The 71694-nt window shown below is 40.7% G+C and overlaps 4 protein-coding genes, 1 long non-coding RNA gene and 1 pseudogene across 7 annotated transcripts in view; 3 read left to right on the top strand and 3 right to left on the bottom strand.

The window, feature by feature from the left end:
- LOC134133013 (uncharacterized) overlaps window positions 1-1160 on the top strand; it is a 2404-nt gene extending 1244 nt beyond the window's left edge. The window contains exon 3 of the long non-coding RNA XR_009957153.1: window positions 472-1160. This is a non-coding gene — a long non-coding RNA (uncharacterized LOC134133013). The remainder of the gene's footprint in view (window positions 1-471) is intronic.
- Window positions 1-1530, bottom strand: part of LOC119222139 (sodium-coupled neutral amino acid transporter 3-like) — a 19488-nt gene extending 17958 nt beyond the window's left edge. For both annotated transcript variants that reach the window (XM_062566278.1, XM_037478522.2), the window contains exon 1: window positions 1159-1530. The gene's annotated coding sequence lies outside the window, so the exon portion shown is untranslated. The remainder of the gene's footprint in view (window positions 1-1158) is intronic.
- A 7022-nt stretch (window positions 1531-8552) lies between these two features.
- On the bottom strand, window positions 8553-12249 carry efhd2 (EF-hand domain family, member D2). Its single transcript, XM_037479212.2, has 4 exons — window positions 11698-12249; window positions 9948-10095; window positions 9718-9852; window positions 8553-9164 (listed from the first exon to the last, which is right to left on the bottom strand). The coding sequence occupies exons 1-4, from the start codon at window positions 11973-11975 to the stop codon at window positions 9033-9035; spliced, it is 693 nt and encodes a 230-aa protein (XP_037335109.1). The 5' UTR covers window positions 11976-12249; the 3' UTR covers window positions 8553-9032.
- An 8412-nt stretch (window positions 12250-20661) lies between these two features.
- Window positions 20662-22705, top strand: LOC119223470 (putative nuclease HARBI1; annotated as a pseudogene).
- Window positions 22706-25767: 3062 nt separating this feature from the next.
- On the top strand, window positions 25768-34340 carry dedd (death effector domain containing). Of its 2 annotated transcripts, none has more exons than XM_062566254.1 (5): window positions 25768-26090; window positions 28549-29185; window positions 30515-30619; window positions 30740-30841; window positions 31521-34340. In XM_062566254.1, the coding sequence occupies exons 2-5, from the start codon at window positions 28621-28623 to the stop codon at window positions 31925-31927; spliced, it is 1179 nt and encodes a 392-aa protein (XP_062422238.1). In that variant the 5' UTR covers window positions 25768-26090; window positions 28549-28620; the 3' UTR covers window positions 31928-34340. The 2 variants fall into 2 exon arrangements, with proteins under 2 accessions (XP_062422238.1, XP_037337024.2); XM_037481127.2 differs by having other exon boundaries at window positions 25769-26090; window positions 30707-30841.
- A 1254-nt stretch (window positions 34341-35594) lies between these two features.
- LOC119223716 (voltage-gated potassium channel subunit beta-2-like) lies at window positions 35595-69952 on the bottom strand. Its single transcript, XM_037481123.2, has 15 exons — window positions 69826-69952; window positions 62022-62362; window positions 61344-61387; window positions 58089-58126; window positions 55799-55878; window positions 52068-52112; window positions 48833-48877; window positions 47510-47553; window positions 47219-47305; window positions 44377-44462; window positions 43074-43194; window positions 39897-39991; window positions 39375-39495; window positions 39110-39198; window positions 35595-36995 (listed from the first exon to the last, which is right to left on the bottom strand). Exons 1-15 carry the CDS (start codon window positions 69874-69876, stop codon window positions 36906-36908), a joined length of 1377 nt encoding a protein of 458 aa, XP_037337020.2. The 5' UTR covers window positions 69877-69952; the 3' UTR covers window positions 35595-36905.
- Window positions 69953-71694: the final 1742 nt, after the last annotated feature.

Genomic DNA, 71694 nt, shown 5'->3' with positions numbered 1-71694 from the left:
GGGTCACTGAGAATCAAATTTTAAGGCCCTGTTCATTCCACAAAAACACTTTGGAGGATTGTACGATCTTACTATTCTCACATGAGGGTTTGATCCAAGGGATTGAACACCCTTTGACAGTTTGACACTTGGAGAACCCTTTGCATTTATGTTTGAGGGCTTCATGTTCAGAATGGACTTTATAGGCTGGATTTAACGAAAGTTAAACAATATACTCTTATTATACTCTTATTGCTTCTAAAGCTCATTCATTCTCATTTGTTTATTTACTACATTTCCATTTGTGTTTAGTGTGTGATATCCATCTGAACATCACACTACTGGAAAGAAAGTTAATGGTTATGCTACCTATAATACTGTAATGTTCCATGAAGGAACATTTTCTCTGTTCAACCCACTTTTCTCAAAATCTGTAACAACTTTTTTATTTAATGACAAAAAGACATTTGAAACATTTTCATCTGCCCACAGACACAGAAAACAGCCTGTAACACACACAGACAGCACAGCGAGGTGAGAGTGAGCAGAAAGGGAACTATGTGTGACAGTGAGGCCCTGCCCGGTTCTGCAAGCTTGAACTGTGTGGATCTGCAGCTTTTATAATACCATCACCTTTGCATGTGTCCTTTTAAAAATGTCTCCTATTCAGCTGCAGCTCATGTTTACCTCAACAGCGTTAAGTTGCATTGACTTCTTATTTATACTGGTTGACATACACATGGAATCTACTGGTATCTACCATTCATAACATCTCAGAAAAGTGAAATGACACAAACAACACTGATAGACATGCTCCTGTCACGCTAAGTATGTTGACAACGCATTCCCTTTGACTGGAAATTCATTGGAAATCAATACTCAACTAAATTGAATTGTGAATAGATAAATTCTCAAGCTCATTTATGGGAAGCTAAGTATGTCAATCATGATGTCACAAGAATTGTCCGACATCTGGAGCACAGCCGCTGAACCTGAGAATACAACTAGTTTCAAAGGCAAAGCCTATAAACAGTGCTTAACAGAGCTCAGCTCTACTCCCTTGGGTCCTTCACTCTTCTTGAGCGCACCCCCCTCCCCCCAGTCCCCCTCTCAACTAGCCAACCCACGTGGCAGCAAAGCAACTCCACCTCAACCAGAAAAAAGGGGCTAAAGACTGACCTGTACGAAAAGAAGCAGACCCCTCGAGAGCAGAGGGGGGGCTTGTGAGGTGAAGTCCTGGAATAGTCCCACTGGTCTGATTTTGGAGACGAACAGAACGCTCAGGGAGAGGGGAGCAAATGTGGGAGCAAGCAGTGAGTAGGAGGGCTACTGCAAATGACGGTTTCAAGTTTCTTGTGATGTCATATGTAGAGGCAGTCCACTTCATCTCCATGAAAAGAAAAAAAAGTAAGTTGTGAACTTCTGCGCTGAGCCTAACCTGGATTGCTCTGCTCCTACATGGCTGTCTCATACACACAGGGCCTGGGAATTGTTTCCATGTTTCTTCCCACTCCCTGCCTGAGGGTTGTGGTAACAGTGGAAAAATGTAGAGGTGATCCGCAGAGCGTTACATAAGAGCCTGGCTGCTGGTGTCTAGAAGCAAACTGGAAAAAGCTGGCTCTATTCGATCAATAATGAAGGGTCTGAGGTGAGTTGTTGACAACAGATGGTCCAGGACACACACTTTCCCTGGGTTAGTATGGTTTATTATTTCCAAACAGGAACACTTTGAGGCAACATTTGGAGTTTCTTCAATGGAATCAAGGCATTAAGTGCAGGAACTACTTTGAATCAGTAAAATGTTCAATGATTATGCTGTTGAACCAATACATTTCAGGTACGTTTAGCAGTTTGAATGTCCCGCTGTGGAAAGATGAACCTACACAAAGGGCTCAAAAAGCCTGTAAGAAACATGAGAAGTGATTTAGTATGACACGTTCCCAAAATGAAACAGGCCAAACTCCAAAAATCCAGTAAATTAAATCACTATCGTCCTTCATTCGACCCTCCCTGCAGGGTAAACACCACATTTCCAGTTTGTAACACTCTGTCTGTCCTAAATGGGCTGTCTCTCCCACATTAGAAACCTACCCTCAGCCTCAAAGAGGACCATTCCAACACCCACTCTTGTAGTATTTGTGAGAAAGGTTTCTACGTGATTCAACTGCCACAGTGAGCAACTGGCCATTATGATCAGCATAAGCATGTGGAGATTCATTTCATCTTTTACAAAAATAATTAAAAACACACACAAAAACACAAGTCATTTATTTGTGTATCTGCAGGTTGGGCCTTCCAGCCCCTTGGCTTGGGGCCATTTACTTCACGGTGTGGTCTGGTGCCTCCCTCTCTGACACTGTCCCCATTGAGCTTGTTTATCTTTATCTCTCTACACACACATATTTATTTATTTATATAAGTGGCGGCTGGCCAACAGAGGGCCATTAGGCCTGTATTTGCATTTTTGACATATGGAATATACACAGAAATATTTGTAAGATAAGATGAGATCCATCTAAAATATATGCTTTTCCTGCACGTCCTCTGCGAGTAAGTGACATATTTTTGAGTGTGGCCTCTGCGGTAGGTTATTTTAAAGACAATACACTTTCACATTTCTGACTAAAGACTTATTCATGTGTTATTTTGTATTCATAATGAATGAATAAAGGATTAGGCTGTGTAAAGCTATATCTGTGATGGCATCCCATCCTTCTGTCAGATAGCTGGAGTCAACGGTTGGTGCCATTGGAGTTGTAAAGATTTACTTGTTTGTAAAAACAAAGGACTATTGCGAAAATACACCAGGACAGGTCCAAGAGTGAAGTCGGTGCATTTTACAACGTCCAGCACAGGAGTCGGGTCATCACTTCTCAACCCAAAATGTAGCTGCAGAATGAATCATTTTTGTGGTATATTGACTACATTGTTGTAGCAGTTCAAGTGCTTTTTGGACCTTAGTGAACATGGTCTCCTTGTTGTCATTGTAGCGCTGTATGTTCTGTGGAGAGTCATGGCCGATCAAACAAGTGAACGCAACATGTGGTCCGCTTTGTCAATACCAACAATTTTTGAGTATTTATATCTGAAAAGAAATAAATATCTTTAACTTCTAGACATCAAAGCTTAGAGATGAAGGCAATAAAGTAGTCCAAGAAGATAAGAGTCTACAGGTCATTCAAATCCCTCCTCAGCATTGTGGAGGTCACTTTATGTTTCACAGTTGACAGTCTATTGGAGATCTTTGGGTTACGCTCGATCTCTTTTAATTTGTTTGGGAGATTAATGCCTCTGCTCATGACAGTTTTACTATTTTGTTAAATAAAATATTTTTTTAAGTGTTTGGAGCACCCTCTAGTGTGCATTGAGCAGCAACTAACCATCACTGTGGAGGTACAGAGATAAAAACAAGCGCTCTGTGAAGAGAAAGTAGCAACAGCTGCTGATGCTGAGGACTCGTCCTAACTGACAAACAGACTGTACTGTGATATAAGATTCACCTCAAAGACAAATTCTGTTAAATAATCAACTTGCAGTGAACATGTACTCGCCCCTCACCCCACTCCCTCAAACATCCCCTCTTTTGTTTTGGGTTGTGTTTTGTAATTTTCAGCTATTTGTAAAAGTAACATTTAAAAAAAGTAATGAAACGTGGAATGCACTTTGAAGTAAACACTTGCCTCTGAGATGATGAAAGAGACGGATCCAGAAAGCATCAGAACAGCTGTGTGGCCTTCAGGTTGTTGGTGTTCTTATCAAGCTCCTGGATGCTGAGACAGTATCCAAGCTGGCAGGGTGGCAGTCAGGTGGGGGACCAGGTGAGAGGCTGATCCTGAGGATGGTCCGCATGATGCCGGGCCGGTAAGCAACGTTGGGCCATCTGAGGGGAAACAACAACACGACCTTCAGCCCACTGATGCACACTGTGCTTTCTCACATCACATGTTGCATTAATGGAGTCAGCAGCACAGAGTAGTAGGAGTGGATTCAAAGGAAACGTCATGCAAAATATGATCCACTAACAGAAGAATACGCAGTATAATAAACGTTTTTGCCATTGGCACATGTCTGCACCACTTATTGATCAGTGTCACGTTCGATAACAACAACATCTTTAGTAGCATTTCTCACTTCAAGCTAACGTTAAAAGGCTAAACAAGCTAACCAAGTTAGCAGCTTTAGTTTAAATACACTTCAACTTGCTCACAACACTCACAAGTCAATCGAAGTACGTTAAGTTGCACTAATTATTTCACATACAAATATTAGCATAAACATCGGTGTCTTTTGGGCTAAAGAGAGGGTCAACGGTAGAATCCCTGAAACAGTGGCTTAGAAAGTGTAGAAATCTCACGTGTGTCCTGCAAAACGTTGTTTAAACGTTGTCAGAAGGTCACAAGTAGACTTGTGGATGCAAAGACTCGCAGCTTGAAGGTTTTGTTGGGACAGAGTAGAATTGTCTGCTTCTCTGACTGATAGAATGTGACTTCTGTTCAAAAGATGCAGGCTGCGGTAACCATGGCAACCACGTTCGGGTTCCAGCTGAGACCTGGTCTCACCTCAGAGCTCCATCACTCCTCCTCTGCAGAAACAGCTATCAATGCAGCTTTGTGAGGAATATCCATATCGATCTGAGCTCGAGGTCTCCTGTCATGTTAGAAAGACATGTGACCTACCCATGGATTTTCCACCAATCATTCTCCACCCAGGCTGTTCTGAAGGTCAAATCCAATAGAAATGCAGGGTTTCCTGGAGCTTTGAGGGTATCATGATGGACACTGTCTGTAGTCCACAAGTGTCCACTGAGACTAATGTTTAACAGGTTTCCTCCATTGTTGCTGTCCATTTGGAGACAGGATGCTGGACTTTCACAATAAGTCTTCTGCATTTTGTTGCTTGTTCAGTTTTTTTCAGTGACAAATGTCTCCAAAGATATTCTATTGACACCCCCATGAATCACATCTTGACTACTCTTTGTGAAAGACTGTAGACTGTAGCGGTTTTAGAAACCAGCACCTAACGTCACACATGGTTTAGTTCAATCAATACAACCAGAAGCACTAGTGACGTTATTGGCTACGTATTTATGCACATGTGATCAGGTTTTCCACTGCTCTCAATGTACTGTACCTCAGTACAATCTCTCTTTACTTTAGTCTTCTATAAAACACAAAACAAATAGTAGCACTTTAATTGTACTTATAATGGCTCGTATCTATAGCAAGTTGAAAATCGACTTCTTCTGGGTTTGTATCCTGGTTGAAACACACTTTGGAGGTCGCTTTGGATAAAAGCTCAGCTAAATAAATGCCATGAAAAAGAAGGCTCCTGCACTTGCTGTGTTGATGTTTGCCATACAGCAAAGGGGGGACCTTCACCTGAAGGTGGGAAGATGAGACCTGCTGATAAAGTACTGCCTCAAGTACCTCATTTAGAATACGGTTACCATCGAAATTATAAATAGTAAGTAAATTGCTGCCTTTCAGTAGAAAAAAGTATTAGCCACCAAATGTTGTAACGGGTGTGTTCCGGACTGATAGAGACCACAGCAGGGTTGGATATGATATTTTATTGATTTCTCTCGGCGACGAGTCCGCTGGGCTGGCGTCTCTCACTTCCCCCCTAACCTTCTCTCCCCCCCCTCCCTCCAGAGGGCTATGGACCACCTTGAAGTTAAAAGGCTGTAGAGCCAGACACCACCGAGTGATTTGGGCGTTAGTATCCTTCATGCGGTGGAGCCACTGCAGTGGGGCGTGATCCGAACGGAGGGGGAATGGGCGTCCCAGGGGGAAGCAGCGCCCACCGCCCACCGGATGGCCAGGTACTCTTTCTCCACCGTGCTGTACCTGGCCTCCCTATCTGACAGCTTCCGGCTGTGTAAAGGGAATATTTGCAGCGTGAGTTTACTCCCTTTACTAGCATTTCTAGTTAAATGGCTCCATTTGTGTCCCCTTCATTTGCTAGATTTCACTCCCTTGTCTTCGTAAACAGTTATTTCCCTGGTGGATGGAGGAAATTATTACTACTATTTCTGCTCTGCTCTCAATTACACAAACAGAGCCTTAAATGCTGTCGTGTTTGGGTTCATAATATCATGAATCTCTTTGAATAGTGAGATGGTAATGACTCACACAAGACAATTTATTATTATTTTTTTTATTTTTTTACTATCAAGTTTTAGGAAATCTAGGCTGTATTACAGAGTTTTCTCATTTCTGAGTACATGCCAACAAAGAAAAAAGAAATATTTAAACTATAGAAAAACAGCAGAATAATGATGGACCTCAGTCTACAGTGTTAAACAGTAGTAGTTAAATGGAATAATGTGCCAAATATCAAATTAAAAACATCACAAACAGTCGCCGCCAGCTATCTAAATATCAGTGTCAATATCATTTCCATTCACATTTATTGCATTATGACAGACAAACATTTAGGCCCATTTTTGGTCACAATAAAGACATTCAGGAATGAAGTGGGAGGAGAGTTTAGTTGATACATAACATATGTATATATATGTATATATAGCTTATGCACACCGCCCAGTTTATTAGATACCCCTTGCAATTATTGTTGGACCCCCTTTTGCTTTCAGAAAGGGTATAATTCTCCTTGGGACACTCAACAAGGTGTTGGAAACGTTCCTCTGTGTTGGTTCATATTGGCATGATGGCATTACGCATTTGCTGCAGATTTGTAGACTGCACATCTATGATGAAATCTCTTCCACCAGATCCCAAAGGTGCTCTATTGGATTGAAATGTAGTGACTGGAGGCCATTTGAGTACTGTGACCTCATTGTCATGTTCAAGACATGAACATGTCTTTGTGACATGGTGCATTATCCTGCTGAAAGTAGCCATCAGAAGATGGTACACTGTGGTCATAAAGGGATGGACCTGGTCAGCAACAATACTCAGGTAGGCTGCAGCATTTAAACCATGCTATATTGGTACTAAGGGGCCCAAAGTGTGCCAAGAAAATATCCCTCACATCATTACACCTCCAACACTACCATCGGTTCATGTTTACGCCAAATTCTGACCCTACCATCTGAATTTCCCAGCTGAAATCCAGACTCCTCAGACCAGGAAACGTTTTTTCAATCTTCTATTCTATTCTATTTTGGTGAGCCTGTGTGAATTGTAGTCTCAGTGTCTTGTTTTTGGCTAATAGGAGTGGCACCTGGTGTGGTCTTCTGCTGCTGAAGCCCATGGTGGTTCCAACCATGCCACGTTCAGTCACTTAAATCCACTGTCCTTCCCATTCTGATGCTCGTTTGGAACTCCAGCAAGTAGTCTTGACCACGTTTACATGCCAAATGCAGTGAGGCTTATTGTTGTTTATTATTCTTAATATTTAAGTCATTTAGTTATCTTTTGAATTTTTAGGAAGCTGTGGAAATTAGTACCAAATATAGTAGGACAATATGTTGCACAATTGGACTTATTCTACTTGTGGCGATTTGCCAGGAAAATTACAGCATTCTCCTTTTGGTTGATTTAAGAAAAAAGATGATAGATCTGACAAAGCCCCAAATTGAGGACCAGGACCATCTGATCAAGCAAGAGATGAGACACTGAACTTTTTAAGCTTCATACATAACACGCAAAGGGTGTCTATCTAGTAGCATTCTTACATCATACGCGTTACATTCATAGAACCATAATAATAAAATCCTGTTTTTATTTAATATATTGTGTTGACATAAAAAGGGGCCACTTTAATTTAAAACCATAATAGAAGCTATAACATTTAAGGATGAAACGTTGATCTGGGTTAGGAATAAAACATTAAAGGAATTTATACTAAAAGTTTAAATTGTGTCATATGGCCCACTGCTGGTCCATTAATGGACAGAAAACTATCCATGTATGAATTTATACTAGGCAACAAACTGTGTGGCTGAAAAAGGAGCAAACACAGATAGATAAACCTTTTGCATAGAAATGTGTGACGTAGGCTGAAAGACGCCTAGTTGCAGAAGCAAAAACATTTGTAAAAATGAAATTAAGTTCTTATGTTATGCATAATTAAGGAAATGGCTGAGTGACAGATGCATTCCGTCACATCTACGAGGTGTAACCTCAGCTAATGACAGTCACAAAACCTTGTGGCATTGTTTGTGGAGTTGATTTTTAAATGCAAATAGTGGACAAAAGGCGCTTGCTGTATAGTTAACGCCGCGATAAGCATCCTGTCTTCGCAGCAGGTTTCAACAGGATATCAGAACGTAATGTTCGTGAAAGCAGTTTTTTTGTGACTGAACTTTTGTTGTAAAATGATATAATTTGTTTGCAACAGGAGTAGCTGGTCCATACTGAACTAGAAATCATTATCCTTAAACACTGAAATATCACACATACTAAAAGGCAGCATTTGGGATTAAGGAATAATAGGCAAAAAAGTTGAGTCTTTTTTTCACTTGTAAAATGACAATATACCATTGTATTACCTTTTATTCATTTGTAGATGAAATACTTTTGTAATGTCCAACTTAATTAGGGATGCTAGCGTTTATCCATGAGATAATCCACAAAACATCTTAAAACCATGTTTCAAAGACAGGTAGAATAAGCGGAAACCGTTTTTTTTTTTTTTAAATGTAATGTTAGAGAGGGTCAATACAAATCATGGTGGTGCTTAAGAATGAACAGCTCCACAGCCAATACCAAAATCTACTCCATACCAACCCAACACTATCTTATACCATTTCAAAGAGGACTGTAAAAATGTAGCCCTTTGAAAGATGGCTTCAGATCCATTGTGGTTTTACAGAGTTCTGGATTGAGTCAAATAAAGCTCTAAAAAAGAAACGGCATACACGGTAGCCAAGCTAAGTGCACTTATCACCAGTTTACATAAAAACAGGACAGATTTCAGCTACAGTTGGTTACGTCCACATCAAGTAGTGTTTTGATGTGTGAACATCTAGGATTTACTAATCTTATGTTGTTAATGTTTCAGAATGTGTGTGGGTTACTGAGCAGATTCATCAGAAAGCAGTGCAGACTTTTGTAGCCAGTCGGTTGAACAGGGGGGAAGAGAGGAGCTCACTTGAAGGCTGAGCGGAGTTCTTTGAAGGCAGTACGTCTCTGTTTCTGCTCCTCAACCTGCTTCTTCTTTTCCTCCTGCTCTTGGCGGATCTCAGCTTCGAACCGGTTGGACTCATTGATGGCCTGGACCTGTCCAAAAGTAAGATGCATAGCTTTCAGGAAAGGGAATCCGAGTAAAAGAGTCTATTGCAATGAATGTAATTAGATTTCTATTTCAACCTCATTTAGGAAAAGGAAAAACCCTCCATCCTGCCCGATCCATCTTACACACACACACACACACACACCTAAACAAGAACCAATTCTACCTAGAAAGCTCGTCAGCGCTGAAGCCTCATTTAAAGAGGCGAGTAATCGATCCTCCTCTAGAAAGGAGAATGGTAACAAGGAGGAAGTTTGCTCCTTGTTATAATCCTCAAACCCGCAACTTAAAAGCAAAAAGAGCGGAAACTGTTATGACGTCCTATCAACCAGTTGCTTTTGTGTCGTCGATGCCCTTATAAGGAGCTGTCGGGGGATTTTGGTTTGCTAAACGAGGTGCACAAGAGCACGAGTTCGGGGGACGCAGCTGACAAAACGTAAATCAAAAATAGCAGCCAAAATGAACACTGAATGGTAAAGGAAACACTGCACCATTTTAAAACCCACAGTGTGTATGCTGTAGTTTAAGTCCTTTACTTACCTTGGCTTCAAAGAAAGTCTTAGCTCCTTTGACCCCCTCTGTAGAGACATCAATTTCAGAGAGGCGAGTGAGGACACCGAGGCCACTGTCCTCTGCCAGTTCTCCTGCTGCTGCCTTCCTGAAGATGAGCAAGAACTGTGCAGCAGAGTAAGAACAAATATACATGAATGTCGACACAGGGAAATGCACAACCTCTGATTCGAGATTCTAATCCAGTTTTCTGGTTTCACCTCTCTGAAGCTCAATTTGTTGTCCAGGTCCTCATCCACCTCCTTGATCATGTTCTTCAAACCAATGTGTGTCTGTGGAGCTCCGAGCTTCTCCATCATCAGCTTCAGTTCCATCAGGTCGATGTAGTTGTCTTTCCCAGCATCATGCCTTCACAGTTAGCAATTAGTTTGTTACAAGTCGCTACCGAAATGAAAGAATACACACCTTCCATCATGTGCATGCCTTATCTAATAGAAAAACCTCCATCGTTGTGGTTTAATTAAGAGATATCAGGCATTGTTCTTCACATTGTAACAGTAAATAGAATTCAGTTTGAATTTTATGTTCACTACTCCTGTAAACGTTCTTGTGTTCTCTGCCCACCGTGGAAACAAAGGCCTTAGAACTTAGATATTTATTTTCAATTTCAATACAAAATTACAAATTTGCCTTAGAGGGCTTCAGTCTGTACACAACCTGCAACATCCTATTTAATAGGGAGGGGGGAAAAGACACCTTAAGGAGAGCCACAGTGGAGGATAGAGTGCCATATATGTCATGTGTACAGAATGAACACTGCAAAATATTTATAATATGTTCAAACCATATGCCAGAAATGATAATTATTAGGGTGTAGAGCCCAATAGGTCGATCGACATGTCAATTGCCTGCCATTGGAGAAAAATCACAGGCCAGGGAGCAACAAACACTCAACATTCCCACTGCGATCCTGGCCCCTAAATGCAGCTTAGACAGCTCTACCTCTACAGACTACACCAACCTACGTATTTTACTCTTTTGATCATTTGTATTTTATATTGACTGTTTTAAGGTCTATGCACATTGTAAAGCACTTTGTGACCTTATCTGTGAAAAGCGCTGTACAAATACATTTTACTTACACCTGGACTAGGTAGCACTTTATTAGCACTTACAATGGCAGTTACCTATAGCACTTTGTATTTGTGCTTTCTTGAAGAAAATGTACTTTCTTGTATCTTGTTGTTCAGGTTCACTCTTGATTGAATGCACTTATTGTGGAACTTAAGTTTCTCTGAATAACAGAATCAGCTAAATTAAAAATGTAAATATATTTAATATGCGTTCATCATACTTTAAGACTCAAGAAAGAGGCTCATCTGTCACGTTCACGTCTTTTTTTCCGTCAACCTATATTAAACACAAATAAAAACAATGGCCGAGCACACTATGAAGTATTGTATATTCAATGAGTTACTTATTACTGACTTGCGTAATGTCCCCACCCAGTAACTACTACCGCTACAGAAAATGGAGAATTGGCCTGAGGCCTCCAACACAAACCTCCTCCACCTTTTAACTCACACATAAGCAAATACTATTTATTTTAAAAATGTATTGACTTTAACTTTACCCGATTCAGCCATCTATATTACTTTCATCGAGCCATGTCGTTGAAAAAAAAAATGCCCAGAAAGTACAAATGCAAAGAAATAATTTCAGTATTTTGTTTCTTAGTGAAGGAACTTCCTCAAGCTTGGGAAAGATCAATACATCTCTTTTGGAATAAGGTCCCATGTGAAGAAGCCAGGCCAAGTTTGTTTATCCTAAAAGACTCGTTACAGCCTACATTCTGTTATATAACAATACAACTCTTGCATTTAGATTCAATTGTGAAACCATTGCGGGACTTCCTCCTCCAAAGTTACTTCCCTGTTACACCGAATGAAAGAAGTCCAGCACCGGCCGCCTGCATGTTCAACACTTTCCCGAAGACCGTCACGAACTCACGTTTTGAACAACTTCTCCATGTCTTTTATCTGGTTCCGGGAGAACTCTTTGAACTCGGTGTAGGGGTTGAACACCTTGAGGCTGGGCTGGTGCTGCTCACCCAGCCCTTCGTTCAGCTCGCCTCGCCTCACCAGCTTAGCGCCCAGCTCAGAGTCCGCGTTCACACTACTTGGTTTCTCCTCCGACGCGTTCTGGACGTCCACAGCAACAGGATCCTCGGCTCCTTCTTCGATCAGGAGCCGGCGGCTAAGCTTGGAAGAAAGCTCGTCCGTTGCCATTTTCTAACTGGGTTTCTATTCAAGCGACGAAGCAACGACGCGAACCGCGGGAGTGACAGCTTCCTTTATGAAGACAGTAGCTGGAGCTGCTTCACATTTCTGAAGAGGCGTCAACCAATGGCGTCACTTCAGCTGCGACGAGGTTATCTCACGCCACTTCGTTGGCTCCTCCAGTCGGTGATTTGGAGGACCATCGCGACGCTGCATATCCCATCATTCATTACGGCCCGGTGAAGATAGAGGCCCTCTCTCAATATGCGTGCTTGTGTGAACTTTTGTTCTCGTGGAATCGTGAAACGTCATCAGTCGCAGCCCCAGTGCTAAGGCCGGTCATAATACCCGGATGTGACTCGCCCCGCCCATTTTACCGGGCATGCTTTGGAGCAGGCATACATATCTATGATAGATGTATACATATATACACACAGATCCTTCTAAAAAAATTTGCATATCGTGATAAAAGTTAATTATTTTAAACTTTTAAAAAAATTAAACCTTCAGATATTTTAGATTCATTGCACACCAACTGAAATATTCCAGGTCTTTTATTGTTTTAATACTGATGATTTTGGCATACAGCTCATAAAAACCCAAAATTCCTATCTCCAAAAATTTGCATATTTCATCCGACCAATAAAAGAAGTGTTTTTAATACAAAAAAGTCAACCTTCAAATAATGATGTTCAGTAATGCACTCAATACATGGTCGGGAATCCTTTTGCAGAAATGACTGCTTCAATGACTGCGTGGCATGGAGGCAATCAGCCTGTGGCACTGCTGAGGTGTTATGGAGGCCCAGGATGCTTCGATAGCGGCCTTAAGCTCATCCAGAGTGTTGGGTCTTGCGTCTCTCAACTTTCTCTTCACAATATCCCACAGATTCTCTATGGGGTTCAGGTCAGGAGAGTTGGCAGGCCAATTGAGCACAGTAATAACATGGTCAGTAAACCATTTACCAGTGGTTTTGGTACTGTGAGCAGGTGCCAGGTCGTGCTGAAAAACGAAATCTTCATCTCCATAAAGCTTTTCAGCAGATGGAAGCATGAAGTGCTCCAAAATCTGCTGATAGCTAGCTGCATTGACCCTGCCCTTGATAAAACACAGTGGAACACCTGCAGCTGACATGGCACCCCAGACCATTACTGACTGTGGGTACTTGACACTGGACTTCAGGCATTTTGGCATTTCCTTCTCCCCAGTCTTCCTCCAGACTCTGGCACCTTGATGTCCGAATGACATGCAAAATTTGCTTTCATCCGAAAAAAAGTACTTTGGACCACTGAGCAACAGTCCAGTGCTGCTTCTCTGTAGCCCAGGTCAGGCGCTTCTGCCGCTGTTTCTGGTTCAAAAGTGGCTTGGGTTTTCAAAGTTCATGTTTTATATTGGTCACCTGTTAATCAAGCTCCCTGCGAAGGGTCAATTGCATGCTTAGAAAAGAGCATAACGGTTAAAGCCCCGCCCATTTCAAGACAACCCGACAACTTACGGGTAAAATACTTCCTACTTCCGGGTTAAGCCCCGCCCACTTCCGGGCTAGGCCCCGCCCAATCCGCGTACAGATACGGATACAGATAATTCATATGGTTCAACAGATACTGATACAGATACAGATAATGCTGTACTCGCTCATCCCTACTGAGCAGCTTGAGAACTGTGAGTTCCTGTTTAACGTGAAGGCAGCGCAACAACAGTTCAAATCAATTAATTTTATTTTGTATAGCCCAAAATTGTAAATTACAAATTAGCCTCAGAGGGCTTTACAGTCTGTACACATGCAACATCCTCTGTCCCCAAACCCTCACATCGGCACAGGAAAAACTCCCCAAAATATGAAAAAACCCTTCCATGGGGAAAAAAGGAAAGAAACCTTAGGGAGAAGGTCAGAGGAGGATCCCTCTAGCTATTCCTCTGCCTCCCGATAATGGTACATGTAAGAAGTGTAGTATATTTGACCCCCCGAGACCCTGAGGCTCGGCTTCCGTTCCGACCGGCCCCCTGAAGGACCCGACACATGGCCACCGGCACCTGGAGTTCCCCGGGCGGTTCAGGATCGTCGGGTCCCCACCCTTTAGGACTGTCTGGAATTCGGTCCTTGAGGGGGGGGTTCTGTCACGGTTTGGTTCTCCTTCCTGTTTTATTTTGTAGTTTCATGTCTCTTGTGTCCCTGGGTTAGCTTCACTTCCTGCCTTGTCCTGTGATTGCCTGATTGTTTCCACCTGTGTCCAATCACCTGCACCTCCCTAGTGTATTTAAGCCCTGTGTGCCTGTTGTCCCGTGTCACGTCATTGTCTATGTCAGTCGTCGTTGGTGCACTTCCTTCTGTTTTGTTTTGGAATAAAGAGCACCTGTTCTAGAAATCCTGCATTTGAGTCCTCCCTTCAACCTGCACCAGCAGCCGCCCCAACATTTATTAATGCAAACAAATTATTTCTGTTATAATAACTATTAGTCTTTTTGTTTACTATTCCCTTGGCTTCTTTTGCACTGATCCTTTTTTCAGGCATGCGTTCCCATTGGCTAATTAATAGGTGTACCTTAATTGCTTTGTTAGTTAATAATTTTTATAGCCTTTAATTATGTAACAGGGTTCTGTAACAATTGCACATCTTATGCATAAAAAGTAACATTTAAAATGGGCACCAGTGAAAATAAAATGCTCACCCGTGAACATCAATCATGTCAGCCACCAGTAGGTTTATCATATGTCGCCGTGTACCTTCCGCCAATGTCTTTCTTTTGTCATATTCATGCAACAGTTTTTGTCCCCCCTGGCTTGGACCGAAGAATATCTCTCACCAGGGTTAGGGTTAGCGGGTTAGGGTCTAACCCATCTAAAAATAAAAAGACTGAGGAATGAAGACATAACTTTCCTATTACTGAGAGAATAAAATGGTCCTTTGTAAACTTCTAATGACATTTATTATAATCTCTGAGCAGTGTGCAGAATACTTTACATATATTTCACATCATACACCAATTGTCCATTTTGACTTGCAAGGCTGGTTCACCAATTGAAAGGTGAGATTTAAAAAAAATCATATTAGATGAACTGACATTCAAGCAAATAATGAGTTTACTCTTCATATAAATGGAGTCTTCATGGCCTTCTTCAGTTTCTACCACCTTAACATACTTCTGACTTGAACCAAAGCTCACCTTGACCAACATATTGTCCTACAAAGAAAACAATGTAAATTCATAAAAAGTCTACAACTTTCAAGTCATTCTGTTTTCCCCTCGCCTTTACTAAGCCACCTGGCGCCAACAGTGTACAACTAAATCACATTAATTTGCATGCTTTGACATGACATTAACTATTTTACATTAACTAACCCCCACTTTGACTTAACCTCCTTTTCATACTCCAGAAATGTCCACAGAATCTGACCTGGAGAAAGTGTGTCCCTGCCCTTGAGGAGCTTGTCTCTGTGGGTAATTTGGGAGAGTGGCAGTGCCTTGACTTCTGTGACAATTGCATGAAGTGCCCTTGTTGAAGGGATCATTCTGCCTAATATTATTTTAATTAAATAACGGCTTTCCCATCATTCACTTAAAAAGAGCCTGAGCGGCACAGTCAACACCATCTTTTTGACGTTATGTATCGGACAGAACCGCAACCTTACAAATCTCTAAATTTCTCCAATTTTTACTGACTCTACTCCTTCTGCCTCTCCCATTTATATTTTTCTGATCACGCAATAATAGCAACACACACAGATGCTATCAAACATTCTCGACTACGTTCTAGCTTACCGTACGTTAGCCACATGGCAGCCCTACCACAGACTTTGATGCCATCTTAACTAAGATGCAGCTTTAAACATGAAAATAACTTAGTAGATGATACAACTATAATAATACACTGACTTCCGTTGTGTTTCAAGCCCCTCCTTGTTGCTCCGCTTAGTAACCGTGCAGTGCTCAGCGCCAAACGGCGGCTGTCGGTGTTTGGTCATAAATTAACCACAACATGCGCCGCTGAAAACATTACATCGCAACTGGTCCGACGTTTCCTAAAAAAACAAGCAAACAAAACTCCTTGTCCAGCTGTTTGATGAAGATAGAGATGCAGACAGGACGTTTTTCTGTTCTACAAATTAGACAAGTTCACTTATTTAATTATTTAAATGAAAGGTAGAACTTAAATTGAGCTACATGCCAATCTGCTGAGGTATTTTGTGGTATATTTAAGCTGAAAATATACTGTTTTTTTATATTTATTTATTATTTTGAACTTCATAAATAATTTTGGTGATGGGTGCCCTTTGGTTTGGTTTTGAGCATCTGCCCCCCAAAATGTCTGCATGTGCCTGCTCTCAAGTAACACTGCTCTCAATAGTATCACTATCAGCCAGCTTCACACGATGGCTAAGGTACTCACACAGCAGCTTCACATGAAGGACCAGTACAGCACAGGTACGGCGATATATTTTCATTTTGATTATTGTGTATAGTCCTTTTTAATTAAACCTCCATGTTAGCAATTAAAATATTTTAACTGTAATTCTCTTTTAGAAAACAAGCAAGCAACATTTGTGCTAGTTGCAAATCCCTACACATTAGAATTATGTGAGCGTTACTATGCAACACACCTTGTGTCTGTTTCTAAAGTCCTCTGGTCTGTAATTCTACACCAAAGGTATTCCATTAAAATTCAGTGAAGTCCACTCGTAGAGAATTTCCTCTTGCAAAGGTCCGGACATTAAAATAGGGTCTGTATTTAAGCAGCCAATAGTTGTATTACCTAAACAGCTGACTGTCAAATCAAATAAAAAAAATACATTTTGATTATTCTTTTTTTTATTATTATTTAGCATAGGAAAAGAAATACCATTCAATTACTGGTCAATTTATGGGGAATATATTAGCCCTTAAATGTCTTTGTTTCCTTGTGACACTGATTCTGCCATATTCAAAAACAGATTGACAAATTTACTTCAGTTTTCCATACTCCTCTTTGGTGTAATTTGGAATCTCCAGCATACACACAGTAAAATACAAAATTAAGTTTATTGACAGTACTGGTGTAAGCAATTTTGTTGGAGATTGATTTTAATTTTGATTTAATTTCTGATCAATTAGTCGGTAATGAAAAATATCCATTTTCTATTTTGAATTTGCCTGTTCGGTCTACGTGACTTGCATTGATAACCACCATAAATAATTCTACACATTATCTTATCTTATGTTATGATCTCAAAATTGGACATAACCTCTGTCCATAGTCTAGCAATATCAGATCCCATAAAAACATGATTGCTAATTGAACAATTGGTACTTGATCCTGTCTTTTCTGTTTCTGTACATTCATTGGTTTTTCTTAGTGTCCCTTAGATTAATATTCAAGTGTATATTTCAATTTTTTGATGTAAACCTCAACCGTTTTATGTTATATAGATTAGATGCTTTCATTTAACTTCTAGCCTGTGCAGCATTATTGACTGAAGCTGTAACAGTTACTGGTAGCGGTGCACAATGGATACCAGAGGCATGGGTCAGATGACAATGAGAGAGACGGGTTGATTTACTCAAAAGTTCAGGCAAAGAAATTCAGAGGGGCAGGCAGGCTAGGTCAGTCAGAACAGATGTAAATCGGGCTAACTGAGGAAACCACTGGAAAACACACAAGACAATCTGGCAGGGAACAACAGAATATGATGGGCTTAAATGGTGAGTGGCTGATGAGGGGATGTGCTGCAGGTGAGAAGGCCAAGGAGAACCAGGTGAGGGTGATGAGCTGATAATGAGGGAGGATCTGAAATGACAGAGTTAGTAAACATGCTGGTGAAATTAAAATAAACTAGGAGGTGGTCTAATGTGTGACAGGTTTTATTTTTGTATAATTGTATTTCATTGGTTGTAATTGCCTGTGCCATTTTTGTCCATGTACTTCTGGAACTAGATTTGACCTTTTGATTTGGAAGTCAATTTAGCTAATATTGCACTTTTATCATGTTTTTAAAGCGTTTGGCATGCTTTTGATATAATTTCTCTGCTAGATGACAGACTCCACGGTGAAGCCTCTTCTGATCAGACAAACCCTGCCAAGGCGTCCAGTAGTCACAATGAGCTTCACAAGGAGCTGCTGTTTGCCCATAAGAGGTAGTACCATACATGTGCCACAAAGTAGTGTAATCTGATATGATTTCTTAACAAACAGGAATTATTCTATTCTAAAGGGGTTATTTCAACAAAGCTATTAATCTTTCTTGACTCAGCGTTTTCTTAAGAATTGACGTATTGATATACAATTGTGTCCATTGTCAACATGCCTTTCATGTCATTCTCCTCAGTCTGGCGTCATTAAGAAATCATGAGTTTCTTTATCTCATACATGAGCAACCATACACCTTCTCTCCATGCTGCTGCATTTATTCAGGCCACAGGCCTGAATCTGTAAAGTGATACCCTAAAAGGAGGACTGACTTGGCATCTACTTCTGCTAGCTGCTTACTGTATCAGTGAAAGCAATGGACCTTTGTGTTGCTGCCTCTTCATTCAATTCATTACATTTATTTTGTATGGCCTCAAAACCAACAAATTAGTCTTAAAGGGCTATACAACCTGTGCACATACAATATCCTCATCCCCATGACCCTAACATCATAAAGGAAAAACTTCGGAAAAAAATAGAAGTCATCTTAGGGCAAGTATGAATCCTAACACGATGGACAGATGGGCAATAGGTATTATGGGTACTAAATTAACATTACAATTAGGGCGTTCATCAATGAGTTTATTGTGGCCGAGATTAATGCGATAAAATATTTTAAGGCTATTAAGGCAACTTTCTTTTCTTCCGGAGTGCCTTGACCCCAGACACAACGCAGTCTGTTAGATCAGCGAGACCAAGAAGGTAGTTGAAGATGGAGGTATCTTTTTGCATTGGAAGTACAACAAACAGAGGCGTGAAATACAGCGGAGAACTGTGCAGAGGAATACCTTCACATGTCAAACAGAAGGGGGGTTGTGTGGCAAACTGACCACTTTAAGACTGATAGTGCTAGGCTACTTCCATCTTACTACCCTGTGCGGCACACAGTCTGCAGAGGACCACCACCGTTACCCTAAAAGTCAGTGATAGGAAAATGTCCTGGCTAAAATGTCGGGAGATTTTTGGCACTTCAAACACAGCCGTCAAATGATGAGAGTTGAGAGCAACAATGTCACGAGTGTCATCCTGAGATCAGTCCTATTCATCTTCTCACTACACATGTAGCTACCCTGGTAGCTTAAAGCTCAAACAAGCCGTTTTGAGACATATTTTGGAATATCGCGTGTTGCCTTGTAATCATCGGCCGGAAATGCAGACCTCACGCCCTTTGAAGGCTGCTGCCTTTTGGAGGGCGGGAGGGGAGGCCTTGGACAAGCTGCCCCTCTTAAGAGAGATGCAATCCATCGAGTGTGCAGTTCACTGAGAGATGTCACTCAGCTGACATGCCAGGATGAAAAATGTGTTTGAGTGACACTACAGCTGATGTTGCTGCTCACCACACTTTTCAAAAAATCTTAAATCATACTGCACCTGCACTTGGGGCTTACATCTCCTTGCAGAACTGCTGTCACTTCTATCCATTACATATTATACATATCATACATATCTCAACACCAACATACATATATATAGCGTTTTACAGTTTAATATGACATGCACATATAAAAAGAAAACACCTGCACATATCTAGGTGTGTCAATAAGGATGGTTTTATACCTCTTATAATACCTAGGTTAAGACTAGGTAAAACTACAGAGCATCTCTTTTTATATGTACTCCGTAATATGCCTGATTATCTTATCAAAAAGTATTTGGTTCTAAAATTTAAACATAGGCTCTTTCTATCCTAAATCCTTGAATGCTCTGACTCTTCCACCATGGGCTAAGGGGTGTGGCGCTGAGCAGCAGATCAGAACTTCAGCAGGTGATGGAGAGGAGGAAGAGGGTTCAGAATAACCGGGAAGAGGAGGGAAACAGCCGAACACCTCTGGAGGATGTGCTGCTTCGACATCAACAGAAACAACTTGAGGTAACATAATAATTTCTTTTTTTTAAATAATTATAAGCGGCTTTCACACCTCACGAAAGTGAACTGATTCCAGGGATAAAACGTAACCAAAAGAAATGCAGCAAGTAGTTACAAGAGTCCAAGACTTTGCCGGTCTACCTATGTTCAAAGCAAGGCAGGGTTATGATAATGAAGAGGTAAAGTTTTGAAAAAAGTGGCAGGTAGCAAAATTGCAAATTACCTATTTGCCTCAGACAATGAAAAAACCCTTCAATGGGGTAAAAAAGGAAGAAACCTTAGTGAGAACGTCAGAGGAGGGATCCCTCTCCTGGGATGGACAGACTGCAATGGATGTCATGTGTACAGAATCAACAATGTAAAAGATGTACAATACATTCAAATCCTCTAACAGAAATGATACAAGTAATTGCAAGTAGCCGAACAAGTGTACGGCTGGTTTAGGTGGCTAGCCAGCTTTGTTTTAGTTTAGTTTCCACCAACCCTGGGTTTAGGTACTATGAAAGTAGCTCATCTTCAATCGGTATTCGTTGCCATGGTATCATACGCTGCACGGCTAACCTGCTATGTTCTGCAATCGAGATCTCAGTCAGAAGTTTGACCAATCAGCGGTGAGAAAAGAAACATATAGGTTAATTCTTCAGTCCTCTGTTGCAATCATTGCAATGGCTTCACCTTTTCTTCCAAATCCTGTGGACATCTCAGCGCAAATTGTTAGAAGAGCACTTCGTAGAGACAGATTTTTTAGGGACAGACAAAATCCCCTTGACTTTCCGATACTTGTATGAAAGATACAGATTTTCCGCAGAAGGAATAACTTATCTTTGCGAACTTGTTGAGCCGCACGTAACAAATGTGACTCGTCGAAGCCATGCACTTATGGTGCGTTTCCACCGAGCGGTACGGTACGGGTCGGGTCGGTACCCTTTTATTTGTGTCTCCACTGAGAAAAGTACCAAAAATCTGCACCATACCGTACCACTTTTTGGGTACCCTTCTGTTGGAGTACCTGGCACAGTTGTTTGGTACTAAAGGGTGGAGCTAGACTCACTGCAGAACGTTGATTGGTTGAAAGAGTGTCGTCATTTGCGCGTGCCGCAAGGGGAAAGACAACACACGAGGCGCCATTTTTAAACTACAACACTGTCGCAACAATGTCGCCGCGCAGCATTACTTTAACAGCCACATATCGAGAAGCAAGAACAGGATGGGCTGTTTGTCTCCATTGTTGTTTGCGGTTAGCTTTCAGTTTTTGCGCGATCGAATTACGTCAATCTACTTTCCGTCCAATACCACGCCATCAAGTGACGTTACCACTACTTTCTGGAATACACCACGCCTATCAAGTATGGGTACTGTTGGCGGTGGAAACGCTCGCCAAATCATGGTTAACAGACCCGACCCGTACCGACCCGACCCGTACAGTACCGTACTGCTCGGTGGAAACGCGCCATTACTGTACCGCAAATGTTATGTATTGCATTGCGTTTCTTCGCAAGTGCTAAATACTTGTATGCGGCCGTTGATGAAGGAGAACTTGGGGGAAAAACGCGGTTTGTCGAACCATTCGCAAGGTGGTCCTCGCACTGCAGGGATACATAAATAACTTCATTGTGTTCTCTGGACATTTGTCGATCATGTCCATAAAAGAAGGATTTTTTGAAATTTAAACTTTCACAATCATTTTTTTCCTTCAAAAAGCAGCTTTCACTTTATATAATAGTCTACAGTAGCTACATTTTAGGAATGTTTTTTTAATATATATATTTTTTCATATCAAAGGATTCCCTAGAGTCATTGGAGGAATTGACTGCACACATGTTGCAATCTCCACAGCTCTAGGAGAACATGAGGCAGATTATGTGGACAGAAAGTCCTTTCACAGCCTTAATGTTCAGGTAGGGCTACTATATATTTATATGTATGTGATGATATTGCTTTGCCATCTAAAGTAATCTTTTAATGAGTAGTAACCAATGCATGATCACAAGCTTGGATTCCAAATGGCCTGGCTCGGTGCATGACTCACAAATTTTCCGTGAGTCTATGTTGTGTCAGCGCTTTGAGGAAGGCAAGTTACATGTGGTACAGTACAAAACATTTATCATATTTATGTTTATTTTAATTGTGACTGCAAAACTTATTTTTGTCTTCCCATCTTCTGTTCTGTGACAGGCCTTTTTGATGGCCTGTTGGTAGGAGACAGGGGTTATGCATGCCAGAGGTTTTTGCTAACCCCCCATCCTGATCCTCAGACAGGGCCACCAACCCGCTTCAATGTGGCCCTGAGTAAAACCAGGGTCAAGATCGAGATGACCTTTGGCATCCTAAAGGCACGTTTCAACTGCCTTAGGCGCTTAAGAGTGTCACCAGAGCGGGTGTCACAGATTGTGGCTGCATGTGCCATTCTGCACAATATAGCCACTATCAGAAAGGAGCGGGTACCACCACAAAACCAGCTTCTCCCAGGTGAAATTGACCACCCAGCTGGCGCAGCTGTCAGAGATGCAATCACGACACAACATTTTACTTGATAAAAACACATTCACACTGCAGATAGGTCTCAACTGTTTTATTGGTCATGTGGCTATAGGGACAAACAATTACAAGTTTTCTGGAGGTTAATCCAATCACAAAGTGGCATGACTTTTTTTTGTGAAGGGTGTATAGTATTACCTTGTTCACATTCCTGTTTCTGTAGCCCATTGAGGTAGAGGCCTCAGTTCCTGGGTTAGGTTGTGACAAATCCTATAAAAGAGATGTGTAAGGGCCAGTCACTTATTTATGTTAATTATGATACATTCAAGTGTGTGCCATAATAAAAAGCCCATGGGCATTCACCTCAGCAACTGTCTCAGAACACACAGACAGAGTGTCTTCATTTGCTTTACCCTAGCCAATGTAAAGCAGAACTCTTATAAAGAAGGTTATGTTCATGGTGTTCTGTCTGCTTCATACTGACCTCTGTGTGGGAGATTGTGTGCTGGCTTCAACAGGAACACTCTGTTTCCCTCTACTGCAGAACGTAGAGTCAGCCATATTCCAATCAGGAGAGACTCATTTAATAGTAATACAATCATTTATTACACAAGCATAAAATATGAATTGTGCAAGGTCTTTGGCGATTGAACTCCTCCGCCACAGTGTATTCAGCAGCAGATGGGCCTCCCCCAGTTTTCCGGATTTCACATTTTTTCCTGTTTCTGCTGCAAAGACGTGTTTGTGATAAAATGTTCACCAAAATAATAAAAGGTTATGTTAAATACTCACCACTTTGAATTATATTTTTATATTTTGTCTTGATCTGCTGCCGTTTGGAGTCTAAAAATCAATTAATATTATCTTTCTTAGGATGTCAAAGCGAATACTCACATTTTACACGCACACACACACTTTCAGTTTATTTAATACCTTTTTGCTTAGCCTAAAATCATTATTTTACATGAATCGCCTATAAAATGTATTTCTTTAACTCACGCATTAACACTATCAGCAATGTTTCTCCACGATTGTTCTCTTGCTTTGGCAGCAGCGACGGTGTTACTGCGTTTTTGAAAAACATTTTTATATTCTTCATAGTTAATTTCTAATCTTATCTCCTCTAACTTACTAACCCATAGCATATATTTTATTATACTTTTATTTTATTTTATTTTTATCTTATTTGCACTATGTCGTCATTATTGTACTGTCTTCTGTCATGCACCAACCGCCAAGACAATTTCCATGTATGTACAACATATGATGGCAATATACGTTTCCTGATCCTGATACCGTCATGGTAGAGCATTGAATGATTATCAAAAAACAATGTAAAAGAGATCTTTCAGTCTATTATGTGGCTCACTCCTCTATTTTTTTGTTGCTTGAAGTAATACTTTTTCCCTTCTTTACATGACCGGGAGTTGCCAATGATTCTCCTTTTCTCGTTTCAGAGGGAGCAAGAGGAAAAGGTAGGAGAAGAAGCCCAGGTAATGGAGTTTATTAGAGTTCGGCAGAACCTAAGAAAGATCCACTCTGCGATGCAGAACAGGACGGGAAACATTTAAAGTACAACTGAAGAATGCATCCAAAATCAGAATTGAATTAATTCCCCAACTCCCTGTGGAAGAGTATCACCAAAGTGCATGCTGAAAGACAATTACTATGGATGGATTAAGATACTTTTATAAATACTTAGTGTTTAATTTATTTATTTATTACTAGTGTTGTTTGAAAGAAATGCACTTTGAGTGTGTGAGGAATTAGCGTCTGGTCTACCTTGTGAGGGACGCCCCTCTTTGGAGGTCTGTGGTCAAAATCAATCTGAATTGATTGTGCGAAACACATTAGAAATAGAATTTTTTGTGATTCTATTTGTTACATCCTTTGATTTCCATTGAATCATCTATTTGGCCTCATGTTGCGAATGGACCTCAGGCCAGAGTCAAGCCTTGTTCACAAGGACGTCTGAAAGCAACATTATGAGTGGATATTTGTATTTATACGGTTGGCATAACTTAGTAACATAGTACAATAGAAATTGTACTATGGGGTCGGGGCAATACTTGGATTGGTAAGGTCTGCATACACAGCAGAGGCAGCGATGGGAACCAGGTGAAGTTAAGATTATTCAAGGGGATGGCAACAGCACTATATGTGTAATATAACATTTGCAGATTTATGTTGGAGCACTTTTATTTATGATTTGAAAATGGTTGGATATAACATGGTGTGGTATATTGATTTAAAAATCACTATCTGGCATGTTTTAGCTTCAGAAAAGGGAAATAAAAGAAAAACAGTTTAACTGTATGAAAATTTTCTGATAAAAAGAATAACATACAAGTGGCTAAAATAAGATCTAAAGAAATAAAAAACATTACTGTTGATTTCTTGCAGTTATAACAGTTACTGGATTATCAGTTGTCTTTATCTCTCTGACTCAAGCACCAAAGACCCTCCACAGCAGGAACTTTCAGTAGCACACGCACCCACCCAACACACTGGAGATTCAGATCTTTCCATTCATAGTGTCCCAAGGGCCACCACGCTGGGGCATACTTGCCAACTTTGAGACCTCAAAATTAGGGATATATTCAAAAGGGCCGGGGGGGTGTCGTCATATATATCACACACACACAAAAGAAAAATGTAATTCATTTATGTATTCAATTCCTTAAGGGTTCTCCTCAGGAGGTTAGACTCTAATTTGTACAATAACATTGTACAATAATAATTGAAGGTGCAATGCTTCGCAGCCTGTAGCACAGCCCTCATGTTAGTCTCATCTTTTTCCGTTCTAATTGCCGCACTCGACTTCAAGGTGTAACCTTTATTAGAATTGGAACAGTACTCTGGCTGCGACTGATGACGTTTCCTCACAAAACCGCATATTGAGAAAGGGCCGATGTCTCTCTGGTTGAAATTTTTTGGAAAGGCTTTTTAAAGGGGCCAGCTCTGATTGGGCAAAAAATAGCTACCGCTTGGGAACCCTCAAAGACGTTTCAAGACTGAGAATTGGACACTGTGGCTTCATCCAGTCCTTGCAAATTCTAGGATGGCATGCAACTAGATGTGATTGTAGGCATTTTGGTCACACGCTTGTTCCTGGAATGTAGAAAATATTAAGTAAGTTACCACCATCGGATCTCAAAGCAATCTTTTTGTTGCTGCGTAAATCAGGGTAGGATGTGATCATGTGACGTGAGACTCATCAGTTGACTGTGTATCCTGCGGAGGGCAGTGTAGACGCTTCAAACCGTCTACACTGCCACAGTATACACGAAGAAGAAGAAAAGGAACACCGGAAATGAACTAAACGGTGACCTGGAAGATCTTTCATTTTAGCTGAAGAACGAAACTTGCCTGTGGTTTCCCACTATGTACGTCTGAGGACCACAACCATTAAACTAGCTGTCCTGCCTGACCTGGAATAAGCGATGATAGCAGTATATGTTAAACATTTATATTGTACACGGTCATAATAACCAAGCGCAACTTTTCGGCCCTGAAAGAAGCTTTTCTCTGCTATCAGGCACTGGGAAGCTAACTTTGCGTTAGCTGTTTACCGGATACCGACAGATACTTCAAGAACAACCCCAACAAATTGGAGGTAATGTAAAGCCATCGTTCCATAATGATGTCTCCTTTCTCACTACATTACTTCGCTCTATCTAACTACAAAGTATGTTGGGTTACGTTATCGCAGGCAGTAAACACAACAAACCAAGACGCATATCCAGGGTGTGTTACTGTGTTCAGACTGTAATTTAATTTGTCTCCAGTAACGTTAGCATTCCACTTTGTACCGCCAGCCTGCGCATTTCTACATCTGCGTCTGCTGTTACTTTTCAAGTTATGTTGCTAACTAGCTTCCCATAGGCTACGAGCATAGGTTAGCTAACATTAGTTGCTAGCTTGTGAATGTATTGTACCGACTCTTGCTAATGAAGCTCTGACACGTTCTTCTTAGCATTATATTATGAACAAGGAAACAAACCAACCGTTCAGAAATGTTTTTGCGATAGTTGTATACCAACATGTGAAGACCAGCTAAAATAATGTAATAGCAAAGGGGTTTGGATCTGATGGAATATGTATAATTAAATATCTGCAATTAGTATAAGCGGAAAACTGATCATAATTGGGGTGTTCTAAAAGCTATATTTGCTCTTTTTTGGTGATCAAATTGTTGGTTTGGATGAGCCGAACCGTGACTTTTGTTATCTATTGCCCCACTAATGTTAAGTTTAGAAACGTGGTGGTATGCGGTGTAGGTTCCTGTGGATCCGTGGTAGCTATGGGTATTCTTTCAATGACATGATCGTTGCTTAATGTCGACGTGCTTTGGGAATGATAACTCAAATTGCTTAGTGTGCATACAGAGTGAACTTTGTGTGTGGTGTGGATGTTACATAGTCATAGGCGGCAAGTTGCATGGCAGCTGAAAAAAGCCGTTTCTGATGATGCAACTACTCATCTCAAACATGAATTACAACAAATGTAACGTTATGAAAAAATGACATAAACAACAGAACAATTATAATTATTGTTTTCTGCCCACGTTCTTTTTGACCGTAAGGGGCGGACCAAGTCGTCTTTGGATTGGCTGGCTTTCATCTTTGTTGAGTTGTGCATTCCCAGAACTATCAAAGCCCATTTCCCCACGAAAACAAATAAAGGGGTTTGAAAGTTGAGATTAGGAGATCAAGCATGCGCTGGCTCCTTCATAGTTGAGTAAAATTCACAGACTCCAACTTCAATAGCTCGTCAGCGAAACATTATTTTACCCATAGGGACCAGTCTGCGAGCTGGACTAATTGGTATTAACCTTTTTGGTATAGAGGCCGGACTTTGGTTCTATCCTACTAGCGGGGGGGTGAGGATGTTGCGCACCGCTAACTGACGTCATTGCCTAATTAGCATAGTTGTAGTGAACGCTGTAACATCAACAATTCATCTGCTCCGACTGCAGCTAGGATGAGGCTCCTGTGAGACTAACTAGCTGAGGACAGTAGCTGCTGAACAATAATCACATCAGAAAAGTGTCCAATAAGACCAGAAATGGTTGCTAGATTTTTCCAGCTAGTCGCATTTGATTTAAAAAAAAAAGCACAGGGTTTGGGAAGTTACTAGAATTAGTGCAACAGTTGCCAAGATGGCAGCACTGATTTGGAGGTAAAGGATGTCAGAGGTTAGAGGGGAAATGAAGACGCTGTAGAGATCTCAATGCTGGTTGGCCAAGGCTTATTGCGTCATAATGCAGAAAAGGTTTGTAATTATTTCCACAAACGGAGACACTGGAAAGTCAACTGTCAATAGTTAAAACTTCAGCCTAGAAGTATATAATTCCATTTTAAAGACATGCTTCTTTCTTAACTGAAATACATATATATAACAACGCAATAGCAGTCTTCCAACCATTCAAAGCGCTTTAACAGATATAACGCATATAATCATTCACACATTCATACACTGATGGGAGGAGCTTCTGTACGCAGTGCCCTAACCCTCAATAACTAACATTGATACACAGTGGTCACAGCCAGGGGAGCTATTTGGGTTTGGGTGCCTTGTCCAAGGACACATGGACCCTATCAAACTGCAGATTCTCTGATTTGAAGAACACACTCCTTCCCCAGTCGGGGGCAACTGTGGGACACATTTCACAAACCAATTGGAGATGTCACAGTTACCACGTTGGCTTCTTAATAGTTATTGCAATATACTACCAGCTCTTATGTGGTTACATTTAGTATTGTAGTTTGTAAGTGGCTTGAGCAGCGGTGTCAGCAGGGCGGAATGGATATTTTAAGTCTATGGCTTTGAGGAGGGCGTGGGCTACTTTTTCTAATCGATACTTATTTTATTTGCAAAACTTAAGTTCACAAAACATTTAAAGACCAGCTTGCCAGACTAATCGCGATTTCCAATATATAATATAATGTCAGGTTTTCTTTGTTTGCTTTAACTTGGTCTGAGGGTTGTATCAAATGTTTTATTATCCTGTTCTTAGAGAGACCATCAAGTTGAGAGATGTACTAAAACACACACAAACTCTCTGTACACAGCTCATCAGTTGGAGCAGACGAAGACGGCAATAATTGAGGGGAGTCAAACACCCCTGATTGTCTGGTCCTGAGATGACATCACAGCAGCCACATCTTCCCAATGCTGTTAGTCCTCCCCAGCTTGCCCAAAACTCCTCTGCTCATCACGCTCAACCTCAGATTCAGGCCAATCAGCTGGACTCAAGTCAGAGTAGTGCAAGTGCTGGACCTCTGGATCACAGAGCTCTGACAGGTAGGCCCGGCTGCTCAGGTGTGGCAGCAGCAAGTGGAGAAGTGGCCAACAGAAACATTCCTCCTTCCTGCACCAACTCCATCTTGTCCAAAAGGAGTGGTGGCTTCGAGCCATGGCCTGAGGAAGCAGTGGACAATTCCCATGGGCTTTACTCACTTCATCGCATGTTTGACATAGTTGGAGCCCAGCTAACCCATCGGGATGTCAGAGTACTGTCATTCCTGTTTGTTGACGTGATTGACGAATATGAGCGTGGTGGCATCCGGAGTGGACGGGATTTCTTGCTTGCCCTAGAGCGTCAAGGTCGCTGCGATGAGACTAACTTCCGACATGTTCTCCAGCTTCTACGGATTATAACCCGCCACGACCTATTGCCTTACGTCACACTCAGGAAACGGCAGGCTGGTGAGTAATGCAGGGTCATCACTATCGTCAGACCAGACTTTAAATATTTAGTTATTTACAGTTTGTGGGACCCACTCATGTCTGCAAGTCATGATTTTTTATTTATCTTTTCATGAAACACATAGAAAGCTGCAGGGAGGAAATATTTTGGTCAGCCAACTTAGCAATAAACATATATATATATATATATATATAAAGGGGTATCATCATCGTCTACAGAGGGCCACCACTGGGGACACGTCCAGTGTTTCCTCTACCATTATCCTCCCTGCCCCTTTTATTTATCAAATGAGTTGCATAGAAAATATAGTTGACATTGACAAAGTTAGAAATAATGACTTTTTAAAAAAATATTAATTTTGTTCTTCAAACTTTGCTTTGGTCCACGAATGTTCCATCTGCAGCGATTACAGCGTTGCAGACTTTTGGCATTCGGTAATCTGTAAAAATGTCCCCCCACCCTCCCACACGTTGGATTGGCTTGATGGGCTCTTCATGAGTACTGTAAGGTCAACGGGGCTGAGTTCTGGTGGCTGCACTGGCCACATGACATGACATGACATTACATGTCATTTAGCTGACGCTTTTATCCAAAGCGACGTACAATAAGTGCATTTCCACAGAGAGATACACACTTCCTTACAGACAGCATACCAGCTGCCTGCTTCTTCCTGAAATAGTTCTTCTTGCATAACTTGGAGGTGTGCTGTGGGTCATTGTCCTGTTGTAGGAGGAAATCTGCTTCAATCAAGCGCTGTCCACAGGGTATGCATGTCGTTGCTAAATGGAGTGATGGCCTTCCTTATTTCAAATCCCAAATTGAGGACCCGTGAGGCATCTCAAACGTAGACTCTAATATACTTGAGTTGTGCACTGGGGCCTCCCACCTCTCTTTCTACTCTGGTTAGAGCCTGTTTGTGCTGTTCTCTGAAGGGAGGGGTTCACACCGTTGGAGGAAATTTTCAGTTTCTAAGATTTTAGAATTTTCATTTCTAAGAACACGACTAGAGTGGCGAGTTTCACGTGAAAGTTCTCTTTTTCTGGCCATCATGAGAGTAGAATTGACGCCACAAATGTGATGCTTTAGATACTCGCTCAAAGGAAGGCCAGTTTTATAGCTTCTTTCACCAGCATAACTGTTTCCATTAGTCTTCTAAGGTGATTAGCAAACACCATGTACCATAGTAGAATAGTCATTTACCCCAATAACAATCTATAATGTTGGCATGTACTGTATGGAGGGTCTACAATGCCTTTAAACTGATGCATAGCAGTGGTTTGAATGAGATCATTACCATTTTGGTAACATCAGAATTCCACTGTTTTCAGTTTGTCCAGATCCTGTTGACAAGTACCTGGAAGAAACATCAGTGCGCTACATTTCACCAAGAGGCGCCGTGCAGAGCAAGGACACGGCGCCTCACAGAAGAACAGGTTGGTCTCTGTTCACGTTCTTCTTCTGGTTTTTGCACAAAAAAACTGAAAAGCTTGATTAACATTACATGTAATGTCACTTTCTAGGTCCTCAGCAATTCATTTGCTGTTCCCCATCAGGACCCAATGTTGGACCTCCACAAACCAAGCCAGCGCCTCTGGTCCAGAACCGCAAACGGAGAAGTCATTTGTCAGTTGACTGCAGAGAAAAGCAAACATGTGGTAAAGCCCATTTTATCTGGCCCCCAAAATAATGGCAAAACAATTTGACCAATTGAAAAAACATTTCTATATCTCCAACTTGAATTGTTTTCAGTAAGCTTAATAATTTAAGATAATTTTAACGAGAAACTTGTTTTCAGTAATTAACGTCTTTTTCATATATACACACTTACCTTCATGTATGTTTGCATATATGTATATATATATATATATATATATATATATATATATATATATATATATGGAAGAGTTTGCATCTTCGAGGGGGGGGGTGTAATAGTCTGTCTGCTCCCATTCACGGTAATATTATTATTATATTATTATATTATATTATTATGCTGCGTGGGAAAATGAATCTGAAACATTTTAAATGTGACAAATGTGCAAAAAATAAGGGACCAGGAAGGGGAAACTACTTTTGAGGGCCAGACTTAAAAGTGATCATTACAATCTCAACAAGCCAATAAAGAGAAGAGTTGTTGGGGGGGGTTATCATATGGTCTAGCTGCTGCTATATAACGCCTTTGGATTCATTCCAAGGAGGAGAGAGTTATGAATGCATGAATTACTTTAAGTGCAGCGTGAAAGAGAAGGACAGAAAATGTTGTTTAAAATGGTCCTACTTAAATATGGAAAGTGTCGGGTGCTGATCTTTTTCCTTATTTTCCCTCCCCTTTAGATATTCGCCTCCGGGTTCGTGCTGAATACTGCCAGCATGAGTCTGCACTTCAGGGCAATGTCTTCTCCAATAAGCAGGAGGCGGTGGAGAGACAGTTTGAGCGCTTCAACCAGGCAAACACTATTCTCAAATCCAGAGACTTGGGCTCCATCATCTGTGACATCAAGTTTTCTGAGCTTACTTACTTGGATGCATTCTGGAGGGACTACATCAATGGATCGTTGCTAGAGGCTCTGAAGGGAGTTTTTATCACAGATTCATTAAAACAGGCTGTTGGCCACGAAGCTATAAAACTATTGGTCAATGTTGACGAGGAGGACTACCAGGCTGGTCGACGTAAACTCCTCCGCAATTTAGTCACAAGTGGAGGAAGCCCACCAGGAGCCATCAAAGACTCTGTGTCTTAGACAGGACAAAGGGCAGATGTGATGATGCTGTTTCAGGGGCCTTTATTGTGTGCCTGAAAGGAACTGAAGGACTTTTAAACACTGCATTGGTATATTGAGAGATGACGATATCCTATAAACTCAAGTGTAGCATGCAAGGTGATTTCACTTTCCTTAGGGGAGGACATGCTGAATATAGCGTGCGTTGAGTTGAACTCATTTCTTGTTTCTGGTATATTTGCTCATTGTGTTGTTTGATAGATCCTTTTCACAACCTGTTCAGCTCTTTTCAATACAGGGAAAATGAAGCTGAAAAGTTACTCCCAATGGGAGTATTACCGTATTATCAAACTATTTGTTTCCCAGGTTCATGATAGATTGATTGGATCAACTGGTTTGTAACTTGTAGAAAGGAGCAACAACATAACAATGTGGAATACTTCCGCACAACTTCAACGGTTGATGACTTTATTTACAGCTCGGAAATATCAACATTGTTTCCAAAAGGCACTTATCCTGCATCGTATTTGCATTCTGTGTTCGTTTTCATCACTAAAACAGGTTTGGAATAAACGATTGAAAGTTAATTACACCATCAACGAAACAAATAGAGGGCAGGATGTGTCGGGGCTTTCAATTTAAAATCCCCTTTATATTCTGCTTTGTCAAGGTTTCACAATTGTCTGTAAAGCGTAACCCTTTCAGATGCCTTTTTTCTTTGCTCACATGTGGTCTCGACATCTTTGTCTTGGCTTTGTTTTTTAAAATTCTTTGTTTGCAGTATGGCTTGGTACCAGCAGCTGTGATTCTGGCCTAATGGGACATTTCAAATGTCTACAGTAGTTGACCTTTGTGGGTCATTTTAATGTGTTGAATCCTATCCAACACATTAAAAAACAACGTGACTCACAGATTCATTCAGTTTGCTTTTAAGTATGTTTTAGTTTTTCAAATCGGTGCCACTTTTATCGTCAGCTTGTACTTCCACTCGCTCTGCTGACACAAATAACTTTTTTCACATTTTAAATACCAGCTCCAGTCAGTAGAAATGCCATCTGGTGAGTGTGGATTCTTCTCATTTCATTTTAAATTCATGACGTCATGGGGTCGCACTGTGGGTCAGTCTACATGTGTGTCACCCCAGGGAGGGCAGTGCAACAGTGTTACTGTTAACCCTAAAACAAGCTATGAAATGAGGTGGTTACATTGAACTAGTAACTGATGACTTGCAGTCTCAAACTACCTTTCTAGAACACAGTCTGCAGTGTGCTGGTGAGCTTCCTGCTTCCTACAGCCAGCAGTAGTTTTTGTGTGGTATGTCACAGGCTAATTCATAATACATGACTATGTTTCTTCAACACATGGCCAACTGGTTGAATTAGTTTTCATACTAAGTGAATGGAGAAACTCATGCATGTGGTGGATGTAACTATAAAAACCTTCTCACCAGACAATCCTAATAAACCCCTAGATTATCTTTAGTGACAATGAAATGCTTGCTTTTCACAAGCACAGCAGCTAGTTTTTCATGGTAGAAGAAAGATTGTGGTTACGATTATGTGACAGTACATCAAAAGACAAAATGTCATGCTTTTGTGATGAGTTTATTTTTTATTGACAAGTAGAAAAGAGATTTGTCATTTACTAGTCTAATGCTCACATTGTTTTCATCTCTAGCCAAATGGTTGACATAAAAATCAGTTCTCTTTTTAGAAGTTTAATATACAAAAATCTACCAAATATATTCCTCCTGTTAAACAAATCCAACCTATTTCATCTCTGCTGTTGCACCAGCACCATGGTTACTTTTTAAAACACCTGTTTTGAATGACTGGCCACTATTAATGTAAATGATAGATTAGGCCTACAATTTACATTGTTACTCCAGTTGCATTTCATGTAAAGTTTGCATCTATTATATAGGTCAATATACGTTATGTCAGTCAAATGCAGTGGCCCTTATGCAAAATTGCATGTATTTGTAACCTGTTGTCTCCATAAATGTCATAGAAACTCACAGTGCTAACATTTTGTAAATAACCATATTGTGAGTCAGATTTCTTAAATCCATTTTGCTTTTCTCAAAAAAGGATAAGTAGGACTGTTAATAAATGAAATGCAGTGCTTTGGAAAGTCCCAGTCTTAGTTGTCTTTTAATGTAACATCAGTTATATCCAGACAACACATCCCAACAAGCTGCTTCCTCATTGAATGCTTTTCTTGGTCTGTATCTGCATTTAACACAAACCTTGCGCCTCAGCTTCCTACAGTAACCATGGGAGAAAGAAATCCACATTTTGTCTCACAAATTAAGTACACCCAAATTCTTCAGTCCATACATGTCTTTGCAGAGATTTGAATGTATACTTCGGTGTATGTTGGTGGTTATTTTGCTTGACTTGTTGACCAATAAAAGTAAACTTTGCTGTGTTTATATATGCCATTGACCCTTCAACTGACCACTTCTGCAGAAGCTCTGTTTTCAGTTAAATTGATCAAACTGCAAAAAATAGACCAAATGTACTTGCTAGTAGGGCTGGGCGGTATACCGCTATAGGATTTCCGTACGGTATGAATTTCTCGCGTACCGTTCACACCACATCGTCTTTCGGGTAAAACACCGTGTAACAACAGTTCGTGACAATTTGTACCACTAATAATTGTAAATCTGTAAAAAATTACCCCACCGAGCACAACCAAAAGTAACTCTGCTGCTACATGAAAACACGGAAAAGGGCGATAGAGGAGGAACAACGAGAGACCAGAGATGCACCAACTTGTGCACAAGAGAGGAGCGGTGTCTGTTTGGAGGCTTCTTTAGGTTTCTTTAGCCCGTTGAGTAGCTGCCACAACAAGCTAACTCGCCAGCCAGTTGTGATCGAGCGGCGAACAGCTGTTCAGGTAGCCGGGCTCCTTTTCGGGGTCAATACGTCATATACCAGGATACGGTCAGAATCTTTATAAATACCGTGATACGGCCTTTTGGCCATACCGCCCCGCCCTACTGTGTCCTGTACACTATAGTATTGTCAAGGGCAGCGGCTTACATTTAATTGAACATTGGATTAGTTCCTTTTTTTTGGCAAAATACTATATACCTTGAAAAAAAGTCAACAGTAGGGAGATGACAGGAAGTGAGGACAATAATGCATTGCGTTGTGTGGTCAGGCAAAAGTAACACTTTTAGCTAAGGAGAATAGAAAAAACGAGTACAGCAAAGAAGACTTATGTATTATGTACAGCCAAAAAAGTAATGTTGAATTTGTTTTTTATTCTCAAAGCCTCTTGTTTATTTCACACATTTATCATTGTATACCATGGTGTAAGAATTCTGTCATCATATATACGGTCTATACTGCATATTGTATCACAATATATGAAATCTAATTAGTTGACATTGTGTTTTGTCCACATAGTTACTATTTTAAGTAATAATAAATACACATTTTTCTTTTGAATCATTGAAAGTAGAATCCATGTTAAGAAATGACAGTCATACATCATATAATGCATTTACAAATGTCTACAGAGAGTAAGTGTGCTACATGAGTCTGGACATAGACTTGACATAGATTCTCAGGAACCTGTCAATTTAATTTTATCCCACCCCACTGTAAATACTTAGTCACTTTAATTTAATGTAATATGTTCTGCTCTGGTATTTTGTATTGTGTATATACTGTGCGTATTCATATTTTATTTTAATTTTGTATTGCTACTGCTACATACAAATTTCCCCCTGGGGATTAATAAAGTATCTAACTATCCCAAATGACAAAAATAAACCTTCAAAGAAAGTTTCTGCATGATTGTTTTTATGTTTGCTGACATATTAATATTAATATTTATATTCATCTAATAGCATTCTCAAACACAATGCATATGCCTGTAGCCCTTTTATATCTTCTGCCTTAACAGCAGGCCATCCACATAGGCAGCTGTGACCTAGGGTTGGACGGTGTACCGCGGTACCCTTACGTTTAAAACGGTACGGTTCTGACTATTTTTAGTACAGGTGTTACACCGAAATCTGTGACCCATCAGGAACTGTGACCGCAGAGGGCGCTGTTTCACATCGTCTGCTCGTGCGTGCTAGACCACGGAGGGCGAAGAAGAGCGCCAACGCAAACGGCGTAAACGTTTATACATTACGTCCACGGATGAAAGCATCATATTGTAGTGTTAAGAAAAGAAAGAATATGTGTAAATATATGTGACCCCACTGTAACTGCTTAATAAAGGAGTTAAACTTCAAAATATTGTTTGGGGTTGTTATTTCATCTCTTCACATCACTCTGGACACATATTTTCTTATGTGGAGTCTTCACGGAGCCAGTAGCTCAGAGGTCACCATATCTGACAAGTAGCAGCCGTCAGAATGTGTGACCCCACTATAACTACTGAATAAATGAGTCAAACTTCAGTAGGTTAAAAAGAAAAGTATTATCTAATAATTCCTAGCCACCACCAAAACGTATTCAACAAAGGATTTTAATTGAATCCACAAGAAATCAGGCCTGACTTAGACTATAGTCTACAGTATAATAATTAGATTAAATCAAATGCAAAAACTGTGACTAAAACAAAGTCTTGGAAAATGTATAAATAAATCCAAATACCAGCATGGACCGGGCTTCAACATACCTACCATTGTTATGCTGAAAGAGTTGTGTTCAGTAGGTTTACAGATTTTTATAAGATAGACACTCTGCTACATGCTGAGCAAACAATCTGAAGGCCTGAAAAAGAGTTCTTTATTTTCATTTCTTTAAGTTGATATTTAAGGTACTTGAAAAAGATGTTGCATATTGTAGAACTTGATATTATTAAGTGGCAACAAGTGCAGACACGAACAGGAAGGCCAATCATGCATTAAATTGGTGAATCGAGTAATCCCACATTTTGGGTCTGTTTATTTCAATTTGTTAGTCCGACTGAATGTTGCCCATTCGTGCTACAATTTCTCATGTTTGAATGTAGCAGTTCATTACTGGTGCTTTCAGGCTCTGGAGTCCTTTTTACTCAAAGGCTTGTTTCCCAAGAGGTTATCCACCTCAACTACAATGGACTGTGATATCTTTGGAAGAACCTGTGGAATTAAAAGAAAGAAAAGATTAAAGAGATAACTTTGCTATTAGAATTATTATATATAAAACGGCGAGGCCCGTTATCCTCTCAAAATACAGGTTTAGCAAGGCGGTGAGAGATGCTAAACAACTGTACTCTGAGAAACCTCAACAACAGTTCTCAGTGACTCTGCTTCGGTTTGGAGAGGCTTTAAACACCTCGCAAACTACAAGCCCAAAACTCTCCACTCCATGAATGTCCTCCACCTGGCAGACAAGCTGAATGAGTCTATGATTGTCCTGACTCCATCATTCACAGCTCCAGCAACCATAACCGACCCCCTCCTGGACCACTGCAGTTCGCCTACAGAGCCAATCGTTCTGTAGGCGATGCTGTCAACATGGCCCTTCAATTTACCCTCCGGCATCTGGACTCCCCAGGATCCACTCTGTGGACGTTAGCTCTGCTTTCAACACCATCATCACCGTCTCTGCTGCAGCACAAACTCTCAGCTGCAAGTGGATCACGGACTTCCTGTCAGACAGGAAGCAGCATGTGAAGCTTCTTTATAATAAAGACCTTTTCTGGTCTGTGTTCTGCTCTTGGTGTTACGGTCTGTGTGGACCCAAATGCACTACACACAACTCAAGGGCTCTTTGACATTTATTGAAGCTCCAGAACAGCAGACGGAATCACCATGGGACAGAAAGGCAGGTCGGTTCACCAGGGTTCGGGCTAGCGGGGTCAACAGGGGCAAGCAAGGTAGGCAAAGGGAGATCAGTCTGGGAAGAAGCGAGTGAGTGACGGGTTTAAATACCGAGGGCAGTGAGTAGGGTAGACGGTGAGTGTGATCGGGCTGACAAGGTTAGTGTGCCAAGCAGGTGTACAGAATAAACTGACTAGGTGGAGTGAGGGGGATGTGGAGCTGAACTGTGGCACTTGAGTTCAGCACAACAACCAACATGACACAAAAACAATATGCGCATAGCTGTGAAAGTGTATTGTGTGTGACTTCAATAGCGGGCACTCAGCAGGATGCCTACTGCACACGTCATGATTTGAGTTAAGTTGCTTGTTCAATAAAATAGCATACTGTATATACCGTATTGTTAGCTTGTAGCTATAATTGTTCAGTTTGGAAGCATAATAATTAACTACCAATAGCCTTCTTAAAACTATAGTTGTTCAGAATGTGTAGGTTTAGTAGTTAATAAAAAAGAAATGTAATTGTGTAACGTGTAATTGTTCAATAAGTGTTTAAAAATATCTGATCATATAAAATGTGTTTTGTTTATATTACATATACACATAAACACGTGATAATGAACAAACAAATCTAAACTAAGGAATCAAATCATATTTTTTTGGCGAGATGGACAATTTGCGTAATTACGTTATTACGTAATGACATCTCACGTAATGGCAATTTACCAACTTTTAGCAACAAAATCACCTTGCTTGGATGTGCAGCTCTTATTGTGCAGGGAGAAGAACAGAGGGGAAAAAATTCAACTGTTGCTAGTGGTCAGAGAGCGTGACAGTGTGACTTTCCCAGCTTCGGGGGCAGGTAGTGTTGTGTATGGACTGCTTGTCCCGAGGCAGAGAAGAGATGAGGGTGTTAAAGGCAGATTTGTAAAAAAGGGTCCAAGCGTAGATTCCTGATAAGTCCAGGTGCTATGCTATGGGCCATGTTGACAGCATCATCTAGAGACCTTGTTGGCTCCTTAATGATGGGGAGGGATCCATTGTATTTCAAAACAATAAAAAATAGTTAGTAGATTCCACCATCTTTCGTTTTGCAGGAGATCCGTGTTACAATACGAGTATCTGCAATCTGAGGCTGAGGTGCAGAGTCCGGTATCGTTCCACAGCCAAGTCTTAGTCGAGCATCGAACGGAGGATAAAGAAAAGTCAGCTGAATTTTGTCCCGTTTGTTGCACTGTGGGCATGTTGTTAAGAATTATGGCGAGCAACGTTTGTACAAAATCCACAAAATGGAAATATAAATATTGCCCTCAGTTTACACAAGTTAAAAAAAAATGTAATGGCAACAATCAATAAGTGATGCAATGCAAACCATTGAGCCCAAGTGTTTCAGGTACAAGTCACATGACATATGCTTGAATGCTGTCTGACCTTGATTGCTCTGATATTTTCCATTAGTTGGTCAGTTCTTGTAGCTCCCAGCAGGACAGAGTTCACTCCCTCGTTTCTCAGACACCATGCTGTACAGTAAGAAATGGCTGTGAGGCAAAGATTGGTTTGGACAGTCACAAAGCCTTGGGAATCATAGAAAGTTGCAATTGAAGTTTATGAATGTGTGTGGTGCGCATGTTATGTGATTTATTATTTATGGAGAGATAAAGGATATGAAAGACAAAGACAACACGTTTTATTTTACCAATAGCCAGTTGTGGCAGAGTGCATCCTAGTCGTTCAGCAACTATCTGCAACTCTTTTAGCTTCACTTGCTGACGGTGCCCCTCCTCACTCATGACCTTGTCCTTCATCCACTGATAACCCTGTTGCAGACAGCACAACACACAGAGCTCAAGTCTAAATGCATAACAAAGATCATTGTGTTTTAATGTTTAACCTATTGGTTCAAGACAATTTGCTTCCCTGAAAAGATTTTTCAGTATTATTCCCAAAATGATACTGAAAAGTCGCAGACAGATATCTCAGAACCTAAACACATTTTTTAAAAACATGCATGGCTAAACATTTGCATTACGATATATTCTAAAACGAATATTTAATGTTCAAATGTACTTTCTTGCTTATTATATTTATTTGCTTTGGCTTTATTGTCCCACATGTGATCACTGGTAGGATTGAAACAAAGGAAGTAGGTTTAAGAAGTTTTTTCAGCAGGATAACATGCAATAGAATGATATGAGAATGGGAAAAGTAAGAGTGTTACCTTAAGTGAGGCTCGTGAATGAGAGGGGATCCCGTTGTTATACTTCCCTGAGAGGATCCCACATGCCAATGGAGACCATGCCATAGCTCCAATGCCTGCATTCCCAAAAACAGGCCTAATAGATCAAATAATACACACATTTCTGTTGCTTGATTTAAGTTGAAATAGCACTGAGCCTAAACAGACGTTTAAGTCTGTGTGGGATCCGACCCAAGCCCAACATGAGGGCTAATTGGACGAGGGCAAACAATAAACTGCTTTGGGTCCTGAAAGAGAAGCGGATAACTTGCCCCGTACTCCGCCAACTGCAGAGGTTTAACTGTACTGTTGATGTGTATTGTGTTTTTATGGACTGCCGAGTAATCCTATGTAAAAATAGTGGCTTAAAAATAGCTTTGATAAATGTGTAATTTCAATGCGGTTTTTAAAATGCTATTCATCATAAAGCTACAATAGTGTTAGCTATTATAGCATAATGCTTAATACTAGCCCACACACAGACATACTCATGGACTGAACTCACTGCTCTGTTAAACAACTGTGGCATCGCTGCTCTTTTTGGCCAACTTTACAATCTTGGTTTTCTCCCTCTCCGAGGCCCCTGTGCTCTGGCCTGAGACCATATAAACACGCGCTATCCTCCTGCTAATTATTTCTAACTTTTGTCTATGAGAGGGCAAGTTGGTTTGGTGTAAACCTGCACAAACAAAGGGCTGCTCTTGCACGAGGAACAAACTAAAGGACAGAGGGCCAGACTTTTCCTCAACATCCCTGCAACCGATTAAAGGATTCCTGCCACAAAAGACCTTCTGTGTCACGGTTTGGCTTCGCTTCCTGTTTTAGTTTGAAGTTTCATGTCTCTTGTGGTCCTGGGTTAACTTCACTTCCTGCCTTGTCTTGTGATTGCGTGATTGTCTCCACCTGTGTCCAATCACCTGCACCTCCCTTGTGTATTTAAGCCCTGTGTGCCTGTTGTCCCCTGTCGCGTCATTGTTTATACGTCAGTCGTCGTTGGAGCACGTCTTGTCTTGGTTGTGAAATAAAGAGCACTTTTTGATTAGAAACTCTGCGCCTGAGTCCTCACTACATCCTGCTTCAGCAGCGATCGTGACATTCTGGATGTTGAGTGATTTAGGTTTGCACAATGTATTTTTGTTGTTTGAGGTTGTTCACAAGAGGGTAGCCCCTAGGAATGATCCCCTTAAATGAATTACCTTTTTTTTTTTTCTATCCAATATGAATAAATATTACACCTGTCAGTATAATCCAGTAGTCCAAAAGCACCACAAACTACAGCTGCAGACTGGACAGCAATTGGTTAATTTACATCTGTACATCATTAAATATTTTAATGAGTAGTTACACCAGTAGTAGTTTACTCTGGAACATTATATATGTATATGCTTTTTTATTTTGAATCAAATAAAAAAGCAGGGTTGTCATCTGGTATTACTGTAAGAATACTTGACAATCAATAACTGGATTAAATTCATTAGTACGACCAGCGGACATGGTGACTCATTAAGTTAGCTGCTTTTCCAATTGCAGAAGATTAAACTGCCTTTGATAGCTGTGTCTCAAAGTCGCAGAGGTGTGGACTCGAGTCATGTGACTTGGACTCGAGTCAGACTCGAGTCATGGATTTGATGACTTCAGACTCGACTCGACAAAACGTACAAAGACTTGCAACTCGACTTGGACTTCACATCGATGACTTGTGACTTCACTTGGACTCGAGCCTTTTGACTCGAGAAGACTTGCTACTTCCCATGAAAACTGGGGGAAAACATTTTCACACGGCCGCGCCGCTCTGTTTATCTGCATCTGTCAAAAAAATGTGCGCCACCTGTATGCAGAGAACGCTGCCTGCACGACATCCAATCACTGCAGTGCCACCTGGTTCTAATTCGACAGCATCTAAACAGGCACATTGCAAGACAACCAATGAAGCGCAACAACGCGCGTCCGTTGGAAAGATGATACCGAAGGTAGTTTCGTTTGGCTATAAAAATTACGAGGTAGTCGTCAAAAAACGAGTTGCTATTTGCAAAACATGCGGGTCGAAGATTCCAGACGGAGCTGCCACAATGTCCAACTTTGTTTGACACCTGAAGTTGCACAAAGAAAGGTAAGATTTGAACAAATGCTGAGCACCTTATCGAATGTACCGTAACTCACGAGCATTTTACCGTATCAACGAGACAGCTCGTTCATGCTTACAGAAATCGGGATTTCTGAACCCGGATTCAGACTCCGATGGAAATCCTCGCCAACATTTTACAATAGTACTATAACACAGTCACAGTCGATCCACCATTACCCTTCCCTACGTAGTCTAGGTCTGTAAGGCAGCGCACCATCACCCAGGGTTCCCCGTCCCCACTTTGCTTTAAAGCATATGACTTCGGTTTCTTGAGGGAAGGGCTTTTGAAGCAGTGAAAATATTCTTAATATTGCATAAACGGAAATGTATTATCGTATACCTTAGTGTACAATAGACAATGAATATTAACACAACATTGATATGAGTAAAGAGTAGTTTCAAATAAAACATGTGGTTATAAGGGATTTTCTGTAATAAGAGGACTTGAAATGACTCAAAACTAAAATGGTAAGACTTTTGACTCGACTTGGGACTTGCCTCATCTTTGACTCGACTTGACTCGGGACTCGAGGGCAACGACTTGAGACTTACTTGTGACTTGCATAACAATGACTTTGTCCCACCTCTGCAAAGTCGCAAGGCTGCATCCTTGTGGCCTCCACCCTTCAACAGCCTTTGCGGTAGACCAGGGCTGGGTCCTCCAACAACCCCATAGGCTGAACCAAACGGTTCCATTTTGAGGTTTTATTTTAATAAACTTTCAATTTCAACTTTGCTTCTCGAGTTGTGCATTTGAGTTCAGGTCCATTGTTCGGTTGTGACAACAAGGAAGACAAAACACAATTCCTTACACTCTCGACTCACCCACAGTCGCCCCCTTTTGCATTTGGTTTTTGGGAAAACTTCAAATTAAATTGATATTATATGGCAACCTACCACTACAGTTCCCCAAACATTAGAATGGATTATTCAACGTCAAACAAAAAAACGAGGTAAATGCTACAACATAAAGATGAAAAAGTTCTACATTGTTGTATTATCAGAAGAGATTTCTCACTCACGCAGCTGCTTACCAATCTTATTGAAGAGTTCAGGGAGTTGCACTTCAACCTTCTCCCTCTGAAACATGTGGTACTCTGCTTGCTCACAGATGGGTGGGATCTGATTGAACTGTCGAGCCACGGAGTATGCCTCCTACAGGAATCACAAATACAATGCACAAAACCAAAGCACACTGCAACCATCAATAAGGAATAGATAATAGCGATAATACTAGAGCTGCAACTAACAATTATTTTAATAATCAATTAATCTGTCGATTGTTTGTTCGATTAATCGATGAATCGGATAGAAAAATAGAACTGACAGTGCAAAACATATTTAGAAAGTGCACAGATTGCTCCTTGAACATCCCTAAGTAAGCAAATAAAATGGACTAACACAAAAAACATGCACACATCGCATGATGTATACTTTACAGCCGCCAAATTAAATATATTAGGCACAAAAAATATTTAGATTAGATTTTTCCAACATGTTTCCATTTAAGGTGCTGAATCATCGCCGTGGTGCTCCCGTGCCAGGCCATGTCGCTTTTGCATATCTTACAATCAGACATGTCAACCCTCCCGATTTTTCCGGGAGACTCCCGAAAATCTCCCGGACCGACCTTTCTCCCGAATTTCTCCCGACTTCCACCCGGACAACAATATTGCTGCACCATCCGTCACTGGGCGCGCCGTTTCAGACCGAACAATAATAAAAGTTACACCTTGAAGTCAAGCGCGGCAATTAGAACGGAAAAAGATGAGACTGGCGCTGCAAAGAAAACCGCTAGCACCCCCCCCCCCATTTCAGTGTGAAATATTCCAATACCTGAGAGGATTTAGGTCGCATTGGTTTCTCTTCCTCCACATGTTTCAGAACAGTATTACGGGTCTCTCCGATGGTCTTTCCTCTACCTCAGCGCTGCTCTTTTTTATTTATTTTTCTTAGCAACACTCTGCTGGGCGGAGCTTTTTTTCTTCTCAGCTCTGCGGCGCACGCAACTTTTTAAAAATACTCAAACATAATAGTCGCGCGACACAACGAATCGATAATGAAATTCGTTGCCAGCGCTTTTAATAATCGATTTTAATCGATTCGTTGTTGCAGCCCTAGATAATACCATAACTATTAAAGGAGCCCGGTCCATTACTTGTGCTACTGAGGTGCTTTTATTCTCCAGATTGATCTGTCTGACGCACTGTTCCGTCAGCCTCAATTACTTCCAGATACAATAATTTGAACCTGACATAAACTCAAGTGGGTTGAATCTCTTTTATAAGGAATGAAATGGACCTGTGATTGTGTTGTTTTAGATTTGCGTGAACTCACCATGATCTCCATAGAGGTCCACCTTGATGTCCCCCAATACATGGCCATCCCCTGGTTGATCACATGGGTCATTGCTCTCACCGTCTCTACAAAGAATGGTAAATTAGACAATCTCAAAGGGGGAGGACAAGGATTCACTAAAAGCCTCTAACGTTAAGTAAACAATTAATGGGTTACTTTACTGAAAGAGGCTGAATGGATTCCAAGTGAGTTTTGATATTCAGAACCCTTTCAACCAAATATGTTCTCTGGTATGGGAGTTTAAAACTAGGGCCGGGACTTTAGCGCGTTAATTACGATTAATTAATTACAATATGAATTAAGATTAATTAATTACACAAAAAAATAACGCATTAAACATTTTTTACACATTTTTACACTTTTTTTTGCACCGCGGAACGTTTCTCACTGGATAAGTTTCGGCGGACCGATTATACTGGAGCATCAACTAGCGTTCATGACTTCAGACAACAACAAACCACAGTGAACATGAACGAAGAAGCTGACGAGACCGTGTCGGGTGGCCCCGTGAATGGGAAATCTTATTATAATAAACACACGGATGGAAGCGTCGATAAGAGCGTGGTTGTGTGCAAGCTGTGCAACAAGGAATTCACATCGAGCCTCAAGTATCACCTCAACGCAACACAATTAGCAGCTAGCGTGGACGTACAAGGACCCACACCCAACCCACACTGCACCAGATGACTGGTTTAAGGACCAGGGTAACTAAGTCCACGTCTGAAAAAATAACCAATGTTCTGAATGTACTTGAAAGTATTGGTCTACTTAAAAAACACAGTTTTCAGAAGGTCTACTTACCTATAGGCTACATGAATTTCTGAAAGTACTTTATTTCTAAATATGCTATTGCTACACTGGAATTGGTTGAATAAAAATAAAAATCCATGTGAAAAAAATGACTTCTCACTGTTCTCAGGTCATATATTTGTATGTATAATATATGCGATTAATTTCGATTAATTAATTACAAAGCCTCTAATTAATAAGATTAATATTTTTAATCGAGTCCCGGCCCTATTTAAAACATTTCAAAAGAATCCTATTGTTGACATACACATAATCAAAGATTATAGGATAGAAAGGTTTAATTAGCAAAGGCGTGTGAGGGTACAGTGAGGGTTTTATAGTCATGAAGTGGTCACATTTATAAATAAATGAGTATAATTATCATTAATAATATATTTACTGTGAAAATTACTTTAAAGAAGAAAAGGCTTTTCCATGCTGGAACTGGAATTGCAATAAATTAATTGCATGAAACATTTTGAAGGAGAAAAGCAATGGACTGCAAAACCTACTAGTCTTAATATAGAATTGAAGGGATAGTGATTTATTGTAGGAAGTAGTCATAGTAGTCGTAGTGGTGTTAATAGTACTATTAGTAATAGTATTAGCATCAGTAGCATTAGTAGTGTTCGTAGTAGAAGTTGTATATGGGGCGACGGTGGCGCATGGAGTAGAGAGGGTGTGTCGGGAACAGGGTTGGCGGTTCAAACCCAGGCTGCCCCATGTCCAAGTGTCAAGATACTCAACCCCTACCTGCTGCCCTTACGGTTGCACACTACTACCACTGTTTGGGGTGGGTTAAAAAACATATAACCAAAAATGCAATTTGTGTCAGCTAAATAACATGTAAATAACATAGCAGTAGTATTTGTATAGCTGTAGTAGTTACGGTAGTACTGTGCCTTGCACCCCCTTGAACTTTTACAAACTGAAATTCAAATAGGCCTGTGCATGCATGGTACTTTGGACCTGGGCTTCAAGTTGATGTAAGCCATTTTACATGCTCCAAACACATCTAAACCAAACAACTAAATAAATGACCAGATCTCAACATTCATATAACGCCACCTAGTCATCCCACTCCTCGCATTTCTGGCATTAACTCTATGACACGTTATGCTGTAAAGACTCACAATATCTCAGAGTAAAATTGGCAACCCACAGATTACAGACATAAGTGAGTCCTGCTAACGTCAAGAATCTGCAAGGTAAACCACAGAACGCCAACACCACAAATCTCTTCATCAAACAATAGTAAAAAATATTCTCTTTCCTAAGCTGTTTAGCTAAGAAAGATGTGTTCCATATATTTTTTAAAGCCCCAAACTACTGTATTTGGATGTATTGACACCATAAGTTATATACAAGTGAAATATATAATTTGGTATATGAGAAAATAAAAAATGCCCATTTCAGAGCTCTTGTCAGAACTGTCAATACTAAACATTCAATAATTTTCTTCTGCATCACTGCAGAGAGAATGTCCATGTATAGAGCCATGATTTTGGAGAGGTTTAAAGCTGAAAATGCCTTATTACAAAGTGGTAAACATCCTAATACACTAATATTTACACACACATCTGAACAAATCTTATAGGTGTTCTCTACTATTACATCACAAAATTATTCAAATAGACTTGAAGGTTGCAGAGATACACTCAAAAATGGGTATGCAAATTCTGAGCAGAGGCCTAACAATTGGGCGGGTTTTAAGAGGTTAATGATATGTGGATTAGTATAGAATAAGAGTCAGAGTGAGAGAGGAGCTCAGTGTGTCCTAGGAGGTCACCGGGCAGTCTAAGCCTATAGCAGCTTAACTGGGGTGGTCCAGGCTAATCTGATCGATATCAAAGAGGAAAATTGTAAAAAGTTGTTTGTTTTATTAAGTGTGATGGTAAATCAGAACAGGTATAACAGTATGTTACTCTTCAATCTGTAGAACCATTATCCTCAAGCAATCCTCAACCTAATTTTCCTTTACATAGAACGCTAAGAGAACTAGCTTTGATTTGTATCTGATAAGCACACCCACCTTCAATAGGTGTGTTAGGATCTGGCCGATTAGCAAACACCACATCTACGTACTCCAGTTGAAGTCGCTCTAGTGATGCCTTTAGACCTTTTTTATGAAGATAATTGCATACAAATGACATATTATCACAATACAAACAAAACACAAAGGCATTCTGGTGCAATATGTCTATGATGAGACAGGCATGATTAATAGCTTAGTTTTTGCTAGTTTTTAACCCCCGAAAAATATTTTAGTTGTAACAACAAAATGCTTTTGTGATTCACATTCTATTCATGAAAAAAATCTTACCTTCGATTATATGTTTTCGTGACAATCCTCTTTCCATTTCCGCCCTAAAAAACCAACATCTTAAATGTCAGAGGTCAAGGTTTAAAATCTAGATTATTTTAAATTAATTTTAATATCCACTGTAGAGGGCAACTGCTATATTCAATACATTTTAGGCACAAACTCACAACTCTTTATGACAATGATAAGTTCAGTTTTTACAATGGAATCAGTTTATTAAGAATCTGTAAATGCACTCTGTTGGGTTTGTTTTAAATGCTTATCTTATTCCCAGGGAGTTTTCACAGGAAAGTACTTTACTGGCGGTGGGTTTACAATAGTACTGCTAACGGTGAAGCTTGGTGAAAAGAGGCCTTCAGGTTTTTTTTCCACTAATAATTTGCAGAGAAGAATGAGAACAAGTGTACGTCTTGGTATGTCCCTTTTGGCAAAATTTCAGACCGCTCTTAGTACCATTACAAAAAGTGAAGTAAAGGACTGAACAACAGCCCTAGTTGACTGATGATGTACCCTAACCCATCAGCCAAACAAAGTCATATACAGGTGAAACTCGAAAAATGAGAATATCGTGCAAAAGCTCATTACTTTCAGTAATTCAACTTAAAATCTGAAACTAATATATTATATAGACTCATCAGATGCAAAGTAAGATATTTCAAGCCTTTATTTGATATAATTTTGATGATTTTAGATATATTAGTTTCACCTTTTAAGTTGAATTACTGAAAGTAATGAGCTTTTGCACGATATTCTCATTTTTCGAGTTTCGCCTGTACAAATAGTTAATGCTCCAGTCTTATTTACATATTTGGGACACACAGTGGCTACTGTATATGCAACTATTCCTCAATTTGTCTGGCAGGTATTGCGATAATTATTTAAATTATAAAGACAATTTAGATTGTTTATTCCATTTATATTTTGAAAAACAGGTTTAGCCAACATGAAGCTGTCTTTTTGTTATAAGGTATACTTTCTCCTCAGATAAAATAAAACTTCCCTCTCCCTCTCTCAACTTGTTACAAGTAATATCTTAATCTAAAGTTCTCAAAACAGATTCCTTTTTGACTTTTATCGGAACATGAGAACATGCCTTTGAGTTCATTACACACTGTTGCATGTGATGTTACATCATTTTAAAACCTCTGGTTATGGACAGTAGGGAAACTGTTTCATTCATTCATTAATTGTAAACATAGAAAGCAAGAAAGAAAGTAAGAAACGCAATCAAAAATATAATGAAGAAATAAAGAAAAAGAAAGCACATACGCAATAAATTATTAATTAAAAATCAAGATAAAGAAACAAATTAAAAATACATACTCTCCGCCCCAGAAGATTTTGGTGGTGATGACTAAACTGGAACGTCTGCATTTGAGATTGTGAATAGAAATACATTAGACTGGTATATTAAAACTACAATTGGAAACAATATCCAAACGTTAAAATAATGCACAAATGATCAAGCACACTGCCTAATTCCACATGAAAAATAATGTGTAGCAGATTTTTCAATATTGCTGTGTTATACTTATTTTGACAGTGAAATACCAAGTTGTCATTTTCCATTTAATTCTAAGCTTGAATGTACAAAAACAAAGCCCCCCTGTTAAGTATTTACCCCTTAACTTTTTCCCACCGTTACCAACTGTAATCCAAATAGACTTTTTGCCATTTGATTAACATAATATGAATAATACTTAATAGAGCAAAAATACCTTTTATTGTGACACAAACAATAGGAAAAAAAGTTAATATCTATTTGATGCATAAGTATTCACAACCTGAGTCAATACTTGGTAGAAGCCCCTTTCGCTACAATTATAAATGTAAGTCTTTTGGAGTTTGTCTCCACCATTTTTGTTCGTCCATTCTTCTTGGCAAAAAAGATGAAACTCAGATTGGATTGACATTTTAAAATCTTTATCAAATTACGGTGGCACTGAAGTGCAAAACACAACGACAAATAGGAAAACACAACGGCAAATAAGAAACCGCAACAGACGGTCCAATCAGAAGGGTCCGTCCTCTGCTAGATAGGCCCTACCCTTTCCTAAAGAAGTTAATGTTGTTGTGTTTTTCTAGTTGTCTAGGTTTTCTTCCTGTTTTATTTTATAGTCTTGTGTCTCTGGGGTAACTTCACTTCCTGCCTTGTCTTGTCTTGTCTTCCCCTGTGATTGTCTGCAGTGTCCATGATTGTTTCCACTTGTGTCCAATCACCTGCACCTCCCTTGTGTATTTAAGCCCTGTGTGTCTTGTGTCCCTTGTCGCATCATTGTTTGCACGTTAGATGTTGTTGGTGTATGTCCCTGGTCCCTGTCAGCGTTTTGGCTACGTTTGTTGGATTTGGGTTTATTAAAGAACACTTTTGGAACTCTGCGTTTGAGTCCTGCCTGCACCCCCCTGTGACATGTGCTTTCTTATTTGTCGTTGTGTTTTGCACTTCAGGGCCACCATATCAAATGAATTACCTTGACTGGGCCATTTTAAAACATTAACATTCTTGGATTAATCCATTCCATTCTAGCTGTGGCTGTATGTTTAGCATCATTGTCCTGCTAGAAGACAAACCTCTGCCCCAGTGTCAAGTCGTTTGCACAGTGCATCATATTTTCTTCAAGGATTGACCCGTATCTAGCTCCATTCTGCTTTCCCTCATTTCTGACTAGTTTCCCTATAGCTGTTGCACTTTGTTGTGTTCTCAACTCTTCATCATTTGACGGCTGTTTCAAGAGCCAACAAACTCCTGACGTGAACGTTTTGCAAATTACTTTCTTTTAGGGAAAGAGTGGCGGTGTATTTATTATTATAATTATTTACACTTATTATTTAAAATTATTTAAAGGACGTGTGTAGAGTTGATGTGAACGTAATCACCAATGTTTCAAACCCATTCCTGTCTATTGATACAAGGGAGGTTGCAGCCAAATTCCTGATATTAGAGATAGTTGATATGCAAAATGACATAGAGCTGAAAGCCAGGTCAAGGGACAGGGACTTTCGGGTACTTTTTAGCAGAGAGAAGCTTCGTCTACTCAGCGCATGTGCACTAAAAGTGAGTGTCTACTTTGGATCAACTTCTCTCTTAAAGATGAAAATGACCAAATCAATGTGCAGGAGCCGGGTTACCAACAGACACCTCACAGACTGTCCAACTGGCTGTTTGTGCTTAGGAGCCAAATTACAAGGCCCTAACAGACAGTGATGAGTCATAACCATCACACTGACTTCTGATGGCATGGTGACACAAAGCTGAACTGCACTTACATTAGTTGCACTGATGCAGTTTGTCAGGGTTGTGCTGTAACTTCAGTTGATAACAGTTAATGAATTAATTATTGGTAGTTCATACAGCCTTCTTATTGCAAATGTGTTTTTTCTTGTTCATATGGTATCTTTTTCATGTTGTACTGAAATTAAGTAATTTAGTGTGTTCTTGGTCATATCAATTTGAAAGCTGGACCAAAGTGATTGATTTCAGTCTGGACAGTGTGTTTCGCTCAACGTCTCAATAAGTACATTTTGTTTGTCACCAAGGCAGAGGTCAGGGATCTTGGGCGTGAAAAAGTTGGTGAATAGTGGTTTGACGGATAATTTTAAGGAATTGTAAATTGATCTGTTTTATTGAAGATAATCTTTCAATTTCCCCAGCCTTAGTAATACTGCAAAAAGTTCAAATTAAATTAAATTTTTTATTCCCTGAGATCCTGGCAAGTCATATCCAAGTTTGATACAGTCAGAAGGAACAAAAACCTCCAGTTAGAAAACTGGATTTCACAAAAAGTAGACGTACTGTGTGTTGTGTTTTATATGATATTTATTACTTTTCAGTTATTTCCATGTTTTATTTTGGCACTCACATTTTTATGTAGTTTTAAAATGTGAGGCTCAACATCTTTGTGTTGTTTGTTTGTTACAGAAGGTAACAGCCATCCTTACTGTTCTTGACAGAAGTTTATGCACTTTTTCCTCTGCCAAAGCAAAAGGCTGTTTTGGCAGATGAGTTCCTGCTGTTACCAAAAAATGTACATTCCAACCTCTTTTTTGACTGAAAGCGAGTGTTGAGCATAACAGTCTTGAGACAACTTTCACCCCGCCATTCATTTTTTTGAGTATCTTTTCATGCAAATGGGTGTCTGCAACAGTCCCGCAACCTTTCAAGCCACTTCAAATTACTTCTTGTGTCAAATAATATATAGTGATGAAGAAACTCTAGGATTCTACATGCAAATGCATCAAGGCTCTTGAATTGTTGTGTTTACTGCAGCTGTATAAGTCATGCCAGTATTTATTTTGACATCTAGCTTAGCTATTCAAAAGAAATACTGTTAGTACTATGTATATTTGACGTTGACAATGTTCTGATGGATTTCGGGAATGTTCTAGTGGATTTCTGGGATCTAGATTTCATGCTATGAAATAATATATAAGCAATGCTATATTTGGCAGATGCCTCTGATGCAATAGAAAATAATACAAAATGTATGGTCGACAATTTAAAACTAAACATTCTAATACGATCATTTAATATTGTCCACAAACAATTTAAAAACTCTACCTCCATGCTTTCTTCTTTATGATACTTCCCAAGACAACTTCGGCCCTGAGAAAAGAAAATTAAGGAGAAGGAGAGAGTCATATGTTACACTTTGACTATATAGTTACCAACATTAGGTCACCTTTGTAGACTACTATGTAAAAAGATGTATTAGGACACGGCATGTAGTTTGTTCACATGTAAACTGTCAACGAACCAGTCTTTCGTAAACAAGTGGTTTCATGAATATTTGTCATGAATTTAAAATAGCTGTCATGGTGTGGGTTTGTTTCCTGATTCATTTAGTAGTTTCCTGCCTCTTGTTGTACTTGGGTTAGCTTCACTTTCTGCCCTGTCGTGTCATCCCCTGTGATTGTTTCCACCTGTGTCAGGCCCACAGTGGACAATCTCCTGCATCATACCAGTGTATAAAAACCGCAGCTGTGTCTCCAGCCTTCACAGTAGACCCGGGCTGGGTCCTCCGACAACCGCATAGGCTAAACCAAAAGGTCTCTGACATGGAATGGTCTGGCCTACGGGGGGGGGGGGACTTCCTGCTTGCGTCATCAGCATTACCTCCACTGCTCCCTGTTGGTATGGTTTTTCACGGTAAAAGGGGACGATGATAAGGTACACAACTAAAGTTGACACAAGCGGTATGTAATACAGACTGAGGTGCGCTTTCGGGGGCCCGCGAATGTGCAACGACACACGGAGAGTGCATTGTGGGATTTGTAGTATTATAGTGATGCGTGCGATATACCGGCGTGCCAGCTTTAATAGTAAATAGATTTGATCATGCGGGCCAAAGATAATTCATTCACGGGCCGATATGGCCCGCGGGCCATGAGTTTGACACATGTGCTCTATGACTAGGTGTAGCGAGGACCCTAATAATACATTTTATTTATATAGCGCTTTATATGGTACTCAAAGACATTTTAAAGTGAAACCAGCACAGATATAGCACAATCAGATAAGTAAAAAAACAAGCATAATAAATGCAAACTTTACCTTAAATTAAACCGATATAAATTATGCCAATAATGGCTTGCTAGGTACAAAGCTGCTAACGCAGAGCTGCCAACTCTGTTTCGCCATGTGATGTGTTTGCATTTTTTCCCGCACTCACGCCACACATCAGATTTCCTGCGAAAAAAAAATACTTTGGTTCCTCCTCAACCTCCCAGGCGGTAGAATCCCGTAGCGGTAGTGTCCCCCTACGACCGTATGGTCACCCGACAAAAGCTCACTGCAAGGTTTTTTGAAAAGTTGGCTGCTCTGCTAACGTCACTTGAAAAACGAAATCGGTATAATAGACGTTTTGTGTGTCCCAGACAGGTCTTAATGTCGAGCCCTGAAGAGATGTATTTTGATTAATGATTAGAATGTGTCAAGCGACCATCATAAACCAACATCTTTCTGCTCTCCCTCCCACAGAAGCCTCTGTGGATGGTGGTTCTATCTGATGGTGGTTGTCCCTGCAGTGGTCCTGCCGTACACTTGTTCTGCTACTTGCAATTACTTGTATCATTTCTGTTAGAGGAGTTGAATGTATTGTACATCTTTTACATTGTTGATTCTGTACACATGACATCCATTGCAGTCTGTCTCTCCCTAAGGTTTCTTCCCTTTTTGGGGACTTTTTCCTGTGCCGATGAGAGGGTTTGGGGACAGAGGATGTTGCATGTGTACAGACTGTAAAGCCCTCTGAGGCCAATTTGTAATTTGCGATTTTGGGCTATACAAAATAAAATGAATTAGAATTGAAAGGGAGCAGTGATATGGCACCATCACTGTTAGCTGAAAGGCCCCTTAAGACTTAAAGCAGTTTGGCTATGTAGAGTGTGAAAGCATCCTATGTGTGACATGAAATGACTTGTCTGAGAAGAAAGTACATACCTCTATACAGGGCTTTCTTCTTTTCTTCATTTTCATCCCTTTGCACCAGAGTTTGGACCTTTCGATTTTACGTTAGCTTGATCTGAGCGTGCCCATTGCCTTGCAACGCATGCAACCATAAGGTCCGCTGCATGCGGTCGTCACGCCCCTCCATTTTATGTTGAAATTTATATTTCAAATTGGTTTTAATGATTTTCTTTAATTAATCATTGTTGTATGCTTAGGAGCACCACCAAAGGACGCCCCCCACAAATTTAGTGCCCTAGGCGGTTGCCTTGGTCACCTTTAGGAAGGGCTGGCCCTGGATCAGATGTATCCTCCAAATCAGCTCTTGGAGGGCTGTTTGAAGGAGCTGACAGAATGGGACAAGCAAGTCGCAGCGGAAGTAAAGCACACTTTTAGGGTTTGATTGAGTTTATACTTCATATTATGAATAGAAGTAGTTTAAAGTGAGCTCAAGTAGACAAGCTATGAACCAAATCATTTTTTAAGTCAGTAACGTTGCGAAAAAATACACAAAGAAACTGAATTTGGTTGCTTTGCTGCTTTTCTTTTGTTGAGTGATTTTAAACTAACTTAACATTTTATGGAGGAAGTAGCATCGTTCTCCTTCAGAACGATGTGTGTGGTGACATTTAGCTACTTTAGCTTGGACGTATTCTGTGATACCCTTGCATACAAGTTAATAAATGAGTTTGCTGCTGTGGTTTTTATCAACAGTAATGAATAATTTCCTCTGCCTAATATTACTTTTTGCTGAAAGTACATGGCTTAACTGATTTTTTTTTTTTTATGTTCTCTCAGTCTGAAATATATCATCCTAAATTGAATGAACGAAGATTATGTTCTCGTTACGTGTTCTTCAGGTGTGCTGGTGAGGTCACTCCTGTAGCTGCGACTGATCAGCCAATCAGAAAGGGGATAAATGGCAGTGCAAAGCTAGAGTTACAGGGGTGTTGCAGCGGTGGAAGCCAGAGTGGGCAGAGATGTGTTGAGTTCGGCTGTGAGGAGTTGGAGCTCAGACCAGCCAGTGCTAAAGAAGCCAGACTCGTCTTCTTTTTTTCAGTTACTTTTTGTAAGAGTTTTCATCCATTAAATAACTGTTTACCGTTTGTCCAGATCTCCCAGGTTTATTATTTAACATTGTTTGCGTCCTCCATTCCTAGACCATTTAAAGATATAACGTCTCTTTTAACTTTACTGTCAAGCCAAGCAGGTTGCTAGGCAATGGGAGCAGTAGGTAAAGCAGGAAGTCCCCCCCCCCCCCCCCGTCCCATTTCAGGGACTGCTTGGTTCTGCCTATGCGGTTATTGGAGGACCCAGCCCAGGGGGGTATTGCACGAAACCAGGATAAGGGATTTGGCCAGGATATTCTGGTTATCCTGGATGAATTTAGCTTTGACACGAAATCAGGTTGAATTTAACCCAGCCAAGTAACCATGGTGATTTATTCTTTGCAGCTAGCCTGCTCCAGGCTAACAGCCAGGAGTCTCATGTGTTAATGTCACAGTGTCCTGACCTAGACAGTTATTAGCTAACTATGCTGTAAAACTAATTGTGAAATGTTTCCAGGTGATTTAACAGTATTAAAGTAGGTGTTAGCTACCTACATTTTCGAGCCCAAACTGTTTTAATTATGAAAGTAAGAATCTTCTTAACCAGAATCTGTTAACACCGGTGAATTAGCCATGCACTGCTATAGGTCTGACCCAGACAGGCGTCCATCGTCAAACATTTATTTTTCAGTTTTCCTATCAGACAATATATCATAGTGTTGTTACACTCAAAGACAGAAACATGTATGCACCAAAGAATATACATTTGTGTTATGTCAAAGCAATTAAACTCACTGTCCGGCATTGTACACTTCAGCTGTGTCGAACAAATTGATCCCATTTTCATATGCCAGAGTCATCAGTTCCTCTGCCACCTTCAACAGCAAAATATGAGATGAGATTAGTAAAGAGTGAAAGTATTTTCTCTCCCTCTAACAAGAACTTTCTCCCGTCCAAATTGAAAAGGTTATTTAAAATGAATGATGAAAGCCTTTCATTTCAATTTCATATTGATTATCTTTTTTGAAAATGGTAAACCGGTCCTCGTTTTCTGTGCAGAATTTAACTGTTATAACTATATATTTATAATTCCACCTGTAATTTAATATCCTTAATATATTGTCATATATCCTATAATAAGACCGCTGCCAACATTGTGCCTGCGTGTGTCACCTTTTGTCGCTCGTATCCTGTCTGTCTGTCTCGTACCGTTTTCGCCCCGACTACGTTAAAGCGTCTTTGAGACTACTATAAAGCGAAATATAAATCCAATTTATTATATTATTAACTAATTTACATGTCAAATAAACCTTGCTACCATAGTCAAAACTCCTTTATTACTTACTTGATCTCTAGTCCATAAAGAATTAGGTAAAAAAAAATCTGCCTCTTCAACTGAAACGTTGCACTTAACACCTTTTTTATATGTTAAATCATGTCTTTCTAAGATCTGGTATGTCCGTAACTTATGTTGCTTAACAACATCTCTCTTGAAAATGAGACCCTTATGTTAGCTTAAAATAATAAAAATTAGCCAGTGGTATCTTATTGATTTATTCAATATCAATTTGAAATAAAATGCGCATGAATGAAGATAATCAACCTTTTTAGGAACCACACTACCTGTTACGTCTTAAGCCACACTATTCATTTCAAAGCACACAAAAGTATGCCTATATTCTTGCCAGATTGCAAACCACAGCTTGACAGAACCATATTAAAGCAGTGAAAGAAAGTTGAACTCTTACAAAATGTACTTCACATATCAAGACAACAAACAGCACAAAGTCATTACTTGCTAGGGAGGCCATATGACGCCACGTCTTCATTCAATTCATTTTATTTTGTATAGCCGAAAATCGCAAATTACAAATTTGCCTCAGAGGGCTTTACAGTCTGTACACATGCAACATCCTCTGTCCCGAAACCATTGGGGACAAGGCTTTCAAATAACTGCAATGTAAACCTGTCAATATACCTATATTGGAGCAATTAACATAGTATTAAGATGGGTGGTTGGAAACAACATAGGATTTCGAATTGTAAAACAGCTGCTCCTTTCCCATGGTAAACAACGTCAACATTGACACATTTTACATCCTACTTATTATCTATTTGTTGTACTTTCCTAATGCTAGAAATGCAATAAACCGGCATATTTTTGATAAAAATAACATTCTTTTTATATCCTCCCTCTTTATTTCCATACATCATGAGCCTCATAATCACCTCTAAAATCTCAGACGACACTGTCAACTAGTCGAAATCCACAATTTTCCCGCACACTGGTAATGGCACATATTCAGGAATCAACATTTTCCCCATGTTTTCAGATTTAGTCCACCTAAACTTTGACCCCCACAACCGTAAACCTTAATTGTTGGATGAATCTACCAATATCCCTCATCTTGTTGCTTCCGTAAGAATGACGATCTATTCTCAGTTATCACAACATTACGGCTTCAACCATTTGCCGGATGTACGGTTTTCTTTTGTTATATTGATCATAATTGTAGAGTTATGGTCACAAGATGCAATGAAATGTTCTTCTAACTTTTGTTAGTGGTAAGAATTTAGATTAGTTCAGGAAAATATGTTTTGTACCATTAGTTGATATTGAGGAGAGTTTTGCCCAATGAGCTATTGACACACTAAGGGGCAAAATGGCAGTGTGCTTTTGCAGCAGTAAAACCTGCAAGGATAACATATATGGATGTATTTAAACACCATCACGGATTGATTGAGATATTAAATGTCAAATGTGCTATTTCGGTCTGTCTTCAAATGTATTGACATTTTAATTTTCAGCTTGTCAGCATTGGCCTATGGCCCCACCATGAGCACCAACATTTTTATTTTATTACATCTTACAAATAGTCAATATGTTTTTGAAATGTTGATTATCAAAAAAAAAATCGACCAGCTGTCACTGCTTGTCTGTTAAGTTTGAGGGTTTTTTTTCACTTTGACTATTCTGACAAGGCAACATGTACAGTATAATGCATGTTACTTGGGAAAACTATTCTATCATTGTTACAGACAACTTGAGCCTACATTACACGACACTGCAGGAATTCTCTCCTACCTCATCCGTTATCTGGCCTCCAAAGGTGACCCATGTGCCTGTACAACAAAGGAAATGCATTAGACCACAGCCTGCAACACACAGGCTAACTACAGAATAATTACTCTGCAGTAATGTCCAGTGTTGTACAAAGTGCTTGCTATTGCAAAGACAATATTATGCCACTCATTGTAATCAGGAATCGGGAAACATTTATTGCCATAGAATGTCAGACATACAAGGAAATTGACTTGGCAGTTGGTGCATGACAGACATTGGACCACAAAACAACATAGTGCTATGTGTTATTTAAAAAAATAAAGTGCACCAGCGAACAGATAGTGATATGTGCATGTAGTGGAGTGTGAAAGTGACCGGTGGGATGTTATAGTCAGTCAGTGGGGGGACCCGGGCTCTGTTGATGAGCCCGACTGCTTAAGGGAAGAAACTGTTTGTGTGGCGTGACATCTTGGTACTCAGCCTCCTGCCCGGATGGAAGGGGCCTGGTCCTGGAAGCAAGCAAGTCCTGGCGGCAGATTGCAGACGATCACCCTCTTAGCAGAGTGGATGACACGCTGCAGCCTGTCCTTGGCTGTGGCTGCAGCATACCAGACAGTGATGGAGGAGCAGAGGATGGACTCGAAGTGCACCATCATCGTCTTTGGTAGGTTGAATTTCTTCAGCTGCCTCAGGAAGAACAACCTCTCTTGAGCCTTCTTGGTGATGGAGCTGATGTTCAGCTCCCACTTGAAGTCCTGGGTGATGATGGAGCCCAGGAAACTGAAGGAGTCACATAGGGTGATGGGGGAATGTGGGACTCCATTCTTCCTGAAATCCACAACCATCTCCACTGTCTTCAGCACATTGAGCTCCAGGTTGTTCAGGCTCCACCAGGACACCAAATGGTCAGACTCCCATTTGTAGGCGGACTCATCCCCACCAGAGATCAGTCCAATAAGGGTGGTGTCATCCGCAAACTTCAGGAGGTTGACAGACTGGTGACTTGCCCAGGGACTACGGACATAAATGGGCTCTCTAATTCTGGCACGTCTAGACTGAAACATTGATGCATGTGGACTGCTCTTTTTAAATAAGTACATGTCTGTGGTTCTTGGTTGAGGCTCTTGATGCAACTCTCTAGATGAAAAAGATACATACAGGTTTGACAAAATTGACAAAACCACAAATGCAAAAAAGCACAAAAAGGACACGTGCTGGGGAATTAATGCTTTCATTAAAAAGTAAAAAGCATTTTATTTATTTCCAGGATGCAGGACCCTGCAATTCATTTTTTTCTTGTTTGTATGGAGCATACAAAATGTAAGAAATACTGATTAGTAGTTACATAGTATGCATACATAAACAGGAATCTCTTGTTACAATTTATCGAACGTGCAGCAGGTCGTTTTACATCTTTGCATTGCATTAATTCAACTTTGTTGAATTTTGAGACATAACGACGCATGTGTGATCTTGACTTAAGGAATAGAAAGCGAGAGATGCTGGTTTGACGGTGCAATGGCCCCATGGCCAGCCACCAGTGTTTACCACCATACTAATACTGTGTTTGACCCCCTTTCGCCTTCAGAACTGCCTTAATTCTACGTGGCATTGATTGAACAAGGTGCTGAAAGCATTCTTTAGAAATGTTGGCCCATATTGATTGGATAGCATCTTGCAGTTGATGGGAGATTTGTGGGATGCACATCCAGGGCACGAAGCTCCCGTTCCACCACATCCCAAAGATGCTCTATTGGGTTGAGATCTGGTGACTGTGGGGGCCATTTTAGTACAGTGAACTCATTGTCATGTTCAAGAAACCAATTTGAAATGATTGGAGCTTTGTGACATGGTGCATTATCCTGCTGGAAGTAGCCATCAGAGGATGGTACATGGTGGCCATAAAGGGATGGACATGGTCAGAAACAATGCTAAGGTAGGCCGTTTAAACGATGCCCAATTGGCACTAAGGGGCCTAAAGTGTAAGAAAGAAAGAAAACATCCCCCACACCATTACACCACCACCAGCAGCCTGCACAGGGTAACAAGGCATGATTGGATCCATGTTTTCATTCTGTTTATGCCAAATTATGACTCTACCATCTGAATGGCAAAAAAGTATTCGTATATGCGTATAAAATGCAGACAAAACGTGTGCAATCAGGCAAACGGTAACAATGACGCGACAAGGGGGCTTAAATACACAAGGGAGGTGCAGGTGATTGGACACAGGTGGAAACAATCATCGACACTGCAGACAATGACAGGACAAAGCAGGAAGTGAAGCCAACATGAAACAAGAGACATGTAACTACAAAATAAAACAGGAAGAAAGCCCAAACTGCAGAGGTGGGACAAAGTCATTGTTATGCAAGTCACAAGCAAGTCTCAAGTCGTTGCCCTCGAGTCCCGAGTAAAGTCGAGTCAAAAGTCAAAGCCAACAAGTGTCGAGTCCAAAGTCTTACCATTTTAGTTTCGAGTCATTTCAAGTCCTCTTATTATAGTGGGGATGGGGAACCCTGGGTGATGGTGCGCTGCCTCACAGACCTAGACTACGAAGGGAAGGGTAGATCGACTGTGACTGTGTTATAGTACTTTAAAACGGACATTGACATAATGTTGGCGAGGATTTCCATCGGAGTCTGAATCCGGGTTCAAAAATCCCGATTTTTGAAAGCATGAACGAGCTGTCTCGTTGATACGGTAAAATGGACTGCAGTGATTGGATGTCGTGCAGGCAGCGCTCTCTGCATACAGGTGGCGCACATTTTTTTGACAGATGCAGATAAACAGAGCGGCGCGGCCGTGTGAAAATGTTTTCCCCCAGTTTTCATGGGAAGTAGCAAGTCTTCTCGGGTCAAAAGGCTCGAGTCCAAGTGAAGTCACGAGTCATCGATGTTAAAGTCCAAGTCGAGTTGCAAGTCTTTGTACGTTTTGTCGAGTCGAGTCTGAAGTCATCAAATTCATGACTCGAGTCTGACTCGAGTCCAAGTCACATGACTCGAGTCCACACCTCTGCCAAACTGTGATACTACCCTCATCAAAATTTAAGGGGAGATTATTCCTGCGGCAAGAAAGGCGTTTACGCTTGGTAGTAATGTCAGAAATAGAAAGTTGTTCTGTCGGAACTTGTTTATCCGTTATTAGCACTAGCCTACTGGAGCTTACCATAGACATTTTTTTAGATTTGCCATAAATAAAGTGTTACCAGTAGCATTTTAACCACAATACCTCCATACATATGGCAGACTTGACAGTTAAGTATGTCAAACTCACCCAATCCAAGACAAGACACCCTCAGCCCTGATTTACCAAGATTTCTGTTGATAAAAAAGAATCACAAATCCTATAGCATTACATTATCAGGTACGTTCATAAAAGAGAAAGTCCTATAAGAAACTCCCACCTGGGAAAAATGTGCTTCCCATTGCATATATATTCTTGTGCTATCAAGACCATTGCTTACATTGTTAATTACACCTAATAGTTTCTAAATGGTTAATTCAATGAAGGACAAAACATTTCTTACCATATATATATATTAGTCTCAAATCAGAAAGCATCCCCCTCTCATTAGAGACTTGAAGCAGACTAGCATTCACGTAAATTGTATTGTAAAAAAGTCATATTATACACCTTTTGGAAGAGGATGTATTATGGTTAGTTGTTTTCAAGAGTGACTGAATTATTGGAAATAAACCATAACAGACTATTGCACATGGACCAACATACAATTTTAAACTTAGTGTGGGGTATATACATTAACAGGGCTTGAGTAAGGTTTCATGCATCCCACCAGTAAAAGCAGAGACTGCAAATGTTTGAGTTGAAACTGCATAATGGGGTTTATGAAAACAAACTTTTAGATTTCAACTTATGAAGAAGTTGTGGTAACAGATGCTGTGCAAGTAGATATCTAGTTAGAGATAAGCTTAATAAATACAATAATCTTACCTGTACATCATTCCAGTGGAATAAGCGATGCTGTCCCTGAGTGAAACATGGTTCATTCTAAGAAAATCCTCCACATTTTTTACCTGAGCAGCTGCACGAACCTCTCTCAGTCGCTGAAACTCTGCTAACTGGCTACTACGCTGTTGTTTTTCTTCCTGATCCAGGGCTTGCTCAGACAAGAAACAACTCAGGCCACTGTGCACACTCTCACTCATGGATGATAGGGACAGTATCTTGCCTCCAGATCCACTATTCCCACTGCAGATGCTACTGCTTCGACATATGCCACTGCTGTCCCGACTCCCAGGTGGCACACCTGCACTGCCCCCAGGCTTGGGCATCTAGAAATTGATGACAATACAAAATATGGTGTCAAAATCCAGCAGCACAATAAAGCCAGTTGTTGCTGAATTCTTTTTAAAGCTTTCTATAACCTTTTTACACTATAATATTATGTAGCAGTGATGGAGCTCCCCCTGCGGTTTCTGTTTGAAGTACGCACAGACACAAGGTGCTGCTAAAGAATGGCTTTTATTTTTATTCTGCAGTGAGCGCGGGTTCGGGCTTGTCCTCTGAGTGTCTGCTCAAGTCAGAGTAAATGTTAGGTGGTGGACATTCTTATAGAATGATTATCCATATAATGTTTTAACCACTGAAAGTCTTTTTCATTAATTTCATTCTTATTTCCAAAACTCCTTTCTGCTTCAAAAGTAAAAAATAATGCCAACTAGAAAATGCATTTCCTGCTGAAAATGCGTTGGAATGCAGAAAGCTGAAATTAATTTTAAAAAGTTGCTTATTCTAAACATTGCTGAAAGAATGGAAAACACATTTACATTTTAGAAAACAAATTAACAAGAAGCTAAACACTTTTACCAATCCCGAAACAAATTTACAAATGACAGATTCTTCACGGAAAGGGAATGTACCGCATACCGGAAGTGACGGAAGTGTTGAGCGCGGTGTTTTTGAATTGTCGTTGGTTGTGGATTTATGGTGACAAAGACGTTCATGGTGACCGTCCGAACGTGGACTGTGGCCGAGGAATGTTTTGCCCGCACATGAACAGCTTTACAGGTGGTCGGTGTTTGGAGTTTTTAAAGGACGCGGACCAGACGGAAGGAAACACCACACATACTGCATCATTGCGTTCAATATTTTAACGAGGGCCACTCGTACGCTGTAATCGTGGACATGATGTCAAGTCTACACGGTGTAAACATCAGCTTGAGGACTCGTAAACTGAACGAAGCCGGGTTGTACTGCAGAAAGGATTATTCCTCGCCAAACGCCGTTGTTACGTGCCTACTGGTTTTTGAACCTACTGGTTTGGCTACGCGAGCATGTTTGTTTTGCCCCGACAGTGGCAGATGTTGTCTTCTTACAACATCCCATCGCTGCACTGAATATACTGATACTAAATATTAAGGACGTTTGCTCATTGATACCGTGTGTGTGGCTCTTGAAAGACCCATTTGGATGTGCTTGAGCATACGGTGACTCGTCATGGAAGTACTTGTTGTGGAAGTGCTACTAACGTTGGACCTTCAAACGGAGTCGTGTTTTTGTACTAAATAGCATCCTTAATACTCGTCAAAACTGTGTCTGGATGAGAGCCACTTCCAGCGAGCGGTACCTGGTGCTAGCTGTTGCCCGTTTGATAGCTCGTTGGCTCAGATCGGGCACCGGACTTCACCGGCTTTGCATCATACCTCCATGCCGAGGGAACTGTCCCGTGGACATATGAATATTGTCGTGCTTTTTTTTTATGCCAAATGTACCAAAGCAGTGCAGGATTTTAGAAGCTGCAACATTTTACAAACGGCGCCCCATAACACTTTGGTTAGTGTGCACTTCCTTGGTTTAGCTCAGTTCAGCTAATTGTTAGCAGGCTGAAGCCGCAGAACTGATGTGCGTGGAGATGAAGACCTGTTAAACAGATCGGGGCTGGCCGCTCCGTTTTCAGGCGACGGTATCCAGCGTTTAGAGACATGCGCAATTCAACCAGTTCACACGCCACTTGAGAAAACGGTGTTAAACCACCTCGGCCACCGAGCCGAGCAAAATGTTTGCTATAGACCTATCCTAGGAGGGATATCTAAGTACTGCAAGCTAGACTATTATGCAGTTGTAGACACAAACGCCGAGGGTCCCTGGCCCTGAGAAGGGAAGAAGAGGAGTTTAATATGGCTGTTAAATGTGACGAAAACTATCCTAAAACTAAGCGGATTAAAACGATTAAATGTGACCAAAACTAACATGAATTTTTGTCTAAGGACTAAGACTAAATCAAAAATATCTGCCAAAAGTAACACTGATTTGAGAAATATGTCAGCAGATTTGTATTGGAGCCAGTGGGGCTTGAGGCAGACGTTATCTCACTCTCGGGCTTCTCATGCAACAAGTAAAAAACTGTGGGATTCCACATAAATTCTGACCAGCACAAGCACAACATCGTTTTGATTTTGAAAAAGGCCTGAAAAGTTGATATTGTGGCCGTGAGGGAAAAAGTGACATTTTTTTCCAGATTCTGACACTGCTCTTTTCAGTTTTCCCTAACAATGCCTCACTCTAGCTCTCTACATAGACACCCATGTAAATGTCAACTAATATATTAGTGTATATAAATATATACAGCCATAATCAAAATTATATCAAATAAAGGCTTGAAATATCTCACTTTGCATGTAATGAGGTTATATATTAGTTTCACCTTTTAAGTTGAATTACTGAAAGTAATGAGCTTTTGCACGATATTCAAGTTTTTCGAGTTTCACCTGTATATGCTTCACCTCCTCCCTTTCATAGTTGCTCCTCAGCGGGTGAAAAATATGCCGTGCATGTATTCTCTATTTCTGCATCAGTAAATCTGTGATCAATAAGGATTTTATTAAAGGTCTGGGGAATTAACAAAACAACGGCAAAAAAAGGAATACGGCAGGTGTAACTTAACAAAGACAAAAAGCAGACAATCGTGGACTGACTGAATGCGGAAGGATTCAGAAATATCTCCTTACTAGGAAAGTTGTAAACTCTGTTTTAATTGCTTTAATATGATTGTTTCAAAACTGAGCAGAGGGAATTAAACCTCCTCTGGAAATGTAGCCAAAAAACAAAGTTTAATTTTAAACCCTTATCCACAATGCGAGGATAAGTTTTACAACCATATACACATCTCTATGCTGTGTCCAATTCTAAATATTTTTCTACAATTAATGTTCATACAGAACAAATATCCTGGCAACAAGTCAAGATAAAATAGATCTTTCAGAACCGACCGGGCCCGACCTGCCGAGAGCGCCTCAACCGCCAGGGCAGGAGTGTTGTAGGTGCGGGCAGCCTGGGCACTACCGGCGGGGATGCCCACTGATGGAGGTGGGCCAGACGGTGGGCCAGACGGACCTCCAACACCCACCCCCAGTCCGGGAGCGACGTACATCGTTCCGGTAAGGATCCAGGGGGGTATATATCAGGCGATGGTGGATTCGGGCTACACGCAGTCTATGATCCACCAGAGGCTGGTTCGACCCGGGGCATTGATGGAGGTATCGTGGGTGAGTATTAAGTGTGTGCATGGAGATGTTCACGACTACCCAGTGGTACCGGTAGAGATTTGATTTGGGGGTAAAAAGCATAAAGTGAAGGTTGCGGTTAGCTCCCGCCTTACGCACCCTCTAATCCTGGGGACGGACTGGTCAGGGTTTCAAGTTAGCAGGGCAGTGTGCGGGGGTACCGTCACGATCAGCAGGGACATGTGGGTTGTGTCTTGCCCCCGAATTACGCTCCGTGGAAGATTTTCCACTGGAACAGTCTCGTGATGATACTCTACGCTTTGCCTTCGACCAAGTGTTACGTATTGATGGTCACATAGTGCAGCATTATCATACCCGCACTTTTCATTGATCAGGGACAGGCTATACAGAGTGAATCGTGACGCTCGAACAGGTCAGGAGAACGCCCAGTTGTTGGTACCGAAAATCCGTCGGGAAATTATTTTCCAGGCGGCTCACTATAACCCGATGGCTGGCCACATGGGTAGTGACAAAACTATGGACCGGATAATGGCCCGATTTTACTGGCCAGGCATCTGGGCGGATGTGCGCCGATGGTGCGCGTCCTGCCCGCAGTCTCAGCTGGTAAATCAGCCGGCCATTCTGAGAGCGCCGTTACCGTTAATGGAGGTGCTGTTTGATCGCTTAGGTATGGACCTTATCGGGCCATTTCACCGGAGCGCACGGGGATATCGCTTTGTGTTAGTTCTGGTGGATTACGCAACACGATATCCCGAGGCAGTGCCATTGCAGGCGCTTTTTCAGGTCATCTCCCGAGTCGGAATCCCGAGAGAGATTCTGACTGACCAGGGCACCTCGTTCATGTCACGCACACTGCGGGAACTTTACGAATTACTGGGGGTTAAGTCTATTCGGACCAGCGTTTATCACCCCCAGACCGACTGGCTGTTGGAGCGGCTGAATAAAACTTTAAAATCCATGATTCGTAAATTCATTCACGACGATGAACGTTATTGGGATAAATGGCTTGATCCTCTGTTGTTTGCAGTACGGGAGGTGCCCCAGGCCTCCACGGGATTTTCTCCTTCGAGCTGCTGTTTGGCAGGAAACCACTGGGGGTGCTCGACCTGCTTAAGGAACGCTGGGAGGAGGGTCCGAGCCCCGGTAAGAACGAGATTCAATACGTCCTGGACCTGCGAGCCAAACTCCTCACACTAGGTGAGTTGTCACGTGAGAATTTGCTCCAGGCCCAGGAGCGTCAACAACGGCTGTACAACAGAGGGGCCAAGCTGAGACAATTTACACCAGGAGAAAAAGTACTTGTATTGCTTCTTTCCTCCAGCTCGAAACTCCTCGCCAGGTGACAAGGGCCCTTTGTGGTCACATGGTGGGTAGGGGACGTCGACTATGAGGTGGTGCGATCTGACAGGGGCGGAGCTACACAGATCTACCACCTCAACCTACACAAACGATGGAGGGAGGCAGAGTCTGTTTCCCTGGTGTCTGCAGTAGCTGAAAGAGAGGAGCTGGGACCCAAGGTCCCCAAGTCCACCAATCAGACCCGGCTCCATTTTGATGCCCATCTCTCTGCGACCCAGAAAGCAGACTTAGCCCAGTTGCAAAATCAGTTTAATGATGTGTTCTCCCTCCTGCCAGGTCGCAGGATCTCATAGCGAACCACAGCCACCAACCAGACCACAGGAACTTAACAATTAAGTCTGTTACCAAACTGACCGGTGTGTCCGTGTGTCCCTACGATGAGAATCTGCGCAGAGGAGTCTCCTCTGCCACAGAATCCATAGGTAATGGAACCAGCGTTCAGTTGAAGGACAGCCGCAGGGAAGAAGCTGTTCCTGAACCTGCTGGTCCGGGAACGGAGCACCCTGTAGCGCCTCCCAGAGGGGAGGAGGGCAAACAGTCTGTGGCTGGGGTGAAGGCTGTCCTTCTCCATGCTGCGTGCCCTTCGCAGACATCTCTTGCTCTGGACAGCCTCAATGGTGGGGAGTGAGGAACCGGTGATGCGTTGGGCAGTTTTCACCACCCTCTGCAGCAATTTACGGTCCGCGACAGAGCAGCTGCCATACCATACAGAGATGCAGTTTGTAAGAATGCTCTCTATGGTACAGCGGTAGAAGTTCTCAAGAATCTGAGGAGACAGATGGGCCTTCTTCAGTCTCCTCAGGAAGATCTGTGTACTACAGTGAGAAAGCGATGGGGAGGATTATACTCATATCATAAACAAAGTGACAATTTGAAACTACATGCAATTTTCCCTTCTTTCCCACAGGAGGCACCAAGTGGTAAGTCACCTCCCACACCACAAATAGAGGTCTGGATGAGGCCAACTTTCTGTTATGTTTCCTGACATGAGTGTTCATGACATATCAAATGCTGTAATTTCCTTTCTTTCCTTTTAACATAGACCGTGTATGATGCATAGCAACTGAAAAAAATGGCTTTGGTGAAACCTTGTTTCCTGTTGGTTTGTGGCTCCAGTCGAACATTAAATCCACTAGACAACCGGCTCATAAATTAGACTGATTTAAAAAATGTATTTAGTGTAATACCAGTGTACAGCTATGATTGTGAAACTGTCATTAATAAAGAAATACATGCAGTGTAATACTTGATGGCAACGCCATGTCCATTGGCAGAGAGACATTCAAATCCAAAGATACATTGACCGCACCATCCAGTGTAATACCTCATTGCACCACTATATTCAGTGAAGTGTCAAAATAACTGGTTACAATGAATGCACCAGAAGGCATATGCCCAGGGGTGTGAACACTGCCTTCCACACCTTTTTCTGCCCTCTGTATGTGCCCTCTGAGATTCATGGTGGAACCGAGAGGCCGGAAACTATTCAGTTGTCTGTGGAATGGAGAAACCGGTGGATCCTCAGCTGAGATGTTCACTTTCTTTTACTCTCTCGATTATAACTTTTCAATCCAAAATTCCTAAGGAGTGAATATAAATTACGAGACTTGATTTATAGTATTGGTTATTAGTCCCTCTTATATCAGGGTGGTGCCCTATTATTTAATCTAGGAATTAACTTAGCGATTATTAATAATTCAATTGATTCATACTTGCTGTAGGAGCCAGGTATTTGGTGCCACCTGGTACGCCCCTTTTTCCTTTGAGAACGATTAATTGAGTCACGTGGTGTTTTTTTGTGTTCAACGGGGATAAAGGGGCGCCTTTAATGTTTGGTTTAGAAAATGGGAAAGAGGGGGTGAGAGACGGAGTTTATATTTTGTTGACCGCAAAGATATTACAACTGTAAACACCGATGCTCATATAAACGTATTTAAAATAAAAACTAAAGTGAACAGTTACGGCATCCGGGTGTCACTCAATCACAGCGCGTCCACAGATTTCTCCTCTACTCAGCCTCGGCGACACAAAGCAAGTTACGTCGCCTACACTTGCTATTAACCAATACTATTTTCCAACTTGTCTACCTTGTGTCTGGAGTACTGACCAAGGAAGGCCACAGTCACTGGAGCATTATAAAAATGTTTGCCACTCATAAAATTGAATCTAGCTGGCTGAACTTTGTCCAAAACAATCAATGTGCTGATATGCTGTAGAAATCTGTGCTTTTGGGCTGACAAAATTGTCGCTAGGCCCACAAATGTGCTCTAAATCTTATATTCTTGTTTGCGATTCACACTGTGACTGCACTGGGTTTGTTAAAGAATAAACATTGAGATTTAACATTAACATTCAACTCAGCATCTCAGTGTATGGGAATACAAAGAAAGCTTTTAATAGGACACTCACTCCTAGATAAGGTAAGAATAAAGGTCAAAATTTCTCCCAACTATATTTCCTAAGAAACAGAAAAAAAGTTGTGTTTAATCATCCTTTTTCAGTTGTGTAAAGAAACAATATCCAAAGTCAGAAAATTTGGTATCATTTATGTATATATTTAAGTGCTGCAATAATATGTTATGAAATAAACCTGCACATCATAAATACAAGTAGAATATCTGTTCTCTTCATTTTCCTAACCTGCAAGTACACGTATATGAGAAAATCCCTAAGCACTCAATAATTCAAATCGCTTATTCCACATGCTGATGAGAACTATGGTACAAATTACCGACCTGCTTTCCCAGAGACTTCACAAGAACGAGAAGAAAAATAAACCAGATATCTTACTGTTTCGGGACAACCAGGATCTTTTTCACAGTTCCATACAGTGCTCCAGACATTGGCAGCATATGCATCTAAAACCAATCCTTTAATCCCAATATCAATCCTCCATAACAAGAGTTACTCACCCGCGTTGTGGGCGTTCGGCCGATGTAAGGATTCTGGACTACACTGCTCATTTTAAAGCTTGGTGCTAGATAAGGTTTTATGTGTTTTACCCGGCCTAATGCCTAGCAAAGCTGCATTGCTATCAAAGTAGTTGGTGGAGGAGTTACTATGGTTTTCCACTCCCTCCTACATGGTGACACAACAGATAAAGAGCCCTATCAGCAACCCTGCCTAGACTGCAGGGGCCAGGAAATAATTTAACAAGTAAATAATTTATCTTGGCTCTAAAAGTAGCATCTGCCCTAAAAGCTTCTGATGGTCTGTAACAGCAGAAAGCATGCTAAAAGCTATTCATTTTTTCCCTCTTCCAGTAGTGATCTCTCATGAGCATTGTATTTTCTAGGGGGATGGGACAAAAGTAACCCACAGCAGGTTTTGTTATTTTATTTAGCACATACTTACATTTTATGTATCCACTGCATGATATATACACAACATCTCTGTATTTCAGATGGTTAGGAGGGGGACAATGGATTTCAGATTTTTATTTTTAAATATACACCTCTTAGTATTCACTTGAACGGGCACGTTGTGCTTCAGCTTGAAAAGTACCATATGAATACAATTTTTTTTCCTGGTAGGAACAGGACCTATATATGCTGTACTTTATTACAAAATGTAAGAAAATTAAGTCAGGAATCTAAATGCGTATTATCCAAGTTAAGGTATAATCTCAGGCAGGGTTCATTTTGGCAGCTATTTATTATTTATTCATAGTCTTTAGATGAAAATGCTGAAAAATTAAAAGGCTGAAAATATTAGTCACATTTTAATTCTTCTTAGTTTTAATCAACAAAAACATTTTAGTCACATTATATTAAAATCCTATTCTTCTATCCTCAGGCCCAGGGTTTTAGAGTAGCCATGCCTCTGAATATGCCATGTTCATATAATATGATAGGAAGGAGCCTTCAGCTTTAGCAACCTGCCGGTCGCGACAGATCATGTGTAGTCTGTCCGCTGGCTTCGTTCGGTTATCAAATCATTGGCAAATGGCCCGTATCAGACTTGAGAAAATATAGAATTCCTTTAAAAGTTGAAAGTGGTGTCATTTACTTGTACAGACACCAAAATCCTTCACATTAACTTTAAAATGGCATAATTGATATGTACAATTAGTTAAGACTGTCCTTGGCATGATCAAACTAAGTTTATTCAAAATCACGTGTCAGTGTCATCAGTGTAGCTATTAACATTCACCACTAGGTGTCGCAATGGAACATATCAATTGAGTAATGTACTGGTTCTAATACAGATATTTAAATCCAGGTCAGATATCTTTCTATGTGTTGCCCCAGCTATTTAATTCTGGAAAAGGGGGCAAGGGGTTTACTGGTTACTGACTAAACTGCCGATAGGTCTGCTCAAGTGTTTTCCGAAATGTCTGCGTGTCACCACGAGGATGGTACTGCTGCTGGTACTGCACTGTGTCTGCATAGCACCAAGCTTAGATTAGTGGCCAAAGGTTTGCCCAGGCTGTTATTATTTCAATCAGGAGACACCATTCAGATTAAGGGGAGATAATCATTACTGATAAATGTTATGTGATGATAAAAACTTCAGAGTCTTTGGCGTGGGAAGCACAAAGTATACCAGTGTGTTGAATACCGTGTCTGATACCAACACATACATAGACACAGCCTCCTTCATATTCTGTAGAGCATTCACATTCAAGTAACTACAATTTGTGTCATCTATGAGGAAGTGCTCCAGTAGTGTGGGATGTAGTAAAACTCTGTGCCGAATCTGTCTGAACTGATCTCATTGCTTTACTTGTTCTACTCTCATCTTTTGAAAATAGAATTCAGAAAACACTGATTACAAATATG

Source organism: Pungitius pungitius, chromosome 1 (assembly GCF_949316345.1).
Source record: "Pungitius pungitius chromosome 1, fPunPun2.1, whole genome shotgun sequence".
Classification (NCBI taxonomy): Eukaryota; Metazoa; Chordata; class Actinopteri; order Perciformes; family Gasterosteidae; genus Pungitius; species Pungitius pungitius.
This window is presented reverse-complemented; position numbering and strand designations above follow the sequence as displayed.

What these genes read in the sequence shown, in the direction of transcription:
- LOC119223716 (XM_037481123.2), bottom strand. Translation starts at nt 69,876, where the DNA reads ATGAGCAGTGTAGTCCAGAATCCTTACATCGGCCGAACGCCCACAACG. An exon ending in GGACCTCTATGGAGATCATG is followed by an intron (nt 43,195 to 44,376) that starts GTGAGTTCACGC and finishes TGATTCCTGTAG; the next exon opens with GAGGCATACTCCGTGGCTCG. An exon ending in TGAACTCTTCAATAAGATTG is followed by an intron (nt 39,992 to 43,073) that starts GTAAGCAGCTGC and finishes TTGGGAATGCAG; the next exon opens with GCATTGGAGCTATGGCATGG.
- efhd2 (XM_037479212.2), bottom strand. Translation starts at nt 11,975, where the DNA reads ATGGCAACGGACGAGCTTTCTTCCAAGCTTAGCCGCCGGCTCCTGATC. An exon ending in ATGGAGAAGTTGTTCAAAAC is followed by an intron (nt 10,096 to 11,697) that starts GTGAGTTCGTGA and finishes CTAACTGTGAAG; the next exon opens with GCATGATGCTGGGAAAGACA. An exon ending in AGACTTTCTTTGAAGCCAAG is followed by an intron (nt 9,165 to 9,717) that starts GTAAGTAAAGGA and finishes ACTTTTGGACAG; the next exon opens with GTCCAGGCCATCAATGAGTC.
- dedd (XM_037481127.2), top strand. Translation starts at nt 28,621, where the DNA reads ATGACATCACAGCAGCCACATCTTCCCAATGCTGTTAGTCCTCCCCAG. An exon ending in ACTCAGGAAACGGCAGGCTG is followed by an intron (nt 29,186 to 30,514) that starts GTGAGTAATGCA and finishes CACTGTTTTCAG; the next exon opens with TTTGTCCAGATCCTGTTGAC. An exon ending in GGCGCCTCACAGAAGAACAG is followed by an intron (nt 30,620 to 30,706) that starts GTTGGTCTCTGT and finishes GTCACTTTCTAG; the next exon opens with GTCCTCAGCAATTCATTTGC.